This window comes from Symphalangus syndactylus, chromosome X (assembly GCF_028878055.3).
Source record: "Symphalangus syndactylus isolate Jambi chromosome X, NHGRI_mSymSyn1-v2.1_pri, whole genome shotgun sequence".
NCBI lineage: Eukaryota > Metazoa > Chordata > Mammalia > Primates > Hylobatidae > Symphalangus > Symphalangus syndactylus.
The window spans coordinates 77875366-77931660 of NC_072447.2; the positions used below are offsets into that span (position 1 = coordinate 77875366).

At 42.6% G+C, this 56295-nt stretch overlaps 2 protein-coding genes across 4 annotated transcripts in view; both read left to right on the top strand.

Moving 5' to 3' along the window:
* IGBP1 (immunoglobulin binding protein 1) overlaps nucleotides 1-8280 on the top strand; it is a 23658-nt gene extending 15378 nt beyond the window's left edge. Inside the window, exons 5-7 of one of the 3 annotated variants that reach the window (XM_055267228.2) lie at nucleotides 322-401; nucleotides 1760-1872; nucleotides 7810-8280. In XM_055267228.2, coding sequence (XP_055123203.1) covers nucleotides 322-401; nucleotides 1760-1872; nucleotides 7810-7955 — 339 coding nt within the window. In that variant the 3' untranslated portion in view covers nucleotides 7956-8280. The remainder of the gene's footprint in view (nucleotides 1-321; nucleotides 402-1759; nucleotides 1873-7809) is intronic. The other 2 variants (XM_063635132.1, XM_055267229.2) reach the window with 2 other exon arrangements.
* An 11112-nt stretch (nucleotides 8281-19392) lies between these two features.
* Nucleotides 19393-47431, top strand: DGAT2L6 (diacylglycerol O-acyltransferase 2 like 6). Its single transcript, XM_055269129.1, has 7 exons — nucleotides 19393-19576; nucleotides 41022-41132; nucleotides 41563-41633; nucleotides 42006-42210; nucleotides 43622-43796; nucleotides 46041-46252; nucleotides 46688-47431. Exons 1-7 carry the CDS (start codon nucleotides 19492-19494, stop codon nucleotides 46840-46842), a joined length of 1014 nt encoding a protein of 337 aa, XP_055125104.1. The 5' UTR covers nucleotides 19393-19491; the 3' UTR covers nucleotides 46843-47431.
* The last annotated feature ends 8864 nt before the right edge of the window (nucleotides 47432-56295 follow it).

Here is a 56295-nt window from a genome sequence, read left to right on the forward strand (position 1 = left end):
ATTTAGATGGAACATGGAAGAGGGCTTTGGAATCTCCTTCTTTGGACAGGGTATTTTAAAGCCAAGTAATTTTTTACTTCTAGTGACATGATTCCTGGGAGAACTTTCTCTTTCTCTCTTTTTTGCAAGGTACTGAGGCCCCCTCAGGAGAGCTAAGGAACCTCTACCATTAGTGTTCTGCTGCTATGTCTTAGAGACTGATAAATAGAAAGTGAGTGAATTTTGAATCCAGAGCTTTTCAAGCATCTGAAGACTTAAGAGCCCGTATGGTAGGTTGGGTAAAATGGTAAATTCACCTCTCATAATTAATTTCCTTCTTAGGCATCAACTTCTAACTCATCTCGCCAGGGGAGGCCTCCAGTGAAACCCTTCATTCTCACTCGGAACACAGCCCAGGCCAAGTAGGTAGTACTAGAAAGTGGTTTGCTTTGCAGCCCTCTGCTTTTGTGGTTCAATGTGGCAATTCATTAGTGACCCACAGACTGAGTGGTGTTGAAAAGTCATGATCTTGGGCGGGCGAGGTGGCTCGTGCCTGTAATCCCAGCACTTTGGGAGGCTGAGGCGGGCGGATCACCTGAGGTCGGGAGTTCAAGACCAGCCTGACCAACATGGAGAAACCCCGTCTCTACTAAAAATACAAAATTAGCTGGGCGTGGTGGCACATGCCTGTAATCCCGGCTACTAGGGAGTCTGAGGCAGGAGAATCGCTTGAACCTGGGAGGGGGAGGTTGTGGTGAGCCGAGATCACGCCATTGCACTCCAGCCTGGGCAACAAGAGCGAGACTCCGTCTCAAAAAAAAAAAAAAGTCATGATCTCACTTACGGAAGTTGTTCTTTTATCTAAGGGATATTATTTCTCCTGAAACTTTCTCCATGTCTGTCTTCCTCAGACACTTCCTTCACAAACTCAAGCTTAAAAATAGGCACACATGGGCCGGGCGTGGTGGCTCATGCCTGTAATCCCAGCCCTTTGGGAGGCCGAGGCAGGTGGATCACCTGAGGTCAGGAGTTCGAGACCAGCCTGGCCAACATGGCAAAACCCCGTCTCTACTAAAAATAGAAAAATGAGCCAGGCGTATTGGCGGGCACCTGTAATCCCAGCTACTTGGGAGGCTGAGGCAGGAGAATCGCATGAACCCAGGAGGTGGAGGTTACAATGAGCTGAGATCACCCCACTACCCTCCAGCCTGGTCGACAGAGCGAGACTCCATCTCAAAAAAAAAAAAAAAAAAAAAAGGCACACATGTAAACAAGCAAATAAAACAAAAAAGGAAAATAATTGAATGGAGAATTGTAAACTTTAAAGTTTTTTTTTTATTATTACATTATTGGCACTCTTCCTGCCTTCAGCTACAATTCTCAAAAGGACATATTTGCCTCCCTGTCATGTAATTCTGAGTTCTTGAGATATGTTTCCCTAGGGTGGCAGGAGTCTCCTTGTTTTCTGTACCTTTCGGAGTCACCAACTATAAATACCCATTCCACGGTGTCTTCACTGCTTTGTGGAGCATAGGCCTCTGGGATTGCTTAATGGGAGATGATCCTGGGCTATTTATCTTCTCATGAAAGCTCTTGACTTTAATGCCCGTTTCTGGATGCCTCTTTTTACACATCCTCCCATGAGTTTGTACAACTCCTCAGAAGTTGACTGGGTAGGGAACAAGGCTGAAATGGACACAGACTTTGTTGTTGAAGAGACTTTTTGTAGTATTGTGTTTTTTTTCTTTTTTGTTTTCTAAATGCAGTGTAATTTTTGCAGAGTATTTGGAGCTGGTTATCCAAGTCTGGCAACTATGACGGTGAGTGACTGGTATGAGCAACATCGGAAATATGGAGCATTACCAGATCAGGGAATAGCCAAGGCAGCACCAGGTATGACGGGGTAGGAGGGAAATAGTTGTACCACTGGTCTTTTACTCCCTGGCAATTAAGTTCTTACCAAGTATAGTTGCCCTTTAGGAGCAGAAATAGTGGAGACAAAGATTCTGAGTAATAGAAAGATTCTAGACAGTATTATGTTTATTATTAAATAGCAAATGGTTATGGGAGGATGGGGACAGTGATAGCATAGTTTGTAAATCTCTCCAGATGTCATGACATAAAAACAGAGCAGCTGTGTAGAAAACTCAATCTATGGATAGCGGTTCGCATCTGGTAATGGCAGAGTAGGTTGTATCAGGCCAGCCCCTCATACAGGATAACAATTACAAACGGAACAAAATATTTTAAAAACCAACTACCTGTAGGTACTGGAAAGTCACCAAAAGCAGGTGTAAGCTGAAGGGCAGTCAACACTTAGAAGGAGGAAATGATACTTGGAATTCCTTGAGGTCAGGGACTTTGACTTACTGTACCTTTAGTGCCCAACTTGGTAATTGGATCATAGTGGGTACTTGGAATTGTCTTTGGAAGGGGAAGATGAAGAGGGTGGCCATCAAAAAGGTGGAAGCAATAGGGTATAACAGAAAAAGTATGGACAGACCTGGGTGAACAGTCCAACTCCTGTCACTTTTTTTTTTTTTTTTTTTTTGAGATGAAGTCTCGCTCTTGTCCCCCAGGCTGGAGTGCAATGGCACGATCTTGGCTCACTGCAACCTACGCCTCCCAGGTTCAAGCAATTCTTCTGCCTCAGCCTCCCGAGTAGCTGGGATTACAGGCGCCTGCCACCACATCTGGCTAATTTTTGTATTTTTAGTAGAGACGGGGTTTTACCACGTTGGCCAGGCTGGTCTTGAACTCCTGACCTCAGGTGATCGGCCCGCCTCGGCCTCCCAAAGTGCTGGGATTACGTGAACCACCGTGCCTGGCCCTCCTGTCACTTAATAGATGGAATATCTTAGTCCCTCTGAGCTTCAGTTTCCTTATCTCATGTATTATCCCATTTGATCCTTTTTAAAAAGGAAAAATAGAGACAGAGTCTCACTGTGTTTTCCAAGCTGGTCTCAAACTCCTGGGCTCAAGCAATCCTCCTGCCTCAGCCTCCCAAAGCATTGGGATTACAGGCATCAGCCACTGCGCTCAGCTTCATTTGATCCTCTTAACAACTTCATGAAGCAGACATTCTTATTCTCATTTCAAGATGAGAAAGTGCTCTGGGACAAATAGGTGAAAACAAAAAGAAAAAAAATAAAAATAAATAAGATGTGCTGGGCGCAGTGCCTCACGCCTGTAGTCCCAGCACTTTGGGAGGCCGAGGCAGGCGGATTGCTTGAGCTCAGGAATTCAAGACCAGCCTGAGCAATATGGCGAAACCCCGTCTCTACCAAAAGTACAAAAAAACAGCCAAGCGTAGTGGTATGCACCTGTAGTCCCATCTACTCGGGAGGCTGAGGTGGTAGGATCATGTGAGCCCGGGAGGCAGAAGTTGTAGTGAGCCAAGATCACGCCACTACACTCCAGCCTGGGTGACAGAGTGAGACCCTGTCTCAAATAAATAAATAAAATGAGGAAGTAGTCACTGAGAACTGACTTAAAGTGGCCTGGCTAGGATTTAAAATCAGACCTTCAAATTCCCAGGTTCAGTTCTGTTTCTACTATAGCACCAAAAAGAGAAGAGTGATAATTTGAAAGGATTAGCTTTTCACCTGTGGGCAGACTGCAGTTACTATGATGTAGGGTAGCTTAAACTTGGATAGGAACTTGCAGTCTTACTGTTTGAGGAATGAGAGAACTGAGATCAGGGTGAATAGCAACTGAAAAATGAAGGAGGATATCCCAGAAAAGAGAGAACCACAGAGAAGATGCCCTGATTCTGTATATAAACCCTACTGAAATCTCTGGCTGACTATGCATGCACAGAATGGACTCTTAAGCACCTCAACTAAGGCTAAAATAACTGAATAGAGCATTCAGCTGTTGCCCAATGCAAGGGAGATAGAATTTGGTATTTTGGTTTTAGACGAGTTAATTGCCTGCTAAAATGAAAAATCAGTACTCTTTAGAGGAATGAAACAGAATTCAGAATCTCTACAATATATCATTTATCACGTTTAGAATTCAATCCTAAGCTATTAGACATGAAAAAAACAAACAGGAAAATGTGACTCATAATTCAAAAGAAAAGGCAATCAATGGATACCAACCCCCAAGATAACTCAGATGTTGGAATTAGCAGACAGGGACTTTAAAGCAGCTATTATTTTTATCCTCAAGGGCAGAGAGCAAAATATGTTTGTAACTAATGAAAAGATAAGAAATCTCAGCAGAGAAATAAAAACTATACACACAAATTCTGGAATGGAAAAATACAATATCCGAAAATGTAAAGTCACTGGATGAGCTTAATACCAGATTGTTGCTGACAGAAGAGCGTGTCGGTTAACTTGAAGATCAATAGAAATTATCCAATTTGAAAAAAAAGATTGGATAAAAGTAAGCAGTATCTCAGTGGCCTGCGGAATTATGTACCAAGGTCTCATGTATGTGCAATTGGAATGCCAGTACCAGAGGAGAAAGAAGGGAACAGAAAAACTTGAAGAAACGATGGCTAAAGATTTCCCAAAATTCAGAAATGTCAGCAAACCCCAACAGTTTAAATACAAAGAAAATCACACATAGGCACATTGTAGTCAAACTGCAGAACACCAGAGAGAAAGAGGAAATTTTGAAATCATCCAAAGATAAAGTACACATTACAAATAGGAGAACAAGGATATACATTATTGCTGAATTTCCATTAAAAACTATGGGCGCCAGAGATGGTGGAGCAGCTTCAGAGTGGTGGGGGGAGGAACCTGTCAACGTATAATTTTATACCCAGTGAAAAATATCCATAAAATGAAGATGAAATTAAGACATTTTCAGATAAATGAGAGCTAAAAGAATTCTTCACCAGAAAATTGGCATTAGAGAAATGCTGATGGAAATTCCTCAGGCTGAGGGGAATGGTATCAGATAGAAATGTAAATATTCAAGTAGTGAAGTGCAGCAGAAATGGTAATTATGTGGGTAAATACAAAGGACTATCTCCCTCAACCCAGTTTTTAAAAACTATACGTAGCTTCTCAAAGCAAAAATTATAATATTGACTTGTGAGGTTTATAATGTATTAGGTGTAATATATGTGACAGCCATCACAAAAAGGACAGGGTAAATGGAACTATTTTGTTTGTGAGATTCTCCTGTTTTATGTGAACCGATACATGTCTATTGCTGTATAACAAATTACTCTAAAACTTAGCAACTTAAAATAATCAGCATTTATTGTATTACATAGTTTCTGAGGGTGAGGAATTCAGAAACAACTGGGTGGTCCTAGCTCAGAAACATTCATGAGGTTGCAGTCAAGCTGTCAGCTGGGGCTGCAGTCTTCTGGAAGCTTGGATGGGACTAGAGAATTTGCTGCCAAGCTCATCGATGTGTCTGAGGACAGGAGGCTCACATAGGGTTGCTCACAGCAGCTTCCATTCCCCAAAGTGAATGATCTGAGAATGACCAAAATCGAAAGGCTCAATATCTTTTATAACCTAATGTTGGAATATGACTTCTGCCCTATTCTATTGGTCATATAGACCAATCCTGATACAGTATGAGAGGGGACTTCATAAAAGCATGAATACCAAGAGGCTGGGATTGTTGTGCACCATCCTTGAGGCCCCCCATCACATAATTTTTTTTTTTTTTTTGAGACGGAGTCTTGCTCTGTCGCCCAGGCTGGAGGGCAGTGGCGCGATCTTGGCTCACTGCAAGCTCCGCCTCCCAGGTTCACGCCATTCACGCCATTCTCCTGCCTCAGCCTCCCGAGTAGCTGGGACTACAGGCGCCCGCCATCACACCCAGCTAATTTTTTTTTTGTATTTTTAGTAGAGACGAGGTTTCATTGTGTTAGCCAGGATGGTCTCAATCTCCTGACCTCGTGATCCGCCCGCCTCAGCCTCCCAAAGTGCTGGGATTATAGGCGTGAGCCACTGCGCCTGGCCCCCATCACATAATTTTAACTCTAAGTAGGCTGGGAAGTTAAAGATGAACATTGTATTTCCTAGAGCAACCACTTAAAAAATAATTTATCAAGAGAATGAGAAAACAAGCCACAACCTGGGAGAAGATACTTGCAAAAGACTTATCTGATGAAGGACTTTGTATATTTTACCCAAAATATACAAAGAACTCTTAAAACCCAACAATAAGAAAAGGAGCAGTTTTAGGCTAGGTGTGGTGGCTCACACTGGTAATCCCAACACTTTGGGAGGCCAAAGTGAGAGGATCCCTTGAGCCCAGGAGTTCAAGACCAGTTTGAGCAACATGGTAAGACCCCTCTCCACAAAAAAAAAAAAAAAAAAAGTTTTTAAAAAACTAGCCAAGTGTGATGGTTCGTGCCTGTAGTCCCAGATACTCAGGAGGCTGAGGTGGGAGGATTGCTTGAGCCTGTGAGGTCGAGGCTACAGTGAGCTATTATCGTGCCACTGCACTCCAGCCTGGGTGATAGAGCAAGACCCTGTCTCAAAAAAAAAAAAAGGGAGCAGCCTGATTAAGAAGTGGGCCAAAAACCTTAACAGATACCTCACCAAAGAAAGTATACAGATGACAGCATGTGACAAGATGCTCTACATCATGTCATTAGGGCAGTGCAAATTAAACAACACTGAGATACCACTATGCACCTGATAGAATGGCCAAATCCAGAGCACCTCAAATGTAAATAGAATAAACCTTCAAATTAGAAGTCAGGGATCGATTATCAGGTCTAGCTGCATGCTGTGTATATGAGATACATTTTAAATATGAAGACACAGATTGGTTACAAATAAAAAGAAGAAAAAAGATATGTAGGTGGCTCACGCCTGTGATCCCAGCACTTTGGGAGGCCAAGGCAGGCGGATCACGAGGTCAGGAGTTCAAGACCAGCATGACCAACATGGTGAAACCCCATCTCTACTAAAAATACAAAAATTAGCCGGGTGTGGCAGTGCACACCTGTAATCCCAGCTACTGGGGAGGCTGAGGCAGGAGGATGACTTGAGCCCAGGAGTTCGAAGCTACGGTGAGCCATGATCACACCACTGTACTCCAGCCTAGGCAACAGAGAGAAACCCTATCTCAGAAAAAAAGAAGACTCCTGAGCTGTTAGAAGAGATCAGATCCCCACACATTTCATTCATAGTAATGAGACTATTTCTCATGAGCAAAGTCAGCGTAGCCAGGAAAATGCTTTACCTCACAAAGGAAAAAAAAAAGTAAAAGAGATGCAGCAGTTGGTTTAATTTCTTTTGGGTGTACACTGCATGATAAGTGCCATTTGGACCTCAGAGCCTATTGCAAGCACTGCAAAATAATACGTAGGCATTCTGTTCTGGTAGGTCCAACTGCCCTGTGATTTTCAATTTTATGCACAAAAACTTATGTATGACTATAGTAAAGGAAATGGGTGGAGGAGGAAACGTCAACTGCAATCCCACCCCCCCGGCAACTCACAAATCACAAATTCATAAATATTTTTTCTTTCCTGTTTTTGGATTGCAGGGGTTGTTTGGTGGTGGTAGTAATGTTTTTGTTTAGGGGCTTGGGGGGGTGGTTGTTGGCCATTTTTGCAAGAATTCTCTTCCAAAATAGAATTCATTCTGAGGGGCACCTTTTATGATTTTTGCCTTCTTGTGGAAACCACTCAGAGCATCCTTTCATACTATTTTTTAACATGCGATATATTAGGTAATGCAAGTTCTCTCCCCGCTTCCGCCGGGCTCAGGGTAGGCAGCTGGCTGTATTCCTGTTCTCATTGCATGTGGTTGTGCTCAGAGTGGAACTGAGGCCCCTGACGTTACTTATTAACATTCCCTCAATTTCTCACCTCCCTTTCTAATTTTTCCACTTTAGGGGAATTCAGAAAAGCAGCTCAGCAACAGGAAGAAGAAGAAAAGGAGGAAGAGGATGATGAACAAACACTCCACAGAGCCCGGGAGTGGGATGACTGGAAGGACACCCATCCTAGGGGCTATGGCAACCGACAGAACATGGGCTGATCTTCCCACACCCCCACAGGACTGCAGGGTGCACAACTCCCCCACCAAGGAAAACCATGCAGTCCTCCCCTCCCTGGGCTGCCGCTTCAGCTCTGTACAACGAAGGCAAAGATGCTAAATCTTGCTTTGCATTCAATAAAGTGTCAAGTGATTAAGTGTGTATTTGTACCCTAGATGATATGAGCCAGCAGTCTTGTTTTGGCATCATCCTTATCATGTTGTACTCCAGTTTCTTAAGTGGAAGGAAAAGAGTACTGAGAAATGGCTCTGTATAATGTGTGGCTATCCGAATTCTCTGAAAAAATAATAAAAGTCTGCTCTATTACATGAGCCTGTTCAGCTGCTTTTTTTGACGGGGGAGTGGGGACATTTAGCTGTGGGTCTCTGGGCTTATGGGGAGATGCCCTTTGATGTGGGCAGTGAATTTGTCCAGCATCAGATCTGCCCAGGCATTCTCCTTCCTACTGGGCATATGATATGAAGCCATATAAGTAGCACCCTGCACCATGAAGCAATCCAGCACTCTACAAGGGGAGATCATAAAAGCCAGAGCTTTCCCTGCCACACAGCACTATTCTCAGAAACTATAGCTGTAGGTGAATGGACCGCAGAGGGATGTAGTCTACTTCCCGGTCCTGTCTACCTCATCCTAGCTTGACCAGAAGAAATGAGAGAGAGAGGAGGCACTCTTAAAAGTCATCCTTGTGTATGTATCTGAGGCCAGAGCTTTTACTCATGCATTTACCATATATCCCTTAGGGTGAAGAGTAGCCTCAGGCCATAGCCTTTTTTGTTTTGTTTTTGAGATGAGTGTCATCTGTTGCTGGAGTGCAATGGCGTGATCTCTGCTTACTACAACTTCACCTCCCTGGTTCAAGCGATTCTTCTGTCTCAGCCTCACAAGTAGCTGGGATTACAGGCGCCCGTCACCACACCCAGCTAATTTTTGTATTTTTAGTAGAGACGGGGTTTTGCCATGTTGGTCAGGCCGGTCTCGAACTCCTGACCTCGTGAGCCACCCACCTCGGCCTCGAAAGTGCTGGGATTACAGGCGTGAGCCACCGCACCCAGCTATCCTAACTCTTCGATTGGCCCTTCTTGCCTATGCTGTGAGATACCTGGCACAATCCAAACTAATGGCCTGGGTAAATGTGCCGTGGTGGTCCTTTGGCTGCTTAGTGAGGTGCCTGCAGTCACGTAGATAATGGGTGTGGAGGAGGGGGACAGTACAGATGACACTGCAGGGTACCTACTTTCTGAGGAACAGAGAAGACAGTGTCCTCAGCTCTTGGCGTTGGTATCCTATAAAAGCAGCCATGTGTTGAAACAAATGATATGCACAGAAAGCATACTTCTGTGGCTTTGTTACACGGGTTTTCTTTTAAGAGGAAGATGACTCAGCCCTCCCAGCTTCTGCAGTCTAGCTTAGGAGAGGTGTTTGAAAAGGAGACTCAGTTCCCTCTTGTTTATAGGGTGGTTAGTGGAGGGCTGTCAGGTGATGAGGGGGAGGTTGTGTTTCGTGGGAGATGACAGAAGACTACCAATAATCTATTTGTATACTGCTTAATGAGGAGTCATCTCACCCTCACAACATAAGCTCCTGAAACTGGGAGAGCACAGATTAAATCCCCCAAGGATTTGGAAAGCAACATTTTCCGCTCTCTTCCAATGGTTGCCAGCCTGCCTCTAGCAATGGCCTATTTCCTGTTTTTGAAACCACCCTGAGTTTATTCCCAAATGGGCCAGGTTGGAGTTACCTCCTTGGTCCAAGTCCGTTGAAGATTGGGCCTTCCAGGAGGCCCAGCTCAATTAAACACCTTCACACATCCTGATATCTAACAGGCAAACCAGACAAGGTGGGTTTGAATTCTGGCTTTAAAAATTGCAGGCTGACAGAAAGACAAACTTTGCATGTTCTCGCTTATTTGTGGGGACTAACAAAACAATTGAACTCATAGAGATAGAGAGTAGAAGATTTACCAGAGACTGGAAATGGTACTGGGGTGGGGATGGGGATGGTTAATGGATACAAAAAAAAATTTAATGAATAAGACCTACTATTTGACAGCACAACAGGGCGACTGTAGTCAATAGTAATTTAATTGTACATTTAAAAATAAAAGTGTATAATTTGTAATAAAGGAGAAATGCTTAAGGGGATAGATACCCCATTTTTCATGATGTGATTGTTACGCATTGCATGCCTATATCAAAACATCTCAAGTACCCCATAAATATATACACCTATGCACCCCCAAAACTAAAAAATAAGAAAATTAAAAATTGCAGGCTGTGTGACGTGACCTTGGGCAATAAGACTCTGAACTGCCTTTTCTTCGGGGTATGTAGATAAGCTGTCTCCTGGGGCTGTGAGGATTAAACGAATAATGGCACCTATTACCTGTAAACTCAGGCAACTGAAGAGTAAGTGCTTTCTGTTAGCTTAGTGACTGCAGTCTGTCCACTGAGAAGGGAAAGGAAATGGACAGATATTGGGCCCCTAGTATGTGACAAGCACTTTCCCACACTATTAATACAATGACCCTGCGAAACTTGATTTCTTCAAGTTCACACTAGTAAGATGTTATGCTGCTGTCATTTTCCATGTGCTTCCCAATTGCTTGTGCTTTTAGCTGTGTCTTAAAGCTGCTTCAAAGAGGAGCAGCTTTAGAAATCCAAACTAAAACAACCATGTCTACATCAGTGGAGCTCTAGAAATTCCTTCTTAGCTGACTCACCAAAGAAAAGGTTATGCCAGCTCCCCCGCCACTGCCCCCTCAGCTGGGGGATAAGAAGACGGAGGTGGTGAGCAAGCTCATCTTCCTCCATTTTCCTGCCCAGTTCTGTCTGCCTGAATGCCGGAGAAACCAAAAAAGCGCCACCTTCTCTACTCCCACCAGAGGCGATTTCTTTCAGGGTCCTAGAGTGAGCTGGGTTTGCTGGATTCCCGGAAGCAAAGACTCTTAAAGCTCTCAATGATAGTACTGCTTCATAGTTTGCAAAACACTTTCACATATGCTGCTTATTTCATTCTCACAACCTGTCAAGCAAGATCTGATATCTTCACACAGCTAAGAAGTAGAGCACACAAACAGATCAGCTTAGCCAAAGTATTTGCTCTCTGCGGCCCTCATGTGGAGGCCAATTAGATTTGGAAAAGGAGAATGCTAGGCACTATTTCCTCTAACGCCGTTACACACTCATTTGTTCTTTCCGCTCTTGTTCCTCTCAACAACCCTGTGAGAAAGGGCAAGGAGAGAAATGAGCTGACTTCAAACCCAAGAAGTTGGAGTTGGAGTCATGCGACAAAGTCTCAATTCTGGGGGCTATGCCACTCCCAAGCTGGGTGGCCCCAGGCAAAGTCTTCTGTCATTTGAAACAACTTGAAAGGGGGGAAACTTTAGAAAACCGCCTCTCCGTGTCACCCAAACCCCAGAAAGTCCTCCTCTGCTGACCCTGGGCCTGCAGTTTGCTCTTTAGCACAACAGGAGCATAGCCACCTGTCTCTGTTGGGCACGCTACAGCAATAGGGTATTGTTGTCACTGTCTCCTTGCAAAACAGCTGTCCCCAAAACCTGCGCATCATTTCCTCACAGATTCCTTTTAACCCACTCATCAAAGGTGCAAGTCAACAGGGCACGGTTCGTTTCTGTCCATCACAAGGAGGCGTGGGTTCCAGTCCCAGCTCTGTCACTGTCTTAGCCCCTCTGAGATGGCAGCCAATATCTGCCCTACTTACCTCACAGGCCAGGGTGGGGAGCAAATGAAATCATATAGGCAAAAGCACTTTGAACAGTTATAAGACACGACACAAGAGTGACGAGTAAGAGCAGCAGGCTGTTGGTAAGCTGGAGGGATGGAGGAGGGGATGCTTTTTTTTTTTCGTTAAAAATTTTGGTAATAGAGAAGGGGTCTCCCTGTGTTGCCCAGGCTGGTCTCAAACTCCTGGGTTCAAGCGATCCTCCTGCCTCAGTCTCTCAAGTAGCTGAGATTACAGGTGTGAACCACCATGCCCTGCTGATTTTTGTATTTTTTGTAGAGATGGGGTTTGGCCATGTTGCCCAGGCTGGTCTCAAACTCTTGGGCTCAAGTGATCCTCCTGCTTGGCCTCCCAAAGTGCTGGGATTATAGGCATGAGCCACCGTGCCTGGCCTTTTTTTTGCTTTTTTTTTTGTTCAGCAGTTCACGACTTAAACCCTTGCTCCTCCGATGCTTTTTCAATCAGTCTTCTAGATGTCACCACCAGCCAAAAGTTTTGTGACATGCTTTTCTTCATGTGCTGAAATGACCAGCAAAAAAGAGAACTATGCACAGTGAAAACTGAGAACCAGTTTTTACATATCTGCCTGCCAGGCCGCCTTTGACAAATGTATGTGAAAAGATGATGGGCAAAGTCTTAGATTTCAGTGTCTTGTTCCAACTGGCAACAAATCCCTCAAAGAGAGTAGAAGTGAGCAATGTCAGGCCGGCCTAGTCCAGTGTGGTAGCAGGAATAAAAATTATGGCTACTGTGTATTAAGCACCTACTATATACTAGGAGCTTTACATACAATATTTCTAATCCTCACAACACCCAAGGGAGATACTATTATAGTCTCAGTCTGTCGATGAGGAAATTGAGGTTTAGAGAAGAGATTTCCCAAAGATCACTAAGCTCTAAGTGGTTGAGCTGGGCCTGGATTCCAGGTTGGCCTGAGGACATACGAAGGTAGGAAATACATCCTGGTGGTACACTGCTCTGGGGATAACCCCTTCCCTTTCTCTGTCCAAGTTTTGAGCAAAAATTCCATCAGCTTTGCCTGCTGGCCCCTTTAGGGACAGTCTGAGACCTGCTCACTAGGGGCAAACCCCACTCAGAAATCTACCCTTCCTGGGGCCCTCGCATCGCTCAACCAGCAGTGGAACATTTCTGCCCCCAATGCCAAGCCCACCTACTTTCCCTTTCTCTGTCCAGCCTTACTTAGCTGGTCTTTGTTCAAGTAAATCTTTTATTTTTATTTTTATTTTTATTTTTATTTAGAGACAGAATCTTGCTCTCTCTCTTAGGCTGGAGTGCAGTGGTGCAATCATAGCGCACTGTAACCGCGAACTCTGCTCTCTTTAACCTGAATGCCATCACCTCATTTTTAAAAATAGAGGCAGTCTTACTATGTTGCCCAGGCTGAGTGCAGTGGCTATTCACAGGCACAATCTTTGCACACTGCAGCCTTGAACTCCTGGGCTCAAGCGATCCTCCTGCTTCAGCCTCCTGAGTAGCTAGGATAATAGACATGTGTCCACACCCAGCTATTTTTTCTATGTTTTATTTTGTAGAGATGGGGTCTTGCTATGTTGCCTAGGCTTCAGGTAAACCTTTTAAATCTTTTCTCCCAGCCTCTCATTCAGGGGTTTCCTACATATTTTCTAAGCCAGTCACAGCATCTCTTCATCTACCAGGCCTTTCAGGACAACTAAGACCAGACCCAGGCCATGCGTGCGTGGGGTTTGGGAGACAGGGGCTGGGAGGAAGGGTTTCTGCCTGAACTCTGAGGTGCTTCAACACTCAGGAACAGATAGAGCCTCTGCTACCCTGGTGCCCTTGGCCCTGGCTCAGAGGTGTTAAGAGATTTGCAGAACGACTTCCTCACCAGCTTTATTTCATCTGTCTTCCCCTTTCCTTTTCTGTCTTCTCCATTCCACCTCCGGCTTCCCTGTCCACAAATATACTGGCGGCTATCACTAGCCCTGGCTGTTTCACTGAGCTCCCAGACCTGTATCCTGCCATCTGCTACACAGCTCCCCTTGATGAACAAACTGAACTCAAACTCCACAGTCTTACAATGAACTCATCACATTCCCCACCCCTCTCTCCCCATCAGAGCTTCTTATGTCCCCATCACCTACTTAGTGCTCATCCTCCGAAGCGCACCATTGTTTCTGGCTTTTCCTCCTGACAAAGCAAGCATTCAAATGTCTGCTGAATGAATTACTGAATGAATGAGTCCCATCATGAATCACACTTCATCAGGCAGATTCACAAGAATCCAGCCTCTTTCTTTTCATATTCAAACAACTTTACATAAAAGAAAACTTTGAATCCCTTCACCTTAAAGCAGCAATCATTTCTGTCTCAGGCTGATGGATCAGTTCCATCTATCACTGAAGAGACCAGTTTTTTTGTTGTTGTTTTTTTGTTTTTTTGTTTTACCAAGTGCATTCAATGTGGAGGTCTGCTTTATATTCTGCTTTTAAAGCCTAGCATGCCTTATAATAATTTTAATAATGTTTGATGACTGCAGATTAGTCTATAATGTTGCTATATAATCGCTTACTTAGCCAGCCCCAGATTTTGAACATTTGGAATGATTCCAGGTTTTTACTGTTAGTTTCTTTATTCATTAACAAAGCAAATTACCTTATTTGCTTGTGTATGCAAAAAGAGGTCCCTGGAGGGGGAGGAGTATTGGGTCGTTAGAGGCCAGGAGTGGGAAGGACACTTCTCACTGAGCACGCATAGTTCCTTCTGAATTCTGAGTCATGTCAATATACCAGCTATTCAAAATGTACACGCCAAAAGCTTACTGTACACCAAGCATTGCCCCAGAAGCTGGCTGTAGAGGTGGGGTTTATACTCTCAACCCAACTCCTTGATATGTGCTCTCCCAAAAGTATGTATAATGTGCCTTGGAAACCCAGAGGACAGAGCAGGGAATGACATTTTCACTGAATCTTGAAGGGTGGGTAGGAGCCAGTCAGGTTGATAGGATGCTGCTATGGGCAAAGACTCAGAATAGGAAAGGACACTTCCGGTTTGGGGAACTAGGCTGTATCTGGCGTGGTGTGAAAGTGATGGGAAATGAGACTTTCAAGGAGGGTGGAAACCAGTGTATAAAGGGCTCTGGGTCCAGGTCCTGGGGTCTGAATTGGATCCCAGAGGCAATGGAGCCTTTGGAGTGTTTGAAACAAGGCAGAGAGACAGTAAGAGCTGTGTTTCACAGCAGCCCCTCTAACTGCAGAATGGAGACCAAAGGAAGGGAGGCAAGCAGGCAGCACCCTGCTGTAGTTCCGGAGACAGTGACAAGGGCCCAAACTAGGGGACCGATTGTTTCAGTTTGCCCAAGGTTATACCAGTTTTAGCCCTGGAAGTCCAGCATCCTGGGAAACTCCTCATCCCAGGCAAACCGGGAGGGTTGGCCACCCCTCCCCCAAGACCCTGAAGGCCGCTGTTCCCTGGGGCCTTGCCTGCCATGAGAAGTGATCCAGTCACTACTGCTTCCAGGGGATTTCAAACGTCCCATATTCTGCCCTACCCTCCATCTCCACAGGCCCCTCGTCCCACCACCACTCCTGGGTCTACTTTCACTGGATTCTAGACCTAGAATCCAGTGAAACATAAATCTCTTTACGTATCTAGGCATCCAGATACAAAAAGAGATTTGTGAGGAAATCAGCCCCACTTATCGTTTTCCAGCCTTCTCTTCTTCTACTCCCCTCCACCAACCTGAGACTCCTATCAAACTAAACCACCCCCTGTGCCAAAGCAAACCTTCTGGCCTTTTGTGTATGCTGGGCCACTGTAGGAAATGTCATCCTCCCCACTTCTCAACCTGTTAGAGCACATTGCAAATACTCCCTCCCCACAGCTGAATAGGAGCGCTAGTGAACAGCTCCTGGAAGGCAGACACTGCACGAGAAGCTTTTCAAACACTGCCGCTACATCTCACAGCAAAGAAATAGGATGCATCCTTTTTACCAGATGAAGAAACCGAGACTCAAAGAGAGGAAGTGTCTGGTCCAAGGTCACACAGCTACTAGTGTTCATCTCTGTCTCCTTTGGAATTCTCTGATGGCCCCAATCCTTGTATTGATGACATATGCACTTCTTTCATTCCCTGTCCGTGCCCCCTGCCCCATAACCCAACACACATGCAATTGTAAACCTAGAACAATACCAGACTTAGAGTAAGTAGGGCTTCAAGAAAAATTTGGTGAATGAAGGGATTAGGTACACTCCTTCTAGCATACCTAGCCTAGTGCTTGGCATTAAATAGGTTCTCCATTGTTGTTGTTTAAGACAGGGTCTTGCTCTGTCATCCAGGCTGGAGTGCAGTGGTACATTCTTGGCTCACTGCAGTCTCCACCTTCTGGGCTCTAGAGATTCTTCCACCTCAGCCTCCAAAGTGAGTAGCTGGGACTACAGGTCTGCACCACCGTGCTCAGCTAATTTTTGTATTTTTAGTAGACACAGGGTTTCACCATGTTGGCCAGGGTGGTCTCAAACTCCTGGATTCAAGTGATGCACCCACCTCAGCCTCCCAAAGTGCTGGGATTACAGGTGTGAGCCACCGTGCCTGGGCCTAATGTTTTCAATTGAGCTGAAATTGTAATACCTAACCATATAAGGGTATGACAGAGGGGGAAGATCAGAAGAAAACAAATTATGGCAAAACCTCAGCTATCCAAAGCTTTCTGGAAATGAGTCATTCCAAAGGCTGAGGGCGAACCTTTGAATCAGAGCTACCCTCACTTCTACCACCCTTTCTGAGCTCTCTGATCCCGGTCCCCTTGATCTGTTTCCTTCCACTTTTCTCCTTTCTTTGTTTTTCTGTTGCTCCTTTGAAGTTTCTTTGGGGTCCAGCTTATCTCAGCCCCTTTTGATGAACTCACGGCAGTCTCTTGGACTCCCCGTCCAGGCCTCTCTCGCCTGATCCATTTCTCCTCACTGCAGCAGGCCCTCTTCCACAGACCCCTCCCTCACCTCCCGGGGCAGGCAGGTGCTTCTCTCGTCTGTGCAACCCACAGCACCCCATGCAGGTGTCTGCTTTTACACCTACTTCCAACACTGGACTGTGAGTTTCTTGAGGGTGGGAATCACGTCAACCTTCAATGTCTACAAATGAAATTGGCAGGCCCTTTGTGCTCCTTGGCAACCTTTCCTTCTTTATTGCTTACTCTGAGGCAGCCAAGCTTCTGCTTGTTGGTTAATGAATTGTAACTGGGAAATCACGAGTGCTGGATGTTCAGGGTTTATCTGCTAGCCTAATTATCTTCTTCTTGAACTTTCTGTGTTCCCTGATGTTTATGTTATACTTGTCCATTTGGCTCAAGAGAGCTCCAGCTGGGCCAGTGTGCTCTGTCTTTGGGAGTAAAGGGTGGCCAATCTGGGTCAGTCTATCTTGCCTGAGGCATCAAGAGACCTGGTCTCCCTCACAGGTTCCACAGACATTTACTTGAGTGCCTGCTCTGCACCAGACCCAGATCCAGATATTAGGGAGACAGAGGTAGAAAACTGTCTGGCCCTGTCTGCCTCTGGTTCCTGCATCACCTTGAGCCCTTTCCAGATCTCCTCCATTTACCCATCTGAAAGTGGAGGGGAGCGGCGACCTGATCTGTAAGGGGCGTTGGAGCTCTTGATACTGTGGATCTTGTCTGGCCTGGGTACTCTAAGCCCCTCCATATCTCTGCTGTCCCCGAGCAGAGCCAGGCCTGCCTCTCTTACCTCCCTCCCCTCTCCCCTGCAAATTCTGAGCAGATACGCTTCGATACATCTCACCTTCTATGTGGTCAAGCAGCCCCAAGAAGCAGCTGGAGAACCCCAGCTAGCCCAAGGGGAAGAAAGGAAAGAGGAAGAAGAGGAAGGCGTCGCATGTCAGATGGCACATGGGGGAGTGAAAGCACACCCTGACATACCAGAAAAATCTTCCAAGCTCAGCTCTGAAGAGTCACATTGGTCAGTCTAATGAGGGAAGCCCAAAGCAGAGTGGGGGTGGGGAGATGATAGAGTTCCGCTAATCTCCCTGGAAAGGGGACCAATGCCCCCTTGCACTTGCAGAACCCTTGATACCATTTTTGTATCTGATTTTCCCAGCAACCCCTTCAGTTATGTTTAGCAGATGTCTTTGACTACCTTCTATATTCAAGGCCTTCTGCTGGGAGTACTGGGCTTTTCCTGTAGGACACATCCCAACTTCAAGTGTACAGACATTTTATCTTAATTTTATTTTATTATTTATTTATTTACTTATTTTGTAGAGATGGCATCTCGTTATGTTACCCAGGCCGGTCTTGAGCTTCTGGGCTCAAGTAACCCTCCTGCCTCAGCCTCCCAAAGTGCCAGGATTACAGGCATGAGCCACCGCACCCAGCCTAACATTTTTGTGATTTTTTTTCTTTTAATGTCTCTCCTCCACTAGACTGTAGACTCAAAGAAGGCAAGAATCATGTCTGTCTTCTTCCCTACTAAATCCTCAGCACCTAACAACAGTGCCTGGCAAACAGCAGTCACTCAATAGATAGTGACAGAAAAAATATATCCAACATGGTGAAACCCCGTCACTACTAAAAATACAAAAACTAGCTGGATGTGGTGGCACACGCCAGTAGTACCAGCTACTCAGGAGGCTGAGGCAGGAGAATCACTTGAACCCAGAAGGCAGAGGTTGCAGTGAGCCGAGATCACGCCACTGCACTCCAGCCTGGGCGACACAGTGAGACTCTGTCTGGAAAAAAAAAAAAAAAATGGTCTGAGACCTGGGAACAGTCTTCAATTTTCCAAAGGCTATTACACAGAAGCAAGCCTCAGCCTGAAACATATGTTACTTGTTCAATATGTGTTACTTGAACTCAATGAGTAGTAATGACAGGAAACGGTGCCAGGCTGTGTGCTAAGCACTTTATATTCATTCACTTATCTAATCCTCAGAACTACCCGAAGAAGTAGGTACTATTATAGTCCCACTTTTACAGATGGAGAAACTGGGGCATAGAGGTTCACCACCTTGTAAGTGACAGAGCTGAGATGTGAACCCCAGCTATCTGGCTCTAAAGTCTATGCCCCTAACCTACATTGCATTCTAGCAATGAATGCTCAAACTGAGCTCTGGAGAGATGTAACATTTTCCAAATGTGTCACAGGAAGAGCACGGCAGAGCTGGGACTGGGAGCCAGGTCTTCCTTCTGTGCAATGTTTCTCCCGCTCTATGATAAGGTATCTGGCCACTGAGGCAGGTCCCTTGGGACTAGAGGCACAAAGAGGGATCTGAAGAGTCTATTAACAGACATCCGGTACAGAAACACAGCCCCAGTGGGCTAGGTGACTCAGCAGAAGACAAGAGGAGACAAAGGGTAACCACTAGGGCAGAAACAAGTGTGGCTGCCAAGTCCCTTTTCTTAAGCAGGGAAAGGGAGTGGGGTGCTTTTCGGAGGTCCTATTTGAGGCCCAAGCTACTCTCTTCCTGCACTGATTTATCAAGAGTGCCCCCCCCCCCCACCACAGCTAGAGCCACCCCAGGGCCATTTCTGCTTCATGACAATTGGGCACACGTGGAGAAAGGATACTACTGGGGAGATCAATTATATTGCCTGATCTGCAACCTGATGTGTGGGTAGGAAGTTGGGGCGGGGCAGTGGAGGAAAGGTTTGGTCAAGCCTGACAAAACCCCAGCAGCTAATCTCACTCCACAATAAGAGATTATAGCAAAGCATCTATAATCAACTCAGCTTAAGAAGTTTTGACCTTCTGGTTAGGCTTCTTGCCACAACAGAACAGCACCATACCATGGCCTTCTTCTCCCAACTGGATCTCCAGGAGGGCCTCCAAACCTTCTTTGTTTTGCAATGGATCCCAGTCTATATATTTTTAGGTGAGTGAACCCCAAGGGCTGGAGAGCACATGGGGAACAAACCAAAAGAGTGGCCAATCTCCAGATGAGGAGGGTTCCAAAGAGATCATCTGGTTGATCTCCACCCTCTGGGAAGGATCTGGCTGGCACAAAGGCCAGGAGTGAGGCTGCGGCTGTTCTGGTTTAAAGATTACTCCAGGCCAGGCACGGTGGCTCAGGCCTATAATCCCAGCACTTTGGGAGGCCGAGGCAGGTGGATCACCTGAGGTCAGGAGTTTGAGACTAGCCTGGCCAACATTGTGAAATCTCGTCTCTACTAAAAAAAAAAAAAAAATACAAAAATTAGCCAGGCATAGTGGCATGCACTGGTAATCCCAGCTACTTGGGAGGCTGAGACAGGAGAATTACTTGAACCTGGGAGGTGGAGCTTGCAGTGAGCCGAGATCGTGCCACTGCACTCCAGCCTGGGCGACAGAGCAAGACTCCGTCTCAAGATGAAAAAAAAAAAAAATCACTCCAGTCTTCTCAGGAGCTGTCCCCTATGAACTAGCTGAAAAGAGCCATATTCAGGGACAGGGCAGAAGTGGTGGTGGCTTACAGGGGTGTTACTAGGTAGGTGTACGGTGATTTTCTAGTCTATGGTTATGGTGAGAGAATTCTGGAAAATCTGAGGGCTGCCTGAGTGACATCTCAGACAGAATTTTGAGAAAGAGCCAGTTGTTCCGTGGACTCAGGGCACAGAAGTCAACAGTGTTGGGCCTCTCCCACCCAAGAAGGCTCTTCTGAGGCAGCTTTTTTTTTTTTTTTTGAGATGAAGTTTCACTCTTGTCACCCAGGCTGGAGTGCAAACGGCAAACGGGCTGACAGCTCCAAGATTTTCCCTGCCAGAAACCAGAGATTTGGGGGCGGTCAATTACAGGTGCAAGCTTGAAAACTGGATGAGGAGAAATAATGTCATCCTGAAGGATGAGACAGGTAGGAGACAGCTGGTTCCAACCCATGGGAGGCTATATGACCCTTAGAACAGAGGCTCTCAATCAGGGTCCTATAGACCAAAAATTCAGGGTGGATAGGGGTTACTTTGAATTGGGATGAATAAAACTGCCTCTTTCTTTCCACTAACCTCTAATTGAAATGTAGTATTTCCTTCAATGATGAATGTAGACAATAAACCACGAAGTGTTAGGAGTACCTGTGAGCGTCAGTAACAGACACCACAGAGATTTGCATTTCATATTACAGTTGTTGCAGGCATCTCGAAATTTCATTTATGTTCACGACTACTTCAAAATTCCAGTAGTTATTGGCACTGCTGTTAGATCTGGTTATTTAATGCATACATCAAGAAGCACATATGTTACTATATCACATTGTGGGTAATATTTTGATAACTGAATTTTAATATAATGGGTTTCCTTTGTAAATCTGTGTATTTTATTTTGTGCATTTAAACATATTATTCAGAGAAAGGGTCCATGGCTTCACCAGATGGCCAGAGGGGTCCACAGCCTTCTCAAAATGCAGACTTATTAAGCCTTATTAAAATCAAAACATGCTAAGCCCATTGATGGCTTGACTTCAGCTATATCGAGAGAAGAAAGTGATTTTGTTAGTAAACTTAGTTGTTTCTAGACTTTCACAGTTTCCTTTTGTTTTCTTTTGCATTTCCCCTAACTTCCTCAAAAAGACCCCTTTGATAAGTTCTGACCCTCAGCCAGGAAAGTGAGGAGCACAGGAATGTCCTAAGAGACTTGCTATTGGGGTGGCAGCAACCGTGTCAAATCCGGATCCCAGAAAGAGTGGGCAGAGATGGGGCAGAGAGAGCAGGGGAAAGATGTCAAGAGAGGATGAGCTATGTGAGCGGGTCCTTTTAGGTGCAGGGCCTCTCCCACCCAAGAATGCTCTTCTGAGGCAGCTTTTTTTTTTTTTTTTTTTTTTGAGATGGAGTTTCGCTCTTGTCGCCCAGGCTGGAGTGCAATGGTGGGATCTTGGCTCACTGCTACCTCCGCCTCCCGGGTTCAAGCGATTCTCCTGCTTCAGCTTCCCGAGTAGCCGGGACTACAGGTGTGTGCCACCACGCCCAGCTAATTTTTGTATTTTTAGTACAGACGGGGTATCACCATGTTGGCCAAGCTGTTCTCAAACTGCTGACCTCAGGTGATCCGCCCACCTTGGCCTCCCAAAGTGCTGGCTGGGATTACGGGCACGAGCCACCGCGCCAGGCCGAGGCAGCGTTTCTAATTAAAATGTACTCATTTTTCTGCCAGAAAATGATACTTTCTCCTATGTATCTTTCTCTATTTCATTTCCTCTCTCAAAGGACACTGTGTCCTGCTGGGTATAGAGTAGAGAGTGTATCAGACAACTGGATATGTGAGGAACCAAGAAGGTGAGGATTAGCCTCCAATTAATGCCCCTTTACCCCCAAATCTCAACGGTTTCTAGTTGTCCCAGAAGAGCTGGAGGAGTGGAGTGGGGATGATACCTATGTGTCTTCAGTGGAAACACATAAGAATAAATGGGGCCAGGTGCAGTGGCTCACGCCTGTAATCCCAGCACTTTGGGAGGCCGAGGCGGGTGGATCACAAGATCAAGAGATCGAGACCATCTTGGCCAACATGGTGAAACCCCATCTCTACTAAAAATAGAAAAATTAGCTGGGTGTGGTGGCGTGTGCCTGTAGTCCTAGCTACTCGGGAGGCTGAGGCAGGAGAATCACTTGAACCGGAGAGGCGGAGGTTGCAGGGAGCCAAGATTGTGCCACTGCACTCCAGCCTGGTGACAGAGCAAGACTCTGTCTCAAGCAAAAATAAAAAATAAAAAATAAAAATAAAAATAAAGAATAAACGGGATTTTTTTCCCCTTCATTTTTTAAAGTGATTTTTATTGTGGTACAATACCTAGAACATAAAATTTACCATTTTAACCATTTCTAAGTGTGCTATAAGTACATGTCATTAAGTACATTCACAATGCATGGCCACCATCCATCTCCAGAATTTTATCTTCCCTAACTGAAACTCTGTATCCGTTAAACAATAACTCCCTAATTCCACCTCCCTCCAGCCCCTGGCAACCACCATTCTGCTTTCTGTCTCTATGAATTTGCCTATTCTAGGTACCTCATATAATTAGAATTATTATTCCAGTGTTTGTCCTTTCATGATTGGCTTATTTTACTTAGAATAATGGCTTTAAGGCTCACCCATGTGGTATCATGTGTCAGAATTTCTTTCCTTTGAAAGGCTGAGTTATACAGTGCCTTGTGTGGATATGCCACATATTGTTTTCCATTCATCTATTGATGGACATTTAGGTTGCCTTGACATTTTGGCTATTGTGAGTAATGTTGCTATGAATATAGACGTACAAACATCTCTTTGAGACTCTGCTTTCAATGCTTTTGATATATACCCAGAAATGGAATTCCTGGATCACACAGTAATTCTGTTTTTATTTTTATTTTTTGGAACTGCCATCCTGTTTTCCTCGATGGCTGCACAATTTCACATTCCCACCAACAGTGCACAAGAGTTTCAATTTCTCCACATCCTCACCTATACTTCTTATTTTCTGTTTTTTAAATAATAGCCATCTCAATGGGTGTGAGATGATCTCATTGTGGTTTTGCTTTACATTTCCCTGATGATCAGTAATGTTAAGCATCTTTTCATGTGCTTGTTGGCCATTTGATTTGACTTCTTTTAGACTGATTAGCTTTACCATTCCATTTGTCTTTCTCTTCTAGTTTAGATGCTATACATCTTGTTTCTGTTCTTTTAGTGATTATGCTAGAAATTACAACACAGATCCTGGGTCTTGAAGGTTACCAAGGTAGCTTCAGTGTCCAACAGGGCGTGATGCCCACAGAGGTGCCTAAGACATTCAAATATGTTCAATCCAACAGTTATAGATTAAATACTAATGATATGATCTTGGGCTGTCCTTGCTGTGAGATCCTTACAGGCTCCTTACTATCTAGTAACGGTGATAAACCAATCATTCATTCAATCATCGTCTGCATCTTATGTGCCAGTGCTGGACACATACACAGATCACTATAATAATGTAAGACAGACTGTGGTGAGTGAAAGAGCCATGACAAAGTGATATTAGGGTATCAGAATAAGAAAATATTACATAAGTTGAACAGATCAGGGGGGACAGGAAAGGGAATCACTGTGGAATGGCAAACAGGACATGAGTTCTGGAGTTCATCAGACTTAGATGGCAATTAGCTATGTGACTCCAAACAAGTACTGCAATCCCTCTAAGTCTCAGTATCCCCATCCTCTCAGCCTGGTCCATGGGAAATGCTCCTACAGAAATGTCTGCCTTCTTCTCTTCTTTCCTCCTTTTCTTTCTCGCCTTCTTTCCTTCCTTCCTGCCGTCTTGCTCAGAGCCTCCCTCAGTGCTTCCCCTCCTTCCCAAATGATGTTCAGAATCATAGTTGATTACTGAGCATTACTGGAAGTAATGGGGAGGAAATAGAGAAAATGGAGGAAAGGCAGAGGGACAAGAAGGAGGGAGGAAGCAAGAAGAGAGGAATGAGAAAATGGCTTGAAGGAGATTTGGAACACAAATATTCATGTGCTTAGAATTAGGCTGTTGCTCTGACAGCCCCTCTGAGGGCCAGCTTTCATTCAGAGGATGGCTTTCCCTCATCTCTTCTGGGCTTGTATCACCATCCCCCTAAACTATCTCAATATCCTTTTTCCTGATCGTCTAACCTCTGATCTCCACCCTCTCCAATCTATTCCAGTGCCTACTTCTGGAGGTCTTTCAAAAGCATCTTTTTTTTTTTTTTGAGATGGAATATTACTCTATTGCCCAGGCTGGAGTGCAGTGGGGCAATCTCGGCTCACTGCAACCTCCGCCTCCTGGGTTCAAGCAATTCACCTGCCTCAGCCTCCCGAGTAGTTGGGATTACAGGTGTGTGCCACCACACCCAGCTAATTTTTTTTGTTTTGTTTTGTTTGAGACGGAGTCTCGCTCTGTCGCCCAGGCTGGAGTGCAGTGGCGCGATCTCGGCTCACTGCAAGCTCCGCCTCCCGGGCTCACGCCATTCTCCTGCCTCAGCCTCCCGAGTAGCTGGGACTACAGGCGCCCGCCACGACGCCCAGCTAATTTTTTTGTATTTTTTATTAGAGACGGGGTTTCACTGTATTAGCCAGGATGGTCTCGATCTCCTGAACTTGTGATCCGCCCGCCTCGGCCTCCCAAAGTGCTGGGATTACAGGCGTGAGCCACCGCGCCCGGCCATTTTTTTTGTATTTTTAGTAGAGGCAGGGTTTTGCCATGTTGGCCAGGCTGGTCTCGAACTCCTGACCTCAGGTGATCTGCCCTCCTCGGCCTCCCAAAGTGCTGGGATTACAGGCGTGAGCCACCGCCTCAAAAGCATATTTGATTACATCCCTCTCCTGCTCAAAAATAGTCAGTGGTTTCCCATTGCCTAAGTGATGATGTGTAAAGGTATCAGACTGGGCATTCAAAGCCCTCCTCCACTCTCTGGTGTTAACCCCTTGCCAGCTTGTCCTCTTACTCTTCCCTACGTGATTGCCTTGCGTTCCAGGCAGTCTATTCACTAAACAAACGGGAAATGTATTCTCCCACTCCTTCACCTCTGCTCCCAGTACTCCCACTACTCCTGCTAGTGGAAAGATGGCGTGATAGCTCTTCCTGGACTATCCAGGGACAGCACCTCCTTTTAGATATTACTTAAGTCATATCTGCTCTGTAACATTTTCCAGACAACCCAAGACTACATTGCCTCTGAAAGTCTAGAGCATTTTGTGAGAATAGGCTGGGTAGCAGCCATTATATCTTCTGTGCCCTCTACCCAATAAGCTCCATGAGAACAGGAGCCCTTTCTTATCATTATTATATTTCATGCAAGACCAAGCTTGACACTAACATGAAGGTCTTCCAGATTTCTTCTTCCTCAGCAGAAATCTTTAAATTCACTCTTATTCTTTTTTCTCTCCCTTGGACATCCTTTTTGGGTTTGTGGGCCTGCCCTCTTTCTCTGGTTTCTGGTACTGTAAAAAATAGAACAGGTTGGGTGCAGTGGCTCATGCCTGTAATCCAAACATTTTGGGAGGCCGAGGTGGGAGGATAGCTCGAGCCTGGGAGTTTAAGACCAGCTTGGGCACCATAGTGAGACTCCATCTCTACAGAAAAAAAAAAAATCAAAAAATGACCCAGGCATGGTGGTGCATGCCTGTGGTCCCAGCTATTGTGCAGGCTGAAATGGGGGGCTCACTTGAGCCTAAGAAGTAAAGGTTAGAGTGAGTTGTGATCATGCCATTGCACTCTAGCCTGGGTGACAGAGTGAGACCCTGTCTCAAAATAAATAAATAAAAATAGAACATAGTCTTCAGACCAGTTCTGTCACTTACTTGCTATGAGACCTTATGCAAGTGAGTCTCTGTTATTTTCTATGTGACCTTGAGCAAGTAAGTCATTCACCCTGTACCATAACAGAAATAGCATAGTATCTGCCTCTCAAGACTGTTCCAGAGAGCTTTGAGGTGAGAAAATCCTCAATACATGTTCATTTTCTTCCTTTTAACTACCGAAATTGACTACTTGGAGCCCAACCACCACACCTGATAAGATACTACCAACCTTGTCAACCTTGCCACTTGATCAAGAGAGGAGTGACAACCACTCCTCTGAGGCAGACACCTTAGACATTGACTTTATTGTATCTTCAGGAAGAATAATGATAAATAAGCAGATAGAGGCTTTTTCTTTTTTTTCTCTTTCTTTTTTTTTTTTTTGGAGACAGTCTCGCTTTGTCTCCCAGGCTGAGGCTGGAGTGCAGTGGTATGATCATAACTCACTGCAGCCTCAAACTCCTGGGTTCAAGTGATCCTCTTGCCTCAGCATCCTGAGCAGCTGGGACTACAATTGTGCACCACCATGCTTGGTTAATTTTTAAATTTTTTTGTACAGATGAGGTCTCACTATGTTGCCTGGGTTGGTCTCGAACTCCTGGACTCCAGGGATCCTCCTGCCCTGGCCTCCCAAAGTGCTGGCATTACAGGAGTGAGCCACCATGCCCGGCCTAGACTTTGATGCATTCCCACACACCCCATCACGGCATCTTTCATTAATCCTCTTCCATCACCCCAGCATCAAATCAGCTGCGTTGGGCTGAAAATTCTACCTCCTTGGTGACTTTCAAATTTCAGATTCCTATTGGCTTTCATCTGAATGCCAAACTCTTAGCTGATCTCTTTGCCTATAGTTTCTCTTGCTCTCACACTTATTCCAGATTATCTTCCTGAAACAGACACAATCATGCTACTCTTCTGCTCTCTGCTTAATAACCTTTACTGGCTATTCATTTCCTTCAGCAACAGGCCTAATCTCTCCAGTTTCCTTCCCAGCTTCATCTCCTGTACCACGGCTTCCTTAGGCTGCCTGTGTTTTTGCAGGTAATGATGTTACTCACAGGCCTCGGACTCTCCCATCTCCTGGCCTTTGTTCAAGCTCTTCTTTGTGCATGGAGGACCCTTCCTCTACAAATCCATCTGACAAAAATCCTACCTTTCCTCCAAAATTCAACATTGAACCTTACCTTTCACAAGAAACCCAGAGCTTCTCCAAGACAGGAATTTTGTTTTCTACATGTATTAATGTGAGTTAATACACATGAGGTACTTAAAATAGTTATTGGCACATAATGAATGCTATCTACTTTTTTTCCTACAGCTTGGAGTAAAGATACATGATCTCTCTGATTCTCAGTTTCTTCATCTGTAAAACGAGATAATAAAATTATCCACCTATGAGGATTGCAAGAACATTAAATGAGATAATATACATTAAGTGCTGAACAGAGTGCTGTTTCACAACAAATGGTCAATACATGGTATCAAGGACCATGCTTGCATTATTTTCATCATTTCCATATTTACTCCTTTCACCCTCCCCTTTCCAGTTCCCAACCCTGTCCCCATGGCTTTTAACATAGAGATTTCATATGAGGTAGGCTCATCAATGTTTATTGAATTATTAAATTACCGTCACTCCTACAAGTTCTTATATTTATAGTTTATTTGGATCCAACAAGTAATCACAAAGCCACAGAAATTCCTCTTTGACAAACTACTCTTGTTTTTTTTTTTTTTTTTTTTTTAATTTCTGAAGGCATTGAGCCAACTGACTAGATTAGGCAAGCATTGCCCACATTCAGATTTAGGTCATTGCCCCGAAACATGAAACATAATGTTTTCACCCATAAGAATTATAGGTTTTCACCTTACACTGGAAATAACTCGTTGCCTATATCCTTACACACACTTGCACACCTTATAACTTCAGATGGTCTTTCCTTGTTTGGAATAAGGTTTCTCTTCCTATTAACTTTCACCTGCAACTTGGAGAATTTTGAAATCAAACTTCAGTGTAATGAATATTTATCATAAGCTATCTCTCTGTGTTTGGCACTGTGCTAAAGGCCAAACTTACTGTCTGATAGGGAGAGAGACAGACATATGAGGTACTAATTACACAATCAAACAAAATGAACCAGAACCAGAAAGAATCACGAGTAATGTCTTGGGAGTGTGCAGAAGAGGGAGTCCTTAATTCTGACCAGGAGATGAGCAAAGATATCACAAGGAAGTGTCATTTGAGCTAAACCTTAAAGCCTGAGAGAATTTTGATAAGCAGAAAGTTGGAAAGAGAGTAATAAAAATAAGGGAACAGTATCATCAAAGGCACAGAAATGTGAATTACATGGTGAGTTGAGGGAATGGGAAGTAGACAAAAGTGGTCGGGCCCCTATTTCGCATACTTTAGCCATTTGTGTCCCATCTTCTGGCTCTTTCTACAGCTGTGTACCACCTATGCTATTATTACTTAACATACTTTTTCTTCAAATTAAGTCGTCTCTGTAGCCTAAATTAATGTGTTTTAACAGGAAATTTTATATCGCTACCATGAATTTGCTTTTATTCTCTATTCATTAAAATAACATTTTATCCATACACCACGTTGGATCATCTAATGTCCCTACAGGGCATGGGAAAACTAGGCTAAGAAACACTTTGAGAAATACTAGGCTGCAGCATAAGGAATGTGAATATGGGTACTGAGAGATGAGGCTAGGAAGATATATGGGGCTAGGCCAGTGAGGGCCTTAAATACCAAGCCAGTGTGTTCAGACTTTATTCTGTCAGCAGTTGGAAAATATTGATGGTTTTGGAGGAAGCAAACAACATTATGTGATTGTGCTTTTTAAAACTTTCTGGCAGAGGTGTGGGAAATGGATTGGAGGGGAAGAAACCAATGGCTGAAGGGCAGACAAAAGGCTGCAGTCCAGACTAGAAAAAAATCAAGTCCTGGACCATAGCAGTAGCAATGGGGACAGAGGCAGGAAGACGGATAGGAGAAGTTTTTTGTTTGTTTGTTTGTTTGTTTGTTTGTTTGGAAAGGGAAAGAAGTCAAAGATGGCCTAAAAATACTGAACCTATGACATTTATCTTGAGGCCTGAAAGATGAATAGGAACTAGCCAGACACAGAGCTGAAGAGAGAGTTTTCCAGGCAAAGGGGACGGCACGCAGAGAAGCCCTGAAGCCAGAGAGCACTTGAAGGAGCTGAAAAAATAGCATGGTGGAATGCAAAGAACAAGGTGGTGGCCAGGGACTAGATCACCAAGATCTCCTAACCCTTCTAAGCCAGGGTCAGGAGACTGGACTTGATCCTAAGGGCCACGGGAAACTATATTAATTGTTGAATTGTTAAATTACCATATACTCCCACAGGTTCTTATATTTATAGTTAACTTAGATACAATAAGTAATCATAAAGCCACAGATATGCCTCTTGGACAAACCAGCCATGTCCTTGGCTACATGCTATAGAGTGACAGAGACAGACTTGCATTTAATGCACTGGCTGCATCATGGCTCAAATGGAAGCAGGCAGCCTATTTAGAAGACACTGGTGGTCATCTAGGTGAGAGATAATGGTGGCTTTGACCAAGTGGTAGCATGCAGGTGGGAAGTAGAATAATTTGAAAGATATCTGGAAGGCAGAACTGGCAAGAATTGGTAAATGACTGAAGGGAAGTAACAGCTAGAGCTTAGTGGTTAAGGGTACAGTCTCTGGAGTAAGACAATCTTGGTTCTCAGCCCTGGCTCACTCACCTGCTAGCTGTGTAACCTTGGAACAATTTAACCACTCTGAACCTCAGGTCCTCATCCACAAAATGATAATGATTACTGTTCTCATGGGGTCTTTACAAAGATTAAATAAACTATGCCATGTGAAACAGTTTTACATGATAAGTGTACAATAGATACTGGCTATTAATCTATGGGCTAAGTGAGCAAGTGAGAGGAATCAGAGATGATTTGAAGAAAGGACCCACTTAGGTCATATTGGTACCATTTTTAACTTAAGCTAGTAATTATTAGCAATTTGAGGCTGTACAGGTTTAACTTTTTTTAAAGTCAGCATCAGGGATAAAGAGGGACATTATGTAATGATAAATGGGCTAATTCACCAAGAAAACAACTATCCTAAATGTGCATGCATCAAATGATAGAATTGCAAAATATATGATGCAAAAACTGATGGCGCTGAAAAGAAAAATAGACGAATTAACAGTTATATTTGGAGACCTCCTTGACAACCATAATCAACCAAAACTCACCTAACATGAAATAAATAACCCATCACTATAATCTTAATTTTAGAAGGTTAAAAACCTTCCAAAAAGAGATTTTCAGACCCAGATGGTTTCAACAGCAAATTCTACAAACATTTTACAGAAGAAATATCACGAATTCTATGCAATCTCTGCGAGAAAGCTTAAGAGAAAGGAACATTTCCCAACTCATTTATGAGGCCACATCCTGATACCAAAATCGGACAAAGATAGTACAAAAAAAGGAAAAGAAAACTACAGACTAAGATCCCTCATATATATAAATGAAAAAAGCAACAAAATATTAACAAATTGAATCCAGCAATACATTACAAAGAATAATGCACCATGACCAAGTGGCCTTTATCCAGGGAGGCAAGTGTAAATATTTGAAAATAAATCAATGTAAACTACCTTATTAACCATCTAAGCATGAAAAAACCCCATGTAATCATATCAATTGACAAACTTCAACATGTAATCATGATAAAATCTCTCAGCAAACTAGGAATAGAAGGGAACTTCCTCAACCTGATAAAGGGCATCTACAAAAAAAAACCCTACAGTTAACATCACACTTGATCATGAAAGACGAAATGCTTTCGCCCTAAGATTAGAAACAAAGCAAGGATGTCCACTCTCACGACTTGTACTCAACGGTATGCTACAAGCCCTAGCAAATGCAATATGGCAAAAAGAATAAAAGAAATAAATGCACACAGAATGGAAAAAATGAGAAATAAAACTGTCCTTACTTGTAGATGACATGATAGTATGTATGGAAAATCCCAAGGACTCTACTTTAAATAAAACAAAAACCTCCAAGAACTAACAAATGAGATTAGCCAGTCACAGAATAAAGATCATGCATAAAAATTAATCACATTTCTATATACTAGCAGAGGAGAATTGAAAATAGAAATTTTAAAAAAATACCATTTAAATACCTTCAAAAATAAAATGTTTGGGAATAAATCTAATAAACCATACAGGATTCATAGGCTAAAAACTGTAAAATGCTGATGAATAAAATAAAAGATCTAAATAATTAGAGACATACCATGTTCACAGATTGGAAGATTCAACACAGTAAAGATGCCAATTCTCCCCAGATTGATCTATAAGTATAATGCAATTCAAGTAAAAATCGCAGCCAGGCTATATTAGGTAATAGTTTTGCATAAATATTAAATTTCCCAAATTCGGTAATAGCATTGTGGGTGCTATAAGGGAAGAGAATATCGTTTTTCTTGCAAAATACATGCTAAAAAGTATTTAGAAGCAAAAGTTTGTAGTCTCTGTGATGTATTCTCAAATACAAACATATATGTACATACTTACATTTTTACATTTAAAGATAAATCAAATGTAAAATGTTGACAATGGCTAGATGTAGATGAAGATTAAACAAGACTTTACTAAAATAATCTTGTTTTTTCAAAATAAAAGGTTTAATTAAAAAACCTCCATCAAGAGTTTTTGTAGAAATAAACAAGCTGATTCAAAAATGTATATAGAAAAACAAAGAAACTACAAATAATTAAAACAATTTTGAGAAAGAATAAAGTTAAAGGAATTATACCATCTGATTTTGAGACTTAGTGTAAGACTAGAACAATCAAGAGAGTGATGTATTTGTGAAGGAATAGATATACTGATCCACAGAACAGAAAAGAGTCAAGAAATAGATACATGAATATGGTCAATTGATTTTTGACAAAGATGAAAAAGCAATTCAATGGAGGATGAATAAGTCTTCTCAAGGAATGGTGTAGGAAAATTTGATGTCCATATATGGCAAAATGAATCTTGACCCACACTTCAGGCTCTATAAAAATTAACTCAAGTATGACATCAACAAGATGGTGAATGAGAAGTCCATCACATCTCTCCAGAGCAACAAGAATCTGGCAGCCATCCGTGGACAAAAGTACCTTTGTTGGAATTTTGGGACCCAGGTAGGATGTTGCAAAACTCTAGTAGAGTCCAACACCAAGGAAGGCTGTTTTGAGAGGGCAGGCCCACACCCAGGCTTGTTGACTGTGGTGAAGTTTACAGACCTGGAAATAGCCTCATCCCCCTGTAAACTCAGCTACAATGCCATTTGGCCTTGAGTCTGCCACTAAAATCATCTTCCAAGGCATCCAGGAGGAGTCACAACCATCTGTGCCTCAAGTTACAGGACTGCCAATCTTGGTCCCAGCAGTATACCCTGAAGCAGCCTTATAACTCAGCTCTGGTCACACTCTGCTGTGGTATGGGAGCAATTATGCCTTCCCAGGGGCTTGCTGGGAGTCATGCCTGTTTGTGCCATAGGAAGCAAGCTTGGTAACCTTGGTACCACAGCAGATCCTGAAACAGCCCCATAACTTGGGTCCAGCTCCATTCAACTGTACAGGGCAGTCCTGTCCACCCAGGAACCTGGCAGGAGGCACACCTGTCCATGCCCATGGAGGCAGGCCTGCAGGCCTCAGTCTTGGCTATAGACCTTGAGACAGTTCTATGACTTGGTTCTAGCCCTTCTCAGCCACAGTCCCGGGCCTGTCCTGCCTGCCCAGGGACCTACCCAGTGACCTAGCGGAAGCCCCCCCATAAACATGCTGAAATCAGTCTATAAAGACTGATTTGCTCCTTCAAATGCACAGAAACCAATGAAAGGCTATACAAATAACAAATAATCCAGTAAACATGACATCATCAAAGAAAACTAGTATAGTTCCAGTAACAGCCCAAATAAATGGAGATCTATTAAAGGCTTGACGAAGAATTCAAGATAATCATCCTGAAGTGCAGTGAGTTGTAAGAGAACACAGACAACTGAACAAAATCAGGAAAACAACACATAAATGAGATGAGAAGTTTAATAAAGAAATAAAAACCATAAAAAGGACCCAAACAGAAATCCTGGAGCTGATGTATACAATGGCAGAGCTGAAAACTAAAAGAAAGAGTTTCAATAGCAGGCTTGATCATGCAGAAGAAAGAAATGGGTAACACAAAGATAGATAATTTGAAATTAGCCAATTAGAGAAACAAAAAAAGAAAAAAATGAAAATGAGTGAAGAAAGCATAAGGAACCTACGGGAAACAATAAGCAAATGAGTCTACTAATTATGGGAGTCCCATAATTTAGGAGAAGAAAAAGAGAGAGAAAGAAACAGAAAGATTATTTCAAGAAATAATGGTTGGAAACTTCACAAATCCTAGGAAAGAAATGGACATCAAGATTCATGAAGCTCAGAGGATCCCAAGCAAGATCAACTCAAAGAAGAATATCCTGAAGCACATTATAATCAAATTGTCAAAAGTCAAAGACAAAAGAGAATATTGAAAGCATTAAGAGAAAAGAGTCTCACCACATACAAGGGAACCTCATCAGCAAACTTCTCAGCAGAAATCTTGCAGGCCAGGAGGGAGTGGGATGATACATTCAAAGTGCTAAAAGACGAAAAACTGCCAATGAAGAATACTATAACCAGCAAAGTGGTCATTCATAAATGAAGGAACAATAAAAGCATTCTCAAAGCCAGGCATGGTGGCTCATGTCTGTAATCCCAGCATGTTGGGAGGCTGAGGTGGGAGGATTGCTTGAGGCCAGTTTGAGACCAGCTGGGGCAACATAGTGAGACTCTGTCTCTGCAAAAATAACAATAATAAAATTACCCAGGCATGGTGATGTCCAGCTACCTGGACTTCCAGCGACTTGGGAAGCTAAGACAAGAAGATCGCTTGAGCCCAGGAGTTCAAACTTCAGTGAGCTATGAGCATGCCACAGCACTTCAGCATAGGTGACAAAATGAGACCCCACCTCTAACAACAAGAAAAAAAGACATTTCTAGACAAATAAAAGCTAAAGGAGTTCATCACGACTAGACCTACCTTACAAGAAATGCCAAAGAAAGGTGTTTAAGTTGAAATGAAAGGATACTAAGTAACAACATTAAAACATATAAAAATATGAAACTCACTGGTAAAGGTAAATATATCATCAAATCCAAAATACTCAGAATACTGCAATGGTAGTGTGTAAATCACTTTTAACTTTATATCTTTTATATCATGTATCCATTAACAAATTATTGTAGCTGTAGTTATTTTTAATACTTTTGTCTCGTATCTCATGTTAGAGTTAAAAGTGGAAATCAAAAAGTATCTTGAGGCAAATGAAAATGGAAACACATCATACCAAAACTTATAGAATGCAGCAAAAACAGTTCTAAGGGGAAAGTTTATCATGATAAATACCTACATAAAGAACAAAGAAATATCACAAATCAATAACCTAACTTTACATCCCATGAAACTAGAAAAAAAAGAATAAACTAACCCTAAGATAAACAAAAGTAACAAACCCTTAGCTAAACTAACCAAGGAAAAAAGAGAGAGAATATCAAATAAGTAAAATCAGAAATAAAAGAGGAGACATTACAACTGATAACACAGAAATATAAAGGTCATAAAAGACTACCATGAACAATCATATGCCAACAAATTGGATAACCTAGAAGAAATGGATATGTTTCTAGACACATACAACCTACCAAGAATAAATTATGAAGCAAGAAAATCTAAACAGATCAATGACAAATGAAATTTAATCAATAATCAAAAACCTCCTAACAAAGAAAAGCCCACGACCAGACAGCTTCATAGGTGGTCAGTAGTTCAAGACCAGCTCGGCCAACATGGTGAGTTTGAGACCAGCCTGGCCAACATGCTGAAAATACAAAAATTAGCCAGGCATAGTGGGGTGCTTCTGTAGTCCCAGCTACTCAGGAGGCTGAGGCACGAGAATTGCTTGAACCGGGGAGCAGTGAGCCAAGATGGCGCCATTGCACTCCAGCCTGGGCAACAGAGCGAAAGTGTGTGTCAAAAGAAAAAAAAAAAAGAATTAATGTCAATCCTTCTCCAACTCTTTCAGAAAATTGAAAAGGCAGGAGCACTTCCAAACTCCTTTTACAATGCCAGCACTACCCTGATACCAAAGCTAGGCAAGGATAGTCCAAGAAAAGAACATTACAGGCCCATATCCCTGATGAACATAGATGCAAAAAATCCTCAACAAAATACTAGCAAACCAAATTCAACAGCACATTAAAAGGAGCATACACCACGATCAAGTGGGATTTATCCCTGGGATGCAGGGGTGGTTCAACATGCATATGTCAATAAATGTAATATAACACATTAACAGAAGAAAAATAAAAATCATAAGATCATCTCAATAGGTGCAGGAAAAGCATTTGACAAAATTTAACATCTTTTCATGATAAAAACTCTCAGCAAATTAGATATAGAAGGAATGGATCTCAACATATTAAAGGCCATATATGAAAAGTCCACAGCTAACATCATACACAATGGTGAAAAGCTGAAAGCTTTTCCTCTAAGATTAGAAACAAGGCAAGGGTGCTCATTCGGCCATTTCTATTCAACACAGTACTGGATGTCCTACCAAGAGCAATTACACAAGAAAAAGAAATAAAAGGCATCTAAATTGGAAAGAAAGAAGTTAAATTGTCTCTGTTAGCAGATGACATAATCTTATATAGAAAACCCTAAAGACTCCACCAAAAAATTGTTAGAACTAATAGATGAATTCAGTAAAGTATCAGGATATAAAATGAACATACAAAAATCAGTTGCATATCTATACACTGACAATAAACTATCCAAAAAAGAAATGAAGGAAAACAATTCAATTTACAATATCACTAAAAGGAATAAAATACTTAGGAATAAATTTAACCTAGGAGGTGAAAGATCTTTATACCAAAAACTGTAAGACATTGAAAAAAATTGAAGAAGACACAAATAAGTTGAAAGATATCCTGTGTTCATGGGTTGGAAAAATTAACATTATTAACATGTCTATACTACTCAAAGTGATCTATAGATCCAATACAATCCCTGGGAAAATTCCAATGACATTTTTAAAAGAAACATAAAACAATACTAAAATTTGTATGAGACAACAAAAGACCCTGAATAGCCAAAGTAATCTTGAGAAAGAAAAACAAAGCTAGAGGCATCACACTTCCTGATTTCAAACTATATTACAAAGCCATAGTAATCAAAACACTATGGTACTGACATAAAAACAGACACAGAAACCAATAAAATAAGATAGATAGCCCAGAAATAATCCCATGCATTTATAGTCAACTAATCTTTGAAATGGGTCCCAAGAATACACAATGGGAAAAGGATAGTTTCTTCAATAAATGGTGTTGAACTAGACATCCTCATGCAAAATAATGAAACTAGACTCTGACCTTACGACATACACAAACATTAACTCAAAATGGATTAAAGACTTAAATGTAAGACCTGAAATCATTAAACTCCTAAAAGAAAACATAGGAAAAATCTCCTTGACATTGGCCTTGACAATGATTTTTTGGATATGACAACAAAAGCACGGCAACAAAAGCAAAAATAAACAAGCAGGAGTACCTCAAACTAAAAATCTTCTGCCTAGCAAACGAAACAATCAGCAAAATGAAAAGGCAACCCACAGAATGGAAGTAAATATTTGCAAACCATATATCTTATAAGGGGTTAATCTCTAAAATATGTAAAGAACTCATACCACTCAATAGAAAAAAATAAAATAACATAAACTTTGTAATAGGCAAAGGACTTGAATAGACATTTTTCCAAAGAAAACATACGAATAGCCAACAGGTATATGAAAAGGGGCTCAACATTATTAGTCATCAGGGAGCTGCAAATCAAAACCACAGTGAGATATCACCTTACACATGTTAGGATAGCTATTATCAAAAAGACAAATGGTAAGTTTTGGTGAGGATATAGATAAAAGGGAATCTTTGTACACTGTTGGTAGGAATGTCAATTGTCACAACCAGTATGGAAAATAGTGGGTAGTTTCCAACGGTAATGAAATTAGTGTCTTGAAGAAATATCTGCACCCCCATGTTCACTGCAGTATTATTCATAATAGCCAAGACGTGGGATCAATCTAAGTGTCCACTGGCAGATGAATGAATAAAGAAAGTGTCACACACACACACACACACGAATATTATTCAGCCATAAAAAGGAGATCCTGCCATTTGCAATAACATGGATGAATCTGGAGGATACTATGCTAAGTGAAATAAACTAGACACAGAAAGAAAAATACCATATGATCTCACTTAGAGCTGGATGTGGTGTCACATGCTTGTAATCCTAGCTACTCAAGAGGCTGAGGTGGGAGCATCACTTGAGCTCAGGAATTTGAGACCAGCTTGGGTAGCACAGAGAACCTGTCTCTAAATATATATATTTGTAAATAAATATAAGTCAAATTCATAGAAGCAGAGAATAGAATGGTGGTTGCCAGGAGCTGGGGCAGAGGGAAAATAAGGAAATATTTGTCAAAGGGCACAAAATTTCAGTTATAAAAAGAATAATTTCTGGGAATCTAAAGTATAGCAGCATGGTGACTATAGTTAATAATACTGTATTATATGCTTGAAATTTGCTGAGTGGATCTTAAGTATCCTCACCTCTAGCCACGAACACATACAAAGGGTAACTATGTATGGTGGTGAATGTGTTGATTAATTTGATTGTTGTAATCATCACACAATGTATACCTGTGTCAAATCATCACATTGTGCGCATTGAATATACACCATTTTTATTTGTAAATTATACCTCCATAAAACTGGTAAAAATGAACTTGAAGTGTATTGTAGATCTAAATGTAAAAAAAGAAAACTGTAAAATGTTTAATAGAAAACACAGGGGAGGCCAGGGGCAGTGGCTCACACCTGTAATCCCAGCACTTTGGGAGGCTAAGGCAGGAGGACCACTTGAGGCCAGGTGTTTGAAATTAGCCAGGGCAACATAGCAAGACCCTGTCTCTATAAAAAAAAAATACAAAATAAATTGGCTGGGTGTGGTGGCATGCTCCCGTAGTCCCAGCCACTCTGGAGGCTGAAGTGGGGGAATTGCTTGAGCCCAGGAAGCGGAGGTTGCATGAGTTGAGCCGAGATCACACCATGGAACTCCAATCTGAGTGACAGAGCCAGATCCTGTCTCAAAAAAAAAAAAAAAAAAAAAGAAAGAAAGAAAAGAAAAGAAAATATAGGGGAAAAATCTTCATGACATGAGGTTAGACAAAGAGTTCTTTCAGTTTGACACCAAAAGCACAATCTGTAAAAGAAAAAAAATTAATAAATTGGGCTTCATCAATATTAAAAGCTTTTGCTCTAAAAAGGACCCTGTTAACAAGAATGAAAAGATAGACACAGATTAGGAGAAAATGTTTACAAATCACATATCAGACAAAAAACTTATATCCAAAATGCGTAAAGAACTATCGAAAGTCAACAGGAAGAAAACAACCCAATTGAAAAATGGGCAAAAGACTTGAATGGACACTTCACCAAAGAGGATATACAGAAAGCAGACAAGCACATGAAAAGCTGTTACACATCATTAGCTATTGGAGAAATGCAAGTTAAAATTATGATGAGCTACCAATGCCCATATATTAGTTTTTTTTTCTTCTTTTTTTTTCTTTTTTTTCCCCCCAGTGCACATATATTAGAATGGCTTGGCCATCTTCACTACAAACTAAATTAGGAGCCTACCTATGTGAACTTCCTCTTTGATAACCCTCTCCAAGACACCTCACTTGAACGTGACAAGAGAAATTGGAACCATCTCCTGGTGTCAAGGCCATAATACCTAAGGGAGTGTCACACATACATAAATGCTTGTTCTTCATCATTCCTTCTTCAGATACCCTTGCTTCATGTCACGGAACTCTTTTTACATGAGACTTAGCTCTTCCACATTTGGCTTCTATTTCTCCTATATCTTTAAATTCCACTTTTGTCACCGTGCACGACACTGATGACACTCGGGCTGGGTCTGGAAGCCTTGCTCTGAAAAAAACGTTCTTGGTCTCCTGCCGGGCCATATCTGCAGTTCCAATAGGTTCCACAAGGGGGATGGTGTTACCCAGGTAAGGGCTCTTAGACCGCCTTTAGGACTGGTGGATAAACGAATGAGATAAAAGGCACACAACTAATCCGTCTATGTTTTTAAAATAACATCACATTTAAATAACACTATACATGCTGACTAAATAGTAATTATCAAGTTTATTACTGAAAAGAGAAAACATTTTCTTATTTCATTTTCAATCGGCCTACAGATATTTGTTGAACACCTACTGTGTGCCAAGCTCTCTTCTAAATACTGGGTATACAAACAAAATTTATTTGAAACAAAATATAAAAGAAATGATACACTTAGGCTAACTTTAATTAGTGATTATTCTTATTTAACTTTATCTGAATTTTCTTCTGAAGCTTAACTGGCAAATTTACTCTCCTCTTTGATGAAGGGCATAGACAGAAAGGCTTTTCTCCATAGCAGGCTCCCCATAAAACTCCTCCCACCACTCTTTCCTGTCTAATTTGAATGCTTACAACAACCATCTCGACCAGGGCTTATGAGGGCAATTCAGCCTATTACAAAGGTTTCTTCTACTCCATAACATGACTTTTTAAAGCACTGTCCACTCAGCCTTTTTCCTGCTATTTTCATTTATGTCCAAAATGCAAGAGACAAAGAACTGGTAGGTAACTCCTGAGTTTCTTCTTCCCTGAAACTTTTATCTGCTATGACATGGTACCTGGTCAAAGAAGTCATTCCCTTAGCTAAGTCTTTTTTTATTCACCATACGTATACTTAGCCCCTCTTTCTCATGAATGCAGATTTTTATAATGGAATTCATTCCCACTGCTGTAACACGTATCATGTTTGCAGTTACAGCCTGCTATGGCCATTTGCTAACACGGACTTCCCCCTCTGAACCTTTGTGATGCTTTTGAATGGAACAAAATGAACACAGTAAAGTATTTTTTGTTGTCGTTGTGCTTTTGTTTTTTTTGGTTTTTTAGAGATAGTGTCTTGCTTTGTTGCCCAGGCTGGTCTCAAACTCCTAGGTTCAAGCTGTCCTCTCACTTTGACCTCCCAAATTGCTAAGATTACAGGAGTGAGCTGCCGCACCTGGCCTAGTATGGCAGTTTTGTTGTTGTTGTTGTTTGTTTTGTTTTGTTTTTTCGAGACGGAGTCTTGCTCTCTTGCCCTGGCTGGAGTGTAGTGGCACGATCTCAGCTCACTGCAACCTCCACCTCCCGGGTTCAAGCGATTCTCCTGCCTCCGCCTCCCGAGTAGCACTACAAGCGTGTGACACCACGCCCGGCTAATTTTTTGTATTTTTAGTAGAGATGGGGTTTCACCGTGTTAGCCAGGATGGTCTCGATCTCCTGACCTCGTGATCTGCCTGCCTTGGCCTCCCAAAGTGGAGTGGTTTTTAATCCGTGTTTACTTTTCAGCATCAAACAGCCTGTACACTGCGGCTAACCTCCCTGCTGGAATATGCAGACTTATCAGTTCAGCACAGGAAAGAGGGTCAAGCTTTTAGGAAGAATTTCCAGAGTTCCCAGAATGGGGATTCAGCTACCAGCCCAATGTGCTCTTCTTCCCATTCACCAAGCCATGCTGTCCTTTGAACCCAACTTCATGGTTCTGCTCTTTCTTCAATTGAGAGTTTGGCCGTCAAGGAGACCCAGATCCAGGGGCTCGGAGGCCTGCCTAGACCACAGCAGAGACAAATGGAGGGCGAGGGGTTGGGGAAGAGGGGAGAAGGAGAGAAGAGTCCCACATCAGCCTAGCCCTGCTCCTGTAGTGTAGAGCAGAGGCCGGGGTTATGAGAAGTGTACTAAAACTTGAAGGGAACTGAAAGGCTTGAACCCTTTGTGTCTCCTCAGGAGCTATTCCCATTCTCCTTATACCCTACTTTCTGCTGTTCAGTAAGTTCTGGTCCTTGGCTGTGCTCTCCTTAGCCTGGCTCGCCTGTGATTGGAACACCCACAGTCTAGGTAAGAGACAGGGGCACAATGGTGGTCCTGTTTGGGCCAAGAATGGAAGCACAGGGAGAAGGAGGTGGAGGGAGAGGGGGAGAACCAAGGGTAGGGGAGAGGGGAAAGAAGGGGAGGGAGAAGGGAGAGCAAAGCTCAGCAGGGACAGAGGTCTCTACCAGGTAGCTCAGGAAGAATTATGAGGTTGAGGTCTCTGGGCAGGTGCCCCCAGCTTCAGACTATTTTCCTGTCACCTTTCTGGTCTGCTCTAGAGGAGCAGGGGCTTCCTATGTCTTGGGGACTGGATTCAGGGACAGTACTTACAGTACTGAGGTGTCAGAAGGAGGCCCCTCCTGTGACCTGAGGACTGCAGGCAGAGCTCTCCTCCTCTAGGGGAGGTAGAGGGACTGCAATGCCCTACGTACTCTTCCCTTCCCTTCTGTACCCACAGATGGCAGGCGTTCAGCTTGGGTACGAAACTGGACCCTATGGAAGTATTTCCGAAATTACTTCCCAGTAAAGGTGACTACTCTTCCTCGGGGTGCCCTCAGTCCCTGTTGCCCAGACTCTTGCTCCCTACTCAGCTCCATGTTTTCAGAGGCTTTTGTGGTTAGCAGCGAAGGTCAAGACCCCGAGTCATAATGCAAAGCAAGGGCCCAAGATGGATGGGCAGGTGGGGAAACAGGTGGATGGCAGCCTTTCCTGCACTGGCAAACCCAGGTCAGCCTCTCTGACCATCGTGAGCCCTGGCAATCCTATGACAATGATGACATCCTAGTGAATAGGGATTTGGGGCTCCCGGAAGGAAACATAGGCTACCTGCTGGGATTTTAGTCCACACGTCGTTTCTTCCTTCTTTGTAGCCAATGCTCTGACTCAATCTCCCTCTAACAGCTGGTGAAGACTCATGATCTTTCTCCCAAACACAACTACATCATTGCCAATCACCCCCATGGCGTTCTCTCTTTTGGTGTCTTCATCAACTTTGCCACTGAGGCCACTGGCATTGCTCAGATTTTCCCATCCATCACTCCCTTTGTAGGGACCTTAGAATGGATATTTTGGATCCCAATTGTGCGAGAATATGTGACGTCAATGGGTGAGTATAAGAAATAATTAATTCTATTTTTTTACCTACTTCAAAGGTGCAACCCCAATAAGTCCTGACAATCACTCCCTGCTTGAAGAGTACATGATAGAAAATAAGTCCAGGACACCCTGGGCCCGTAACAGGAGTATGTGGCTGAGCATTAGTTTCTGTCCAAGATCTGGGGAGCAGGGTTTGATTGGGCAGCAGGGGAAGTAATAGGCATTCATAGGAGTCACCAGAACTTTTTTCAGAGGGAGAACCAGAAGGCTGGAATTCAGGACCAATGCCAAAGTGCAAATCAGAGGATGAAAGCCAAGAATTAAACACAAATGCAGGGAAAAGCAGGTGTGAATGGGATAGCTCAGGCGAACTTCACCAGGCTCTCTCTAGGATATCAGGTGGCCTCTTTGGGCCGGTCATTTGTACACCATGGTGTCTTAAAAACATTTTGAAGTCTATCATACTAGCTAAAACCCTCCTGGTCCATGACTTTTATCTCCCTGGAACCCCTTCACACTTGCATAAAATGCTAAGAGATAAAGGATACGAGTTCATCAGAGTATCCAGAACAACTTCCCCATGCTCAGCTTCAAGTCAGGGCACTGTGACAAATGTCTCTCTCTGGACAAATAGTCATCCTTCTGGACACCGGAAAACAACTGAAGCCAAACATTAAAACGTAAGATATATTTCTCTGACTAGAGTCCCAGAGGATGCTTCTACTCTGCTCTGAGGTTAGCATGGCCCTGGAGCAGGAATCTTTCTCAATGGCTAGAGCCTGGAGGCAATTTCTGCCATCGCAGTAGAGAATAGGAGGTGAGCGCAGGGCAAAGATGGGAGACAGAAGTGAGAAAGGCTAGATGATTGTTGTTAAACAACAGGGTGTCATTCACATTCCATTATTCATCTACATTTCAGTTTGGCTTGGTCAGGCTCAGGGGTCTGCCTACTCTCCAGAAACCCCAGCCATTGGCTTCCCTTTGGCAGGTTACTCTTAGGGAGGAAGCAGGTTTGTGGTGGCTAGTCTCGATTACCCCTGGAGGAGAGAACTCTGGAGGATCTCCAGTGTTGTCAGCCTGGGCAGAGTGGAGGATGGCTGTGCTTCATGGGTAGAGAGGGATGAGGTGGGCTTAGATACTATTGATCTGAAATGCAGTAGGCTATGGATGGTAGGAGGCAGAGGAACTCAGTATAGACCCAACTGCAGAAGCACAGACCCCCAAGGCAAACAGCTGACCCTAAGGACCAACCTTAGGCTAGGGCAGTCATAACCCAGGATATGAAGGTCAGAGACAGAAAGGTGGAAACAGCAATAGTCAGAAAACAGAAGAACTGTCTCCAAAAGGAAGAGCCTGGGAAAACCCCCTACCCCATTCTCAGGAATGAAGTTTTTCTACCACTTGACTCTTTGGTTTCACAGGTGTGTGCCCTGTGAGTAGCTCAGCCTTGAAGTACTTGCTGACCCAGAAACGCTCAGGCAATGCCGTGGTTATTGTGGTGGGTGGAGCTGCTGAAGCTCTCTTGTGCCGGCCAGGAGCCTCCACTCTCTTCCTCAAGCAGCGTAAAGGTTTTGTGAAGATGGCACTGAAAACAGGGTGGGTTCCAAGGTTCTAGTGCTCTGTTGTCAGGGTGCCATAGGCCCTCTGTAGCCCTCTCCAGAATGGTGCCCTCCCTGGGCACCTGTTAGAGGGCCCCCATCTTCACTCTAACTCCTTCTGTCTACCCCCTCACATTGTGCCTTGGGGATGTTTGGGCCTCCAGATACATTTCAGTGGGCACTTTTCTTACTTGAAGTTGGAGAAAGAAGAGCAGAAGAAAATCTTTTACTTTCTGCCCATTGGCCTGGTAGGCTGGAGGTCTGGGAAAGTGGGGCTTCACTCTATATCAACCTGTTAACTGAGAGGCCCTGAGAATCTACCAACTGCAAGGGAGGCACTAGCTTTGATACCGTGAGGATCAAAAAGATAAGACATGACCCCGAAGAGCATACAATCTGGTTTGAGAAATAGACCTCATTCATTCAGCAGTTACTGAACACCCACTGTATGTCAGGCATACTACTAGGCATTTAGGATATAAAACTAAATAAGACCCGATCCTTGCAAACTAACGGTCCAATATGGAAGAAGACAGACCCATGCACATATAATTACCAAATACATGCAGAATCCAACCACTTACTACCCAGACTGCCACCCCTTGGTTTACTACCATCATCTCTCCCCTTGGATGATTACAACACTTCTAACTGCTCTTCCTGTATCTATTCCCGCCTCCCTCACCCCAAGAGTCTATTCCCAGCTTCAGCCAGGATGATCCTGTTAAACACGAGTCAGATCACGTCACTTCTCAAAATAATCCAATGGCTCCCATGTCACTCAGAGTAAAATCCAAAGTCTTTACAGGGGCTTGCAAGACGCGGAAGAATCTGGTCTATAGCTGCTTCTCTGTCCTCATCACTCACTTCTCTTCCCACTCTCTCACTCCATCACAGCTACACCGGCCTCTTGGCTGTCCCTCAAGCAGGCCACCCGCTCCTGCTTTAGGATCTTTGCTTTAGCTGTTCCCTCGGAACACTATTCCTCCAAATGACTGCTTGGCTCATTCCTTTATCTCCTTCAAGTCTTTGCTCAAATGTCTCTTCTCAATACGGTTATCTGACCATCTTGCTCTATTTTTTCCCGGTTACACTTATCTTCTTATAGCTCATCCATTTTATTTATTTGTTTACCGACTATTTTCAATGTTTATTGTCTGTCTTCCTCCCAAAAAGAGTAAACTCCATGAAGACAGAATTTTTAAAAATCCATTGTATTCACTGATGCATCTCCAGGGCCTAAAACAGTGCTGGCACACAGAAAGAGCTTAATATTTGTTAAATAAATGGAACACTATAATGGAAATGTGTACAAAGTGCTATGTGAGCACCAATTTATGGAAAGATCTTGACCCAGAATAGAGGTTTCATAGGTGGGTAACATCTGAATTGTGAATTGAAATATTAGTAGGAGTTGCCAGGCAGACCAAAAGGGAGAAAGAACTCAGGCATTCAGTGAGGACCTATGGCATGTCAAGCGCTATGCCGGGGCCTAGGGATTCAAAGATGAATATGACCCAGTTCTTGCCTTTGATTGGCTTGCTGTCTACTGGGAGAGTCAGGCAGGTAAGGAGATGACTATAATACATGGTTGGGGCAGCGTTAGTGTAGAAGAGAGGTAAGCACTAGATGAGGGGTACCTAATCCGCATTGGGGGGATTGAAGTGGTCAAACAAAGTTGCTTTAAGGGGATGAGATTGGGACTGAGTGCAAAATTGAATGAGCCACATAAAGACAGAGGGAAGACGGAAGACACTTCCGACAGAGGGAGCAGAATGTACAAAGACACAGAGATGAGAGAGTACGAGGCACACTTAATATGGCTAAGCAGATTGCAAGGGAAGAGTGGGGAGAGGAAAAGCTAGCCAGGGAGGGAAGACTAGAGCAAAAAGGCCATAAGGAAGCAGCATGGTGCAAACTGAGGAGCCTAGAATCCAGAGTTTGAGAGGAGTGGCATGTCAGATACGCAGTTTACAAAGAACACTCTGCATGCTGGATGCAATGAAGACAGAGCTTTCGAGATTAGTTTCTTCCTATAACAGGACAAGGCAGAGCAGCAGCTCCCCTCAGAGAGTTCAGTTGGGAGAGTGGGGCATGGCACGAATGGGACATGAAGATGGAGATGTTTAGGTGCTTGGGTTCTTGTCCTATAATGGCGACGTTGGAGAGGTTTCCCACCTTGGAGAGGATTTTTCTGGGGATCTTCCTCAGAGAGCTCACACTCCTGCCCCTCTCTTTGCAGGGCATACCTTGTCCCTTCATATTCCTTTGGTGAGAACGAAGTTTTCAATCAGGAGACCTTCCCTGAGGGCACGTGGTTAAGGTTGTTCCAAAAAACCTTCCAGGACACATTCAAAAAAATCCTGGGACTAAATTTCTGTACCTTCCATGGCCGGGGCTTCACTCGCGGATCCTGGGGCTTCCTGCCTTTCAATCGGCCCATTACCACTGTTGGTGAGCTTTCCAGTATCTCCGGATGGCCTGTTTCTTCATTCACTTCCCACCCACTTTAAATCATCCATCAAGTCCAGGGGGGCCCAACTCACATCTGGGATGGGCAATGGGTGTGGTTAAGAGCAGGGTGGGTAGGACAACTAAACAGATAAGAGTTGTGGCCATTCATGGATGTGACATCAGCATTTGCTACAAGAGCATCACCATTCGCACACATTCTGTCAGCACTCTCCTGAGCTTGCTTGCATTCTCTTGAGCATGGGGTTGATTAGATGATCAGAGAACAGCGGCCAGGATGAGACTGGAGCAAAGGGAAAGAAAGAAAGAAGGGGAGGAAAGCCAGATACTGAGTTTCAGTACATGGCTCCCAGTGAGGGATGGGCAGTTTGAGTTGAGGGGGGGACTCTGATGTTTGTCTCTTCTCTTTTTTCATAGTTGGGGAACCCCTTCCAATTCCCAGGATTAAGAGGCCAAACCAGAAGACAATAGACAAGTATCACGCACTCTACACCAGTGCCCTGCGCAAGCTCTTTGACCAACACAAAGTTGAATATGGCCTCCCTGAGACCCAAGAGCTGACAATTATATAACAGGAGCCACATTCCCCATTATTCAACCCCCAAAGCCGTGAGGGATCCAAGTAGAGCCACAGAAAAAGAAGAATTCCAGGAGAGGGAAAGATGAGAGAGGAGACCATCCAAGCCAGAAATTATTTAATAAATCAGAGTTCTAGCAATAGAGTCCTCTCCCAAGTGGCTGAGGCAGGCTTAGGGGAAAGAACCAGAGGGGCAGGGGAGAACTGGGGAGGGCTGGCTAGCCAGAGGAGTTGGCTGTATCACCCCTGGTTATTCTAGGGCAACAACCCAGTTGGGGAGTCTTATGAATCACTCCAGCCAACTCTCTGATCACAAAGAATACTGTGGCCCTTTCTCCTAAACCTTAGTTCACCATCACTATGTAGGTTTAGACTTAGAAGCTTTATTTGGAACAGGGATAGTTTGTTTCCTCTGGGTCCTTTCCTTACAACTTGGGAACTGCTACAAGGTAAACCAGGGACCTGAACTGTAGCTGCCTGGTCCAAGCAGACAGGATTCCCTCAGTTGTGACAGAGTTCTAGACTGGCAATGCAGTTACATGGTTTCTTCTTTGAAAATAAAGTTCTAGACATATAAAACAGGATACCACTATTTCTTGATTATTCTGTGGTTCGCTATTGGGCTTCCCTCAAACCTAAGATTTTCCCTTCTGGCCAGAAAGCTGCTCTATGGAGAGCCATTTTCCTCTTCTTTATTTACCCTTCATACTTCCCCTGACAGAAAAGGTGGGGGAATGGAACCATGGCTACTGCAAAGGGTAAGAGACAGGAGCAGAAACAAGGGAACTGGCACAGGTACCCGCTGGGTGGCCCACCTCTCCTGATCCCACATAACCACCCTATGTCAGAAGAGAGGGAGCCACAAGACCATGCACCAACTGTAAGTTTGCTTGATGTCAAGTCCCTTCTATGTTCCAGGGACCATGACATTGCTTTCATAACCATTGTCTCTTAATACTAAACGTAAGCCCAGTGAGATTCAGATTGTCATCACCTCCATTTCACAGTAGCTAAAGTTCCTAGAAGGTTAGTAGCTTGCCCAAAGCCACACAACTTTCGATAGAACTAGCATTCAAACCAGAGTTCTCTCCAATGCACCACTCCATGTCCCCATTCCTCATTTTCTGGAGACCCGTTTTTCAGCTTCATTTTCCTAAATGAGGCACCATGGCACTCCACCAAAATTAGTTCATAAGTGTGGGCAAAAATGGCATGGATTCTACTCACAGTGGTCCTATATTAGGCCTCAGGGAAAATAATTGATTAATTTAAAAAACCTTTCTATATCAATAGAATGGAATTGAGAGCACAGAGGGTCAATTGATTTTCACCTAGGGTATCAAGACAATTCAATGTGGGAAAGAATAGTCTTCAACAAACAATGCTGAGACAACTGGACATCCACATGCAGAAAAATAAAGTTGGACCTTATCTCATATCATATACAAAAATTAATTCAAATGGATCAAAGACCTAAAGTGAAAGTTAAAACTATTAAACTCATGGAAGAAAACATAGGTGTAAAGCTTCATAATCTTGGATTAGGCAATGGCTTCTTAGATATGACATCAAAAGCACAAACAAAATAAAAAATAGATAAGTTGGACTCCATTGTAATTAAACACTTTTGTGCTTCAAAGGACACCATTAAGAAGGTGAAAAGACAACCCACAGAATGGGAGAAAATATCTACAAATTATGTATCTCATAAGAGTCTAGGAGCCAGAATAGATAAATAATTCTTACAACTCAACAACTGAAAGGCAATTAAATTTTAAAAATAAGCAAGAGATTTAAATAGACATTTCTCCAAAGAAGCCATACAAATGAAAAAGCAAGGATTGGGGGCAATGGCTAACGCCTGTAATCCCAGCACTTTGGGAGGCCCAGGAGGAAGGATTGCTCGAGCCCAGGAATTCGAGACCAGCCTGGGAAACATAGTGAGACCCCATCTCTACAAAAAATTTAAAAATTAGCTAGGTGTGGTGGTGCATGCTCGTGTTCCCAGCTACCAGGAGACTGAGGTGGGAGGATTGCTTGAGCCCAGGAGTTCAAGGCTGCAGTGAGCTACAATAGTCACATCACTGCACTCCAGCATGGGTGACAGGGTGAGACCCTGTCTCTAATAAAAAAGAAAAAGTGCTCAAAATCATTAATCATTAGGGAAATGCAAATCAAAACCACCATGATACCATTTTACACCCACTAGGATGACTATAATAAAACAAGATAGACAATAACAACTATTAGTTAGGATATGGAGAAACTGGAATTCTTGGGCATTGCTGATGGTAAAATGGTGGAGCCACTTTGGAAAACTGTTTGACAGTTCTCAAAGAGTTAAGTGTAGAGTTACCATACGACCCAGCAATTCTACTTTTAGTTATATAACCCCCAAATTTAAAACATGGTCACACAAAAACGTGTACATAGATAATCACAGCAGAATTACTCCTAATAGCAAAACAGTGCAAACAACCCAAAGGTCTAGCAACTGATGAATGGATAAATGTATTGGGGTCTATCCATACAATGGAATATTATTTGGCAATAAAAAAAATGCAGTAATGATACATGCTACAAAACAGATGAACCTTGAAAACATTATGGTAAGTGAAAGAAGCCAGGTCATATATTGTATGATTCCATTTCTATGAAATTTCTATGAAATGTCCAGAATGAGCAAATATAGAGATAGAGAGAAAGAAAGAGAGAAGAGAAAGAGAAAATAAATTAGTGGTTACCAGGGATTGTGAAGGAAGAAAGGAAAGGAGAATGACATCTAATGGGTAGGGGTTTCTTTCGGGGGTGATGAAAATGTTCTGGAATTAGATAATGGTGGTGGTTGCACAACCTTGCCAATTATGCTAAAACCACTAAATTTGGACACTTTAAAATGGTGAATTTTATGGTATGTGAATTCTATCTCAGTGAAAGAGCAATGTATAAGAAAACTTAGCCTTTTAGCTTAAGGGAAAAAAGTGTGAGCTATTTTAAAGTAAAAAAATCACAATAAAAAATTTTAAATGCTTTCTATTTTAAAATGATTGTAGATTTACAGGTAGTTGCAAAATTAGAGTCCCTTGAACCCTTTATCCAACTTTCCACAATGGTGACATCATATGTAACTGTAGTACAATATCAAAACAGGAAATTGACACTGGTACAATACTGTTAAAACTTATTCAGTTTTCACTGTTTTTACACTCACATATGTGTGTTTGTGTGTGTGTGCATGTGTGTCTATGCAATTTGATCCCATAAATAGATTCATATAACTTCAATGACCATCATGATATAGAACTGTTTTATTACCACAGAGGAACTTCCTCATATTACCCCCGTATAACCACACGCCCCCACCTTTGTCCCTGTCCCTGGCAATCGCTCATGTACTTTCCATCTCTACAGCTTTGTCATTTCAAGGATTACACAAATGGAATCACAGTATGTAATATTTTGAGATTGTCTTTTTTCACTAAGCATAATGCCCTTAAAGATCTAAGTTATAATGTATCCACAGTTCATTCCTTTGTGTTGGCTTGGCAGTACTCTATGGTCTGCACATACCAGAGTTTGTTTAACCACTCACCCATTGAAAGACATCTGGATTGTTTCCAGTTGTTTGGCTATTACAAGTAAAGCTGCTGAAAACATCTAAAACTTACACCCTTCCCAATATATAAGAAAAGAAATGTCAAATCAATAAAATATCAAGAAGAGCTGCAATTTAAAATTGAAATACAATATTTTGAATTTTGACTCCATGAACACATAATGAGCCAGGCACAATTTTGGCAAAAATATTGTCTCTCTTACGAACATACAAAAGTAGGTGGAGTGAGATATCAAAGAAAGACATTTCATTGTGAGCAAAATGTATTTCCGGTGTAACAACTACACTAAGAGAACTGGTTGCTGTAACCAGTCCCAGAATTGGGACAGAGGGTATCTGCAGGTTCCAGCACAAAAGCATTGAAGTTTCTGGCAAAGTTAACTGAAATCTTGAAAAGGAAAGCTACTAATTGCAAACAAGTGTCTAATATCAATGGAACAAGAATTTTTTATAATCTAATGCTGTCACAACTCCACACTACTAAGAAATACAAATCAAGGCCTGACTATAAAGCACAGATGGTTGAATTGTTAGATTCTCAAAAGAACTCAGCCATAAAATGTGAGTGAAATAGGAGAGCAAGGCATCATCGTAACAGTTGCTATAGAAATTACCTTGTTCCAAATATTTACCATGTGTCATTACACACCTCATTGACAACAAAAACTTTCCAGAGAGATGACCCTATTATAAAATACACCTGGAGGGTCCTGAGAGTAATAAAGAATCTCTGTGTTTACTAGAGGAATATTTAGGAGAAAAATATGACATCTTTATTCCAAACTTCGAGGACTTGTATTTCTTTTTTTTTTTACTTGAGATTTAATATACAGACCATATGATATGGTTTGGCTGTGTTCCCACGCAAATCTTTTCTTGAATTGTAGTTACCATAACTCCCACGTGTTGTGGGAGAGACCCAGTGGAAGGTAATTTAATCATGGAGGCAAGTACCCTCATGCTGTTCTCGTGATAGTGAGTGAGTTCTCACGAGATCTGATAGTTTTATAAGGGGCTTTTCCGCCTTTTTGTTAGGCACTTCTTTCCCCTGCCACCATGTGAAGAAGGATGTATTTGCTTCCCTCCGCCATAATTGTAAGTTTCCTGAGGCCTCCCAGCCATGCTGAACTGTGAGTCAATTAAACCTCTTTCCTTTATAAATTACCCAGTCTCAAGTATGTCTTTATTAGCAGCATGAGAACGGACTAATACAGCAAATTTGCACCACAGAGAGTGGGGTGCTGCTGTAAAGATACCCAAAAATGTGGAAGTGATTTTGGAACTGGGTAACAGGCAGAGGTTGGAACAGTTTGGAGGTCTTAGAAGACGACAGGAAAAGGTGGGAAAGTTTGGAACTTCCTAGAGACCTAGAGAGCTCAGAAGACAGGAAGACGTGGGGAAGTTCAGAACTTCCTAGACACTTATTGAATGGCTTTGACCAAAATGCTGATAGTGATATGGACAATGAAATCCAGGTTGAGGTGGTCTCAAGACGGAGATGAGGAACTTGTTGGGAACTGTAGTAAAGGTGATTCTTGCTATAGTTTAGCAAACAGACTGGTGGCATTTTGCCTCTGCCCCAGAGATCTGAGGAACTTTGAACTTGAGAGAGATGATTTGGGGTATCTGGCAGAAGAAATTTATTTTTATTTATTATTTACTTTTTATTATTATTATACTTTAAGTTTTAGGGTACATGTGCACAACGTGCAGGTTTGTTACATATGTATACATGTGCCATGTTGGTGTGCTGCACCCATTAACTCGTCATTTAGCATTAGGAATATCTCCTAATGCTGTCCCTCCCCACTCCCCCCACCCCACAACAGTCCCCAGTGTGTGATGTCCCCTTTCCTGTGCCCATGTGTTCTCATTGTTCAATTCCCACCTATGAGTGAGAACATGTGGTGTCTGTTTTTTTTGTCCTTGCGATAGTTTCCTGAGAATGATGGTTTCCAGCTTCATCCATGTGCCTACAAAGGACACTAACTCATCATTTTTTATGGCTGCATAGTATTTCGTGGTATATATGTGCCACATTTTCTTAATCCAGTCTATCATCGTTGGACATTTGGGTTAGTTCCAAGTCTTTGCTGTTGGGAATAGTGCTGCAATAAACATAAGTGTGCACGTGTCTTTATAGCAGCATGATTTATAATCCTTTGGGTATACACCCAGTAATGGAATGGCTGGGTCAAATGGTATTTCTAGTTCTGGATCCCTGAGGAATTGCCACACTGACTTCCACAATGGTTGAACTAGTTTACAGTCCCACCAACAGTGTAAAAGTGTTCCTGTTTCTCCACATCCTCTCCAGCACCTGTTGTTTCCTGACTTTTTAATCATGGCCATTCTAACTGGTGTGAGATGGTATCTCACTGTGGTTTTGATTTGTATATCTCTTATGGCCAGTGATGATGAGCATTTTTTCATGTGTCTGTTGGCTACATAAATGTCTTTTGAAAAGTGTCTGTTCATATCCTTCGCCCACTTTTGGATGGAGTTGTTTGTTTTTTTCTTGTAAATTTATTTGAGGTCATTGTAGATTCCGGATATTAGCCCTTTGTCAGATGAGTAGGTTGAAAAATTTTCTCCCATTCTGCAGGTTGCCTGTTCACTCTGATGGTAGTTTTTTTGCTGTGCAGAAGCTCTTTAGTTTAATTAGATCCCATTTGTCAATTTTGGCTTTTGTTGCCATTGCTTTTGGTGTTTTAGACATGAAGTCCTTGCCCGTGCCTATGTCCTGAATGGTATTGCCTAGGTTTTCTTCTAGGGTTTTTATGGTTTTGGGTCTAACATTGAAGTCTTTAATCCATCTTGAATTAATTTTTGTATAAGGTGTAAGGAAGGGATCCAGTTTCAGCTTTCTACATATGGCTAGCCAGTTTTCCCAGCACCATTTATTAAATAGGGAATCCTTTCCCCATTGCTTGTTTTTGTCAGGTTTGTCAAAGATCAGATAGTTGTAGATATGTGGCGTTATTTCTCAGGGCTCTGTTCTGTTCCATTGGTCTATATCTCTGTTTTGGTACCAGTACCATGCTGTTTTGGTTACTGTAGCCTTGTAGTATAGTTTGAAGTCAGGTAGTGTGATGCCTCCGGCTTTGTTCTTTTGGCTTAGGATTGACTTGGCAATGTCAGCTCTTTTTTGGTTCCATATGAACTTTAAAGTAGTTTTTTTCCCAATTCTGTGAAGAAAGTCATTGGTAGCTTGATGGGGATGGCACTGAATCTGTAAATTACGTTGGGCAGCATGGCCATTTTCACGATATTGATACTTCCAACCCATGAGCATGGAATGTTCTTCCATTTGTTTGTATCCTCTTTTATTTCATTGAGCAGTGGTTTGTAGTTCTCCTTGAAGAGGTCCTTCACATCCCTTGTAAGTTGGATTCCTAGGCATTTTATTCTCTTTGAAGCAATGGTGAATGGGAGTTCACTCATGATTTGGCTCTCTGTTTGTCTGTTATTGGTGTATAAGAATGCTTGTGATTTTTGCACATTGATTTTGTATCCTGAGACTTTGCTAAAGTTGCTTATCAGCTTAAGGAGATTTTGGGCTGAGACTATGGGGTTTTCTAGATATACAATCATGTCATCTGCAAACGGAAAATTTGACTTCCTCTTTTCCTAATTGAATGCCCTTTATTTCCTTCTCCTGCCTGATTGCCCTGGCCAGAACTTCCAACACTATGTTGAATAGGAGTGGTGAGAGAGGGCATCCCTCTCTTGTGCCAGTTTTCAAAGGGCATGATTCCAGTATTTGTCCATTCAGTATGATATTGGCTGTGGGTTTGTAATAGATGGCTCTTATTATTTTGAGATACATCCCATCAATACCTAATTTATTGAGAGTTTTTAGCATGAAGGGTTGTTGAATTTTGTCAAAGGCCTTTTCTGCAACTATTGAGATAATCATGTGGTTTTTGTCTTTGGTTCTGTTTTTATGCTGGATTACGTTTATTGATTTTCATATGTTGAACCAGCCTTGCATCCCAGGGATGAAGCCCACTTGATCATGGTGGATAAGCTTTTCAGTGTGTTGCTGGATTCGGTCTGCCAGTATTTTGTTGAGGATTTTCGCATCAATGTTCGTCAAGGATATTGGTTTAAAATTCTCTTTTTTTGTGTGTGTGTCTCTGCCAGGCTTTGGTATCAGGATGATGCTGGCCTCATAAAATGAGTTAGGGAGGATTCCCTCTTTTTCTATTGATTGGAATAGTTTCAGAAGGAATGGTACCAACTCCTCCTTGTACCTCTGTTAGAATTCAGCTGTGAATCCATGTGGTCCTGAACTTTTTTTTGTTGGTAAGCTACTGATTATTGCCTCAATTTCAGAGTCTATTATTGGTCTATTCAGAGATTCAACTTCTTCCTGGTTTAGTCTTGGAAGAGTGTATTTGTCAAGGAATTTATCCATTTCTTCTAGATTTTCTAGTTTATTTGTGTAGAGGTGTTTATAGTATTCTCTGATGGTAGTTTGTATTTCTGTGGGATCTGTGGTGATATCCCCTTTGTCATTTTATTTGCATCTATTTGATTCTTCTCTCTTTTCTTCTTTATTAGTCTTGCTAGCGGTCTATCAGTTTTGTTGATCTTCAAAAAACCAGCTCCTGGATTCATTGATTTTTTGAATGTTTTTTTGCGTCTCTGTTTCCTTCAGTTCCATTCTAATCTTAGTTATTTCTTGCCTTCCACTAGCTTTTGAATGTGTTTGCTCTTGCTTCTGTAGTTCTTTTAATTGTGATGTTAGGGTGTCAATTTTAGATCTTTCCTTCTTTCTCTTGTGGGCATTTAGTGCTATAAATTTCCCTCTACACACTGCTTTGAATGTGTCCCAGAGATTCTGGTATGTTGTGTCTTTGTTCTCACTGGTTTCAAAGAACATCTTTATTTCTGCCTTCATTTCGTTATGTACCCAGTAGTCATTCAGGAGCAGGTTGTTCAGTGCCATGTAGTTGAGTGGTTTTGAGTGAGTTTCTTAATTCTGAGTTCTAGTTTGATTGCACTGTGGTCTGAGAGACAGTTTGTTATAATTTCTGTTCTTTTCCATTTGCTGAGGAGTGCTTTATTTCCAACTATGTGGTCAATTTTGGAATAGGTGTGGTGTGGTGCTGAAAAGAATATATATTCTGTTTATTTGGGGTGGAGAGTTCTGTAGATGTCTATTAGCTCCGCTTGGTGCAGAGCTGAGTTCAATTCCTGGATATCCTTGTTAACCTTCTGTCTTGTTGACCTGTCTAATGTTGACAGTGGGGTGTTAAAGTCTCCCATAATTATTGTGTGGGAGTCTAAGTCTCTTTGTAGGTCACTAAGGACTTGCTTTATGAATCTGGGTGCTCCTGTATTGGGTGCATATATATTTAGGACAGTTAGTTCTTCTTGTTGAATTGATCCCTTTACCATTATGTAATGGCTTTCTTTGTCTCTTTTGATCTTTGTTGGTTTAAAGTCTGTTTTATCAGAGACTAGGATTGCAACCCCTGCCTTTTTTTGTTTCCATTTGCTTGTTAGATCTTCCTCCATCTCTTTATTTTGAGCCTATGTGTGTCACTGCACGTGAGATGGGTTTCCTGAATACAGCACACTGATGGGTCTTGACTCTTTATCCAATTTGCCAGTCTGTGCCTTTTAATTGGAGCATTTAGCCCATTTACATTTGAGGTTAGTATTGTTATGTGTGAATTTGATCCTGTCATTATGATGTTAGCTGGCTATTTTGCTCATTAGTTGATGTAGTTTCTTCCTAGCCTTGATGGCCTTTACAATTTGGTATGTTTTTGCAGTGGCTGGTACCAGTTGTTCTTTTCCATGTTTAGTGCTTCCTTCAGG

Excerpts from the sequence above, each read along its gene's own strand:
- DGAT2L6 (XM_055269129.1), top strand. The coding sequence starts at position 19,492 with ATGGCCTTCTTCTCCCAACTGGATCTCCAGGAGGGCCTCCAAACCTTC. Across the intron at positions 41,133-41,562 it reads TTGGAACACCCACAGTCTAG|ATGGCAGGCGTTCAGCTTGG; the intron begins GTAAGAGACAGG and ends CTGTACCCACAG. Across the intron at positions 43,797-46,040 it reads AAGATGGCACTGAAAACAGG|GGCATACCTTGTCCCTTCAT; the intron begins GTGGGTTCCAAG and ends CTCTCTTTGCAG.